Source organism: Kogia breviceps, chromosome 16 (assembly GCF_026419965.1).
Source record: "Kogia breviceps isolate mKogBre1 chromosome 16, mKogBre1 haplotype 1, whole genome shotgun sequence".
NCBI lineage: Eukaryota > Metazoa > Chordata > Mammalia > Artiodactyla > Physeteridae > Kogia > Kogia breviceps.
This window is the reverse complement of record NC_081325.1, coordinates 26,137,130-26,209,218: the sequence shown is the minus strand read 5'-3', so window position 1 is coordinate 26,209,218 and position 72,089 is coordinate 26,137,130. Positions and strand designations below refer to the sequence as shown.

At 44.5% G+C, this 72,089-nt stretch overlaps 1 protein-coding gene across 4 annotated transcripts; it reads left to right on the top strand.

The window, feature by feature from the left end:
- The first annotated feature begins 16,651 nt into the window (after positions 1 to 16,651).
- Positions 16,652 to 69,149, top strand: CNMD (chondromodulin). 4 transcript variants are annotated; one of them, XM_067016540.1, is made up of 8 exons: positions 16,665 to 16,714; positions 16,846 to 16,953; positions 38,287 to 39,650; positions 44,700 to 44,840; positions 52,840 to 52,953; positions 58,979 to 59,132; positions 63,230 to 63,399; positions 67,485 to 69,149. In XM_067016540.1, the coding sequence occupies exons 3-8, from the start codon at positions 39,333 to 39,335 to the stop codon at positions 67,698 to 67,700; spliced, it is 1,113 nt and encodes a 370-aa protein (XP_066872641.1). In that variant the 5' UTR covers positions 16,665 to 16,714; positions 16,846 to 16,953; positions 38,287 to 39,332; the 3' UTR covers positions 67,701 to 69,149. The 4 variants fall into 4 exon arrangements, with proteins under 4 accessions (XP_066872642.1, XP_066872641.1, XP_058897736.1 ...); XM_067016541.1 differs by lacking the exon at positions 38,287 to 39,650 and having other exon boundaries at positions 16,652 to 16,714; XM_059041753.2 differs by lacking the exons at positions 16,665 to 16,714; positions 16,846 to 16,953 and having other exon boundaries at positions 39,019 to 39,090; positions 39,510 to 39,650.
- Positions 69,150 to 72,089: the final 2,940 nt, after the last annotated feature.

The following is a 72,089-nucleotide window of genomic DNA, read 5'->3' as shown; positions in this document are numbered from 1 at the left end:
GCTCTCGATTATCTGTGTTAGTGCAGGAAAGTCCTGGGGTAGGTAGTTTAAATGCAAGTGCAGATTAAAAGTTATATTTAATTTATATTCAGCATTGGGATGTCTCTGTACACGTTGGAATATGCATCCGTTTCATGCCATGAACTTACAACAGTGCAAATAAAAAAAAAAAAAAAAACACTGAAATATTGGGACACTGTCCATATTTTCCCTTTGAATTCATCAGAATGCTTTTGGCTACAAGAAACAAAAATCCTGACAGAAGCTGACTTAAACAATGAGGAAATTTACTGTCTCACAAAACAGAGAGACCACTGATCAGGGTCTCAGGTTTTGTTGAAGAAGCAGCTCGGCGGTGTCATCAAGGTCCAACCTTTGCTCTGCTGTTCTCAGTGCCAGCTTCCTCCTCAAGCTCATAGCAACAAGGTGTCAGGACTTCCAGGTGTCTTCTCCAGACATGACAAGGTCAAGGGGAAAAAGTGGAAGCATTTTTCTGTAGAACAAGGAAACCTCTCCCAGAATGTCCCCAACCCTACAGCACCCCCAGACATCACTGCCGGCCTTGTTTCATCATGTGCCATTCCAGAGCCAGTCAGTAGCAGGAGAATAGGGTCATTGTGATGGGCTTAGACTAATCAAAGGGAGAAGAACTGATGCTGATTTTTCAAATACAACATCCACTGCATATGCCATCATTCCCCCAAGAAGCCCCTTCCTTTGTGAGAGACATCCCAGGGGCAGAGGCTGAGGTTTTTGAGTAACACTGAGTATCAGTTTACATAGAGATGCCTCCCTCCTACTTCCTTCTGAGACAGGCTGGGACCTGGGACCTGGCACCTTTTGCTGCAATGTTTGCACTTGGACAAACATCTCCTTGAGCAACAAAATACAAAGAAATTATAAGGGACTAATAATTGCACAGTTGGGGCAAATTATGGACAAAACGATACAAGAAGACCAAAAGTCACAACTGCCGCTTCTGAAGAGCAGGGAGCAAAAGCAGGGTGCTGTACATGCCCCATGCTCACACCACCACCAAAAGGGTAGGCAAAACACTTAAGCCACCCCTGGACCTGCCCCTATCCTCACCCCATATATGGGTCCAGCTCGCCATCCCCCACCCCGGGGAGTGAGTGAAGGAGCAGAGAACCTGTTACTTGTTCCCACTACCCCCTGCTGTGGCAGGGGCCCCAATAAAGCCTTGCCTGAATTTCCCCTCTGGCCTCTGATCAACTTCTATTGATTAAGGAGGCCAAGAATTTCCTTAATTGGCAACACTTCCTTTTGGATTTACTCCTGCTGAGGAATGGTGAGAAGCTGTGTATTTTAGTTTCAAGTTCCTTCTACCTGTGAGCTATATGTGATAGAAATCAGTATCCACAAAGATTAATGCTCACATCACTAAAAGACAATTTAGACTGAGTAAGTGGGAATTCAGTAAGCCATTAAAAGCAAGATTCACCATGAGGGGACACAGAAGGCAGCTGGCCAATGTTCAAGGTGAATGTGTCTGTTAAGATGGGTATCATGTCCATTATAGTCATTTCCAGAAATCTACCTGAGCCAAAGGTATTTTTCAAGGCTAATGCAATATGTCAGATGAAGTGTGCAGCATACAGGTGTCAGGGAAGAGTCTCGTTGACTCGAAGGTGTACTGTACAGAGGCCTCACCCTTGGCTACTGCACCCTCCCCAGCAGCTCAGAAGTGGACACTTGGGGAGTGCTCTCATTAAAGGCAAATGATCCCATGGGAGAAGGGATGGATTGATGGCACTAGCTTGCTGAGATAATAACCACCTCTGCTGCACAAAGCCCCAGTTGGAGGTTGAAGAGAATTGCCTACAAGCAATTTACAAGGAGCAGCTAAGAAATAAAACACAGTGTCAGATGGGCCTTTGAAAACCAGTGTGGGAATCTGTTCCTTTTTTTTTTTTGTCTGGAAAGAAACAGAAGGTACAGCCACTGGCTACATTTATTTTGGGAGCAGGGAGAAGGGGAAAAAGGAGGAATATATAGAAAAAAGATGTAGACATACGGATTGATCTGATTCAACCCTGGAGAAAAATATCCATCTCAGCGTGTCAGGGTTAAGAAGGGCCACATACTCATGACTTTGCCATCAGAACTACATAGCCTGGTCTTGCTTTTTTTTTTTTTTTTTTTTTTTTTTTTTTTGCGGTACGCGGGCCTCTCACTGTTGTGGCCTCTCCCGTCGCGGAGCACAGGGTCCGGACGCACAGGCTCAGCGGCCATGGCTCACGGACCCAGCCACTCAGCGGCATGTGGGATCCTCCCCGACCGGGGCACGAACCAGTGTCCCCTGCATCGGCAGGCGGACTCTCGACCACTGCGCCACCAGGGAAGCCCATTCTTGCTTTTTAATAGCAGGAAGAGCAAGAATGCTGGGATGGGACAATTCTGGAATCAAAAATTGAAAAATACAAATGCCCAATCCATCTTACCTCTTACACAGCCGCACTGTGTTCTGGAGCAGCACTTCTCAAGATTTAATGTTGTATGAATCACCTGGGGACCTTGTTCACATGCAGATTCTGACTCAGAAGATGTGGAGTGAGACCCAGGATTCTGCATTTTTATCAAGTTCCCAGGTGATGCTGCCAGTCCGGGACCACATTTTGGGTAGCCAGGTTCTAAGGTATTTATGGTAGAGTGTAAGGTTTACTGAGTTAACAGTAGGTGTGGTTTTAATGTGGTTTTAAGATATATAAATGTTAAGACAGGAAGGAAGCTTTAAAGAAGGCAGATGAGATGGCTAAGTATCCAGAGTCTATAAATAACTACTACAGCTCAACAACAACAAAAATAGACAATTTTAAAATGGGCGAAATTTGAACAGACATTTCTCCAAAAAAGATATATAGATGGCCAGTAAGCTCATGAAAACAGGTTGAACATCACTAATCATTAGGAAAATGCAAATCAAAACCACAGTGATACATCACTTCACATGTGTTAGGATGGATGTTATCAAAAAAACAAAAAATAAATACTGACAAGGATGTGGAGAAATTGGAACTCTTGGCACTTTGCTGTCAGGAATGTAAAATGGTGCAGCCTCTATGGAAAACACATGGTAATTCCTCAAAAAATTAAACACAGAGAGAGGATTCTGGGAAGATGGAGAGTTAAGCTGTAGATAGACAGATAGATAGATAGATGGCTATCTGAATCATTTTGCTGTACACTTGAAACTAGCACAACGTTGTAAATTAACTATACTTCTATAAAGATAAATAAAATAAGCACCAGGAATTTGTCTCTTCAGCTAGACAGCAATTGCACTGGCAGAAGCTATCTGATGTAACTATTTTGGAACTCTGGTGTCTATTGAAGGCTTGCAACTTCCAGGGGCGGACTTGGATGGTAAAATGCAGTTGATTTCAGTCAATTTCAGCCTTTAGCAGCAGTAGTTTCTACCTATCCTCCAACTCCACCCATGCGGCAGGCAGCTGTGCATGTGTTCCTGAAGTAGCTTAAACATAGCTTTCTGGAGCCAGGGTGGGCAAAAAGGACCCTGTCCTCCAAATATCAGGGATCTGTGCTCTGATCAGGAATTGCTGCTTCTGATCACAGAGGTGCAGGTAAAGAGACAGGCAGCCATTGTTGCTGTACCTCCCCTGCACCATTGCTACAAGACCCTCACCCCCATTAAAGTGAACAGGGAATTTAAAAGGCAAGTCTCTTTCCCCCACCTCCTTCGTTTTTCTCTTTTTCCCTGTTTGGGAGCCAGCCATTAAAGACTAGGATATTCAAAAACAACTGCATACATGGGGAAAATTAGAAAGTAACTACACATGCCCAGGGAAAGGCTCTGAAAAGACCTAAGAAGGCCTTTAGTTTACACCTCAGGATAATTCGCCCCACAGAGGCAACCTGCAATAATAAAAAGGAATTTAAAAAAAATAAAACCTGGAAAAGGGGGAGAATTTGATTTCTAGAGTTACCACATTATTAGATTCAAACGTCCAGTTTTCAAAAAAATCACAATGCATGCAAAGAAACACAAATATATGGCCCATTCAGAGGGGGAAAAAATCAACAGAAATTGTTTTTCAAACAGACCTGATGACAAATCTACAAAACAAAGATGTTAAAAGAATGTCTTAAAAATGCTCAAAGAACAAAAGGAAGATATTAAGAAAGTCAAGAAAATGATGTCCAAATAAAATGGAAATATCAAAAAATAAATAGAAAACCTAAAAAGAAACCAAAAAGAAATCCTGAAGCTGAATAATACGGTAACTGAAATGAAAAATTCACTAGAGGTATTCAAAGGCAGATTTAAGCAGGGAGAAGAAAGAGTCAGCAAACTTAAGATAGGACATGAGGCTGAGGAGCATAAAGTAAAAAGACTAAAGAAAAGTGAACATGGAGCGGCTGGGCCCGTGAGCCATGGCCGCTGAGCCTGCGCGTCTGGAGCCTGTGCTCCGCAACGGGAGAGGCCACAACAGTGAGAGGCCTGCGTACCACAAAAAAAAAAAAAAAAAAAAAAAGAAAAGTGAACAGAGCCTAAGGGACCTGTGGAATGTCAGCCAGCAGATCAATATACACACTGTAGGAGTTCCAGAAGGAAGAAGAAAAAGAGGCAGAGAAAATACATCAAGAAATAATGACTGATAACTTCCTAAATTTGATGAAAGACAGATAAGCAAAATGTGGTACCTACTTACAGCGGAATATTGTTCAGCCTTGAAAAAGAAGGAAAGTCTGCAATATGTTACAACATGGATGAAGCTTGAGGACCTTATGCTAAGTGAAATAAGCCAATCACAAAAAGACAAATACAGCATGATTCCAATTACATGAGGTACATAGAGTAGTCAAATGCATAGGGAGAGAAAGGAACATGGTAGTTCCCAGGGGCTAGAGGGGTGGAGGAATGGGGAGTTCATGTTTAATGGGTACAGAGTTTCAGTTTGGGAAGATGGAGAAGTTCTGGAGATGGATGATAATGATAGTTGCAAAACAATGCGAATATATGTAACGCCACTGCAACTAAAAGTCGTTAAAATGGTAAGTTTTATGCTGTATATATTTTACCACAGGAAAAACAAAGTCAGCCAACTTAACTCCCTGGTTTCATACATGAAGAAGGTAAGACAAAAGATTATTGTAAATGATGAAGCAGAGAGGCACAGCTGGCTAGCGATGGAAACAGATGGAACCCTGAGACCTAACTCCCAACTCCACGGTCTGACCTCAGAACTCTGACACTGTGCTGACCTGATATGATGTACAGATGCAAAATTGTGTGGTGAGGAGAGAAGAGGAAACCTAGATTCTAACCATAATTCTCCCACTGTTGGCTGCTACGCTTTAGACAGATGAATCCTTGACTTTCCTGGGAAAGTCCTCTTTTCTGTAAAATGTAGAGACTGATGACATTCTCAACAGTAAAATGAAGGAATGTCTCCCAAAATATTTTGCTTGGGGTACTGGTTTCAAGAGATATCTGTAGGGGGAAAAATATGGTTTTGTAGTCAAATATTTGGGAAATTCTGCAGACTGAATCTCCCTCGGATAGTCACAAAGTATATTAGCATGTTAAAGGCTCTGGAAAGTTCTGTAGTAAAGAAATCTGTTCATTTTTTCTTTACCCAGCAATTTTACTTGGGGCTCCCAAAGCAGATGCTGAGACAAGGATTTGAGTGCAAGTAGCTGATTTGGGAAGAGAAGGGAAAAAAGCTAAGGAAATTGAGAAGCAAGACAGGGAAGGGAAGACAGCCTTGAAGGATGCATTATTAAGCCAGCTACCACTAAGGGCAAATGGACCTCAGTCCCACTGGGGAAACCGAAGGAGTCAGTGTAGAGCACGTGCCTCAGTTATCCCACCTGAGGGGCGAGATTGCTGGGGTGTTTATACACCAACTCTCTCCAGTTATAGTTTAAGGATTGCTTGGGGTCAGTGTCAAGTTCTTGGTACCCCTGGCCGATTATGTAAGAACAGACCAGCCCTCCATGTAAGGACAGACCAGCCCTCCGTGACTTCAGGAAGGGCTTTAGACAATGCAGTACACACAGGCTGCTGGAAGTCAGTCTCTTGTGCTGAAGCGGGGCACCAGCAGCTTCTACTACATCCAGCATTTCCCAAATATACTTGACCATACAACGCTTCCTCCCTTATATTTCTGAGCACCTAAAATTATCCTGCAGAACTCTGGGAAACTAGATAATCTCTACGGTCCCATCTGGTTCTAATGTCCTAACATACTCTGATTTTAAGTTACTTAAAAATAACTACAGGACTTCCCTGGCCGTCCAGTGGTTAGGACTCTGCTCTTCCACGGCAGGGGGCTGGGGACCAAAACTAAGATCTCGCAAGCCATGCTGTGTGGCCAAAACAAAAACAAAACCAAAAAAAACGCGATGCCTGTTCATCGTTGCAGTACCATCTAGGCCTCAGCCTTGACCCTCCTTTCACGTGCTAGGCAAGGCTGGCCCCCTGCAAGGGTGCGACGGACTCCATCCAGGCCTGGCAGGTGAGAAATCTCAGGACAGGCTCTGAGCTCCCATCCCTGTCATCCCTGGAATGCAAGGATGTCTGTTTCTCAGGCTTTCCTCCCAGAGGTGACTCAAGAAAGCAGGCGATCTCATTTTTCATCACACCCATCCTTTGAAACGGAGAGATTTCATCTAGGTTCCCAAGTTTGCATATCTGATTTTCTTTTTTTCCAGTAGCAAACCGACCACCTGAACTATTTGCTTGTGTTCACAAAGAGAACACTTATCTGAGCCTGTGGAAAATCTGACGTCAGCGATCAGTCATTGAAGACTCATATCATAACTGCTTGTGTCAAAGAAAAGAAAGAAGGACAAATACTTAATGAAGAAATATGGCCAACCCCTCCAGACAAACAGACTGTCTCTAAAGAAGCACCCTGGGGCTTCCCTGGTGGCGCAGTGGTTGGGAGTCCGCCTGCCGATGCAGGGGACACGGGTTCGTGCCCCGGTCCGGGAGGATCCCACATGCCGCGGAGCGGCTGGGCCCGTGAGCCATGGCCGCTGAGCCAGTGCATCGGGATCCTGTGCTCCGCAACGGGAGAGGCCACAGCGGTGAGAGGCCCGCGTACCGCAAAAATAAATAAATAAATACCAAATGCCAATGCGCAGTCAATTCAGTCAGTTCACCAAGAGCCTGGTGCTATGCTGAGGGGTTGAGGAGAGAGTAGATCAGATGCTTTGGAACTGCTGTTTCTGTAGCAAAATAGGGTCAGATATCAGCCATTTAATGTGTTTCAAATTCACACAAAAAGTGAATGAGGAGTAACCAGGAAGATGTCCTAAGGAAGTAGAGTTTTTGCCTTTTGTAAAAAAAAAAAAAAAAAAAAAAAAATCAAATATTACACAAATATTGAAGAAAGAAAAAGTCCTCCACAGTCTTATCTTCCAAAGATAATTCATGTTGCCAGTAGTTTAGGATCAATACGTTCTAGACTTTGCCTATGCTCTTATCTCTCTTTTCATTCTCTAAGAAAATTTGTTTTTATAACTCATCTTGTTTTGCAACGTGTTTTTCTCTTACTTAACCATTTTTCGGCTCTATATCCATCTCTTTTTTTTCCAAACTGTATTCCATTGTGAGGAGTTGTCAATTTATTTCACTCTCCCCTGCAAACGGCCATTTAGGTTGTTTCCCCTTCTTGACAGTTGCAGTGAACATCCTTGAACTTAGATCTTTGAATCCTAATATGTCTTTTTCTAGTTTAAAATCCTAAAAGTGGAATTGCTAGATCAAAAGATACATTTTATGTCTAACAAACATTGTCAGATTCGAGGAAATCAATTTTAAGTTGGCCTTGACGATCAGGAGGAAAAGAGGAAAGGGATTTTCAGACTGAGGTCAGCGTAGAGAAAAGAGGTATAGCTGTAGCTGATTCCTGAGGCCTACAATTTAGCACAGAGGCTGATAAGGCCAAAAATGTAGTTTGGGGGCTGATTGTATTGGAAGGACTGGGCAGTGACAGCTCCTACTGCACTGCCTTTCCATTCCTGCCTTGTTTCCTCAAACTCACACCCACCACCACAGCTCACACCCACTGAACTGTGATCACACAGAGGACAGTGGACGTGGAGAGGTGTGATGGTTAATTTTATGTGTCAGCTTGCTGGCTAAGGGATGTCCAGACGGCTGGTAAAAACATTACTTCTGGGTGTGTCTGTGTGGGTGTCTCCAGAAGAGATTTGCATTTGAATTGGTAGATGGATCACCATCCCCGGTGCAGGTGGGCATCGCATCGTCCAATCTGCTGACAGCTTCAGTAGAACAACTACAAAAAAACAGTGGAGGAAGGGAGAACTTGCTCTCCATGCTTGAGCTGAGATATCCACCTTCTCCTGCCTTTGGATGTCAGACATTATTAGCTCTCCTGGTTCACTGGGCATTCAAACTCAGGCTGGAATTCTCAAGCTTGCAGACTCGAACTTAAACCATTGATTTTCTTGGTGCTCCAGCTTGCAGAAAGCAGATTGTAGGAATTCTCAGCCTTTATAATCCCATGAGCCAATTCCTAGAATAAGTCTCCTCTTACCTCTACTTGTATGTCTAGCTATACATCTATCATATTGGTTCTGTTCCTCTGGAGAACCCTGACTAACACAGGAGGTGTAGGCAATGGTGAAGGGTTAACAGAGATGGATGGAAGCTTACCTAGCCCCCTCCTTTTGCTTGGGGGCCGTGTGAAGGGTCTTCCCTTAAATGTGAAGGTAGAGAAGGTATTGAGAGGAAAGGAAATGCCCTCAGATGCAGAGAATTTGAGAGACAAAGAGTAAGTGATGATATGGATCCTTTGGGGACACATGGTCTCTGCGTAGAGAGACATTGAAGAGAGGGTGTGTGCAGAGCAGCCAGCTTTACTATGGCACCTGAGCCCTGGGTATACAAAGGCTTCCAAAGGGCATGTGGGCACACGTGGTTCAGAGGGAATTAAGTTCCATATCTTCCATTTCCATGCAAACTCTTTCCTAGAACTAGTCTGCCTGAGACTGTATCCGTGGCCAAATATCCTGGAGGTTTTCCTTCCCCACCTCTCCTTCCCTAAGCGCCCATCTCCCATTTTTAGCTATTATTTTGTTGTTGTTAACCACTCCCTAAGTGCATGTATTTTCTATGTCGGGGCATGATTTTGCACAGAGGGGAGCCTTGCAAGATTGCCATAGGGAGAACGAGAAAAGGATATGCTTTTAAATGTCCAGAAACCAGGAAGAGGTTTTCTGACATCCTGGGTGTGGTGAAAAATAGCCAAATCAAGATTTTACTACACTCCATCTGATCAGTGTATCAGAAGGGATTCCAACACACAATGGGCTGTATTCTGTGATCCATGGTAAGTTGTCAAAAATGATTTTTTAAATGAATTGCTTAGGCTACCTTGTGCCCTGAGAAAAATGGCCCTGTATTCAGAAAAACCTCATTTTTTTAAAGAGGCAATTTCAGTACCTAAATATCTGAACGTAGTTAAATATTTATAGATTCACAACGTTAAATATTCACGTTCCCTCTGGTAAGCAGATGACTCCTATCCTCCGTCATAGCCTCACGGATTCATGTATATCTCATTACCTGCTTCTTTAGCTATTCTTTTTAGCCCTTTCAAGTCATCTAATTGCTCCAGCAACCAGGACATTTTTCTCACTCCTGTTCATTAAAAGGCTTGGCTTCCAGTGCTCCACGCTTAGAGCCAGAATCAAAGCTACAATGAGGTATCGCCTCACACCGGCCAAAATGGCCATCATCAAAAAGTCTACAAACAGTAAATTGCTGGATAGGGTGTGGAGAAAAGGGAACCCTCCTGCACTGTTGGTGGGAATGTAAATTGGTGCAGCCACTATGGAGAACAGTATTGAGGTTTTTTAAAAAACTAAAAATAGAGTTACCATGTGATCCAGAAATCCCACTCCTGGGCATATACCCAGAGAAAACCATAATTCGAAAAGGTACGTGCACCCCAATGTTCATTGCAGCACTATTTACAATAGCCAGGACATGGAAGCAACCTAAACATCCATCGACAGAGGAATGGATAAAGAAAATGTGGTACATATATACACTGGAATATTACTCAGCCATAAAAAAAAGAATGAAATAATGCCATTTGCAGCAACATGGATGGACCTAGAGATTATCATACTCAGTGAAGTAAGTCGGACAGAGAAAGACTAATATCATATGAAGCCACTCACATGTGGAATCTAATTTTAAACAATGATATAAATGAACTTATTTACAAAACGGAAACAGACTCACAGATTTTGAAAACAAGCTTATGTTTACCAAAGGGGAAAGGTGTGAAGGGGAGGGATAAATCAGGAGCTTGGGATTAACATACACACACTACTATATAGAAAATCGATAACTAACAAGGACCTACTGTATAGCACAGGGAACTCTACTCAATATTCTGTAATAACCTCTATGGGAAAAGAATCTGAAAAACAATGAATATATGTGTATGTATAACTGAATCACTTTGCTGTACACCTGAAACTAATACAACATTGTAAATCAACTATACTCCACTAAAAAAAAAAAAAAAAAGCTTCCAATGCTCCATGCCTCGGGCCAGAATTAACCCAGAACTAGAACCTTCTCTTTAGCTTGGTCCTTCGCCTACCCCACTCCCTGCTTTCACCATTGCCATCACCACCAGCCAGCTCCAGCTTCGTCTCCCACCTCAGCTCTCTGCTACCCATTCCTTCTGAAGCTCCTACACGCCTCTCCATCTGAAACAGGAAGGGACAGGCTGCCCTGTGGGTTTGCTTCTGCCACAGAAGCCAGAGGACACAATTAGGGACTCTGAGGATTGTCCTGTAAATCTTGCAGTTTGGGTCAAAAGTAATAGGATTAAGAGTTGGCATGCACTTAATCACCTTAGATGACCATGTATGACCCCGATGAGTTCATCCTTCTCGTTACTCATTCTCCCATCCTTTTTAAAAAGTTTTCTCCCACCCAGAGAGAAACAAGATGAGAGGCAATGAGGGTCTGCCCAACACACAGAGGTGTTGAGTCCAAGCCCTGAAGTCCCTGAAACTACTCTAGTTCCTTCAACTTCTTCTTCCATTCTGCAAACCCATGTCCTTCCCATAGGTCCCTTTTTTGACTAAGTTGGGTTGAGCTGGATTTCTGTTCATACATGGCATGCTGTAACAATCAATGAACATGTGTGCAGTGTAGAAACTTCTATTCTTGGGAACTATATTCAATAAACCATAGTGGAAACCATAATGGAAAAGAATGTAAATATGTGTATAACTGAATTATTTTGCTGTACAGCAAAAATTAACACAACATTGTGAATCAGCTATACTTCAATAAAAAAAGAAATTTCTATTCCTTTCTAATTGCACTGGTAGAAGAGCTAAGGGGTCTCAGTTTTGTTTTCCCACAAAACAATAAGGTGCCTCTGAGATGCACTACATGCCAGGAATGCACAGATGGAAAAGACACTCACACACCAGAATCTGCAGACATTTTTTTAGGGCCTGGTGGAAGTCACCGCCCTCAGGAGCTTGCTCTCCAAAGAGGGCACTCACCGCGAATTATGACATGTGTAATAAAAGAGGAACAAAAGACTTGCCATGCTGATTCAAAATGGGAAAAGTGACATCCCACTGTGGGGACAGGAAAGGCTTGGAGAAGGAGAAGCCATTTTAGCCGGGCCCTCAAGGATAACTAGGAGGTTCCAGCAGGTGAAGACCATGAGAAAAAGCATTCCAGCCGGAGGATTCGGAGAAGCAACTAGTGTAGGGCAAGCTTCCAGAACAGCGAGTACCCGATCTGTCTGAAATGTTGGGAGCGTGAATGTGAGCTGTGAAATATCAATAAAATGCAGGAAAGGGAAGATATGGTATGGGGGCCTGCCTCCCAACAGGCCAAGAGTGTTCTCTTCATTTACTAGACAATTTAATAGATGTCACAAAATGTTTCTGAGCCAAGAAATAACATGGCCTGAGCCACACTTTAAGAAGATTAATCGGGCAGCATTATGGGGGATGATTTCAAAGGCAGAGAGAATGGGGGCAGGGAAACTAGTAAGAAAGCAGATGCAATCATCTTAGGCAGGAGATAATGAGGAACTGAACTGGGGCGGTAGAGATGGGAAGGGAGGAATTGATGGATGGGAGAGGAGCTGTAGAGGGAGAAAACTGACAGCATTTGACAGCTCTGAGTAGGAAATCCTTCACAAATGTGTGTATCATTTTTATTTGGTGTTACTTAGGGTAGTCAAGATTTGCAGACCATCTGTCATTGATGCTAAGAAGAAAGTCGGATTTTATCCCCACTTAAAGCTAGTGTCAGAATTCAGGAGACTGCAAGCTCAGAGGATCGTGCAGAAGGAGAATGTGGCAGAGGACAAGTCGCCTACTTAGTGCCATGCCTGGACAACATCGGGCTCCTCTACCCACAATGCCTCTCTAAATGGAACACCTCACTAGGTACCAGAGCCATCACAGCAGTCATGAGCTGTCCAGGGGTCCACTAGGGCTGGGTTGCACTCAGACACAAACCAGCTTCAGAGCCCCACCTGGGAGCAGACCCAGGGCTCTGGACAGGGACAACGTATAAGCCCTAGGGGACAGGTAGCAGGGCTGCCTGTTTGTCACCCTCATTCCCATCACCCAGCACAGAGCCTGGCATGTAGCAGATGCATAGTCAATGGATAAAGGACTGATCCAGTAACTGAACGAATGAAGGATTTCTAGAGTGTCCAACCGTTCCATGGAGGCCTTAGCAGCTGCCACCCCTCTCCCTCCACCAGCATGGTAGCAGCCCCCCGCTTCTCTCTGAAGCTCCCCAGAAAAGCTGAGCTCTCCGTGGCTTCAGCCACAGCCTGAGAGGTGGCAGAGCGTGACCCCCCAGCTCCAGAGGACAGGAGAGGCAGGTGGCAGGTGAGTGGCCAGGAGATGAGGACCTGACAGAGACCCATCCAACACTCCACTAATTGGGAAGATCATAACGCTGGTTCTCTCAAGAGTAGACAGAGGAAGGGAGCACATTAAATAATCATTTTTTAATTTCAGTCGGTAAAGCATTGAAGAATAGCAACAGCATGAATCACTCTCACAACCAAATAATATCCGAAGCGCCTACCATGGTGACCGCCAGTGTCTCAACACTTGTTTCCTTCCTTGTCATCTCTCTGTTGCTTCAAGCCACGATCTGATGAATCTCTGTGGCAGGAAAAAACAAAATTTATTAAAATTATGCTGCCAAACTGTTGTAATTTTACTTGGTCTTGCTTTCAGCTGTTTAAAGAAAAATGTTCCCTCCCCAACCCGAGAGCTTTAAGCTTAGAAACAGCACCTACCTCGGGTCCTTCTACTTCTTTCTTGCACAAACAGAAGTGCCTCCTATATATTGTCTACAAAGGTGCAGAGAGAGAAATCTCTTGTCATTCTCCCATCCTCTGGCTACCTGAGGGTTGTCATTACCATACGTATGAGGCATTTTGAGATTGAGAAATTTCAGTGATCAGCATTTTGCCACATATACCCCAGGGGAGTGTGTGTGTGTGTGTGTGTGTGTGTGTGTGTGTGTGTGTATAAATATAAATATATAAATTTTTATGCGTGCATATACACAAGAAAAAAGCCAAAAAGCCTTGACCTCTATTGGGTTGTGGCCATATCAATGACCTTGGTCATGTAGATGAGCTGAATGGAAGAAATTCTGGAACAACCAAGGTGATCCCACTTGATCCTGGACAGTGGAAGGCATGGGGCCTGCCAGTCCCCTTCAGGTGAGAGGGGGCCATTATCAAGGGGTGATGGGTGTCCTCCTTGGGGATTATGTGGCCACTGGTGAGCCTCCAAGTTCATGACCAATGAAACTAAAATTACCCAAAGGTAGGATCAGTCTCAAGAATGAGCTGGGGGGGCTTCCCTGGTGGCGCAGTGGTTAAGAATCCGCCTGCCGATGCAGGGGACACGGGTTCGAGCCCTGGTCCGGGAAGATCCCACATGCCGCGGAGCAACTAAGCCCGTGCGCCACAACTACTGAGCCTGCGCTCTAGAGCCCACGACCCACAACTACTGAGCCCACATGCCACGACTACTGAAGCCCGCGCGCCTAGAGCCCGTGTTCCACAACAGGAGAAGCCTACGCAGTGAAAAGCCCGGCCACCGCAACAAAGAGTGGCCCGCCCCCCCGACCGCCCCCGGCCCGGCTCGCCTCAACAATAGAAAGCCCACGTGCAGCAATGAAGAGCCAATGCAGCCATAAATAAATAAATAAATAAAATGTGCAAAAAAGAATGAGCTGGTGAAAGCACCTCTGGAAAGTCACGGCGGCTGATGCTGGGGAAAGAAGCAAAAAGTTTGGGGGCCTGGCAAAAGCAGTCCCAGCCAAACTAGTTGGTGGCAGAACTTCAGTGGAGTTAAGAAAATCAGCAGTCCGTGATCACATTCATCTCCTCAACTCATGTGTTTCTGTGTTGTTTGGTGGGGATTAGTTTTTCCACGCATTTCCTAATAAGATTCCTTTGAGGAAAGTCCAGCCTCGCTTCAGTGGAATGAAGGGATGAAAGGAGGCAGACAGCTGGACCAAGTCACCAGTAGACATCAGGCTGCTCCCCAGCCACTTGGAGGGGTGGTGGCCCTGGCAGCAGCTCAGCTGGAAGCAGTGCGGTGGGTAGGAGAGAAAAGTGAACCACAGGATCTGGAGGTTAGAGCCCTGTGCCCCTGGGGTACTCCCTCTCACCCCCTTAGCTCCTTGCGTCTCTAACCTCCGTTGTCTGCCCTGCAGAATGTGGGCTGGGGACTGAGGAGGGAGAATCGTGTTCTGAGCACAGCTGCGCATTCACAGAGTTGGGGATGGAGGACTTTGCTGTCACACTAGGCTGAGTCACCTTGGAAATGCTACTGAATATCTCCAAGCCTCAATTTTTTCATTTGCTAAACAGGAGTAACAGTAGTTATTTAATCATTGCTGGAATTAAATGAGATAAAAATATACATAAAAGTTTATTGTTCAGTCAGCCCACCACCTCCCACCTCCTCTGGGAAAAGCCCTCCTCCTCCTTCCGGAACTACCCTTCCCCCACACCTCCACTTCGGCATCCACATGGGAGTCATTACCTTTTTACATGACCTTAAGCACAGTGTCTGACCAAAAGGTAAGCCCCCTTCCAAGTTATGCCAGGAAAAGTAGACACGCCATAACTACAGTCATCGGTCCAGGGCTGGGCATGTATCCTAAGCAAGTCCCTGGGACTCTTCAGAGGGAAGAGAGGGGGCAGATGTTGAAGTCCCCGGCTCCAGTCACCCCACCCTTCAGTGGTCTGGCTACATGCTAACTTGAATTATGTTCATGTCACATGCAACCAAAAGAATCCTGTATAGGCCAGGAGTGGAGTGTTCAAAATGAAAAATCCTGAAATGTGAACAGGTTGAGCTGAGGGCAGTACGGTGGTTTTAACACGTTTGCAAATTCTTTTTTTTTTTTTTTTTTAACATCTTTATTGGAGTATAATTGCTTTACAGTGGTGTGTTAGCTTCTGCTTTATAAGAAAGTGAATCAGTTATACGTATACATATATCCCTGTATCTCTTTGCTCTTGTGTCTCCCTCCCTCCCACCCTCCCTATCCCATCCCTCTAGGTGGTCATAAAGCACCGAGCTGATCTCCCTGTGCTATGCGGCTGCTTCCCATTAGCTATCTACTTTGCTGGTAGTGTATATATGTCCATGCCACTCTCTCACTTTGTCACAGCTTACCCTTCCCCCTCCCCATATCCTCAAGTCCATGCTCTAGTAGGTCTGTGTCTTTATTCCCATCTTACCCCTAGGTTCTTCATGACCTTTTTTTTTCTTTCTTAGATTCCATATATATGTGTTAGCATGGAGAACAGTATGGAGGTTCCTTAAAAAATTACAAATAGAACTACCATACGACCCAGCAATCCCACTACTGGGCATATACCCTGAGAAAACCATAATTCAAAAAGAGTCATGTACCACAATGTTCATTGCGGCTCTATTTACAATAGCCAGGACATGGAAGCAACCTCAGTGTCCATCGACAGATGAATGGATAAGGAAGATGTGGCACATATATACACAATGGAATATTACTCAGCCATGAAAAGAAACGAAATTGAGTTATTTGTAGTGAGGTGGATGGACATGGAGTCTGTCATACAGAGTGAAGTAAGTCAGAAAGAGAAAAACAAATACCATTTGCAAATTCTTGACATGCCTTCCATCAAGAGGAGAAATCTGTCCCCTCCCCCCTGACACTGGGCAAGACTTAGTGACTGCCTCAATGAACAGAACGTGGTGGGAATGACAGTGTAGGATTTCTGAGCTTAGGAGGAAAAGAGCCACAGGGCTTCTGCCAGTTTCTCTTGGGACAGTCGCCCTGGGAGCCTTCAGTTGCCAATATAAGAGATTTAGATCCCTGAGACCGCCGTACGGAGAGACCACGAGGAGAGAGAGTTGCGTCGGGGGCCCTTTAGGGGATAAAGCTGACTTTGAGAGGACCCCAGACCCAGCCACTATCTGAGACCACGAGCCAGAATGGCCTCACTGAGCCCAGTCAACCCCCAGAATCATGAGCAAAAAAAAAAAAAAAAAAAAAAAATGGGATTGTTATTGTTTTAACCACTGTTTGGGGGGTGGTTTGTTGCCCAGCAACAGGCAACCAGAACAGCAAAGGGAAGGCAGTTGGTAATATCATCCCTTCATTCTCTCTTCGGTAAGAATCAGTTAAGCTGTTTGTTCATCGATTACCTGCCATGTCTGGGGACTCAGCCCACTGAGACTAGAGCCTTGGGAACTTGGGTACGTTGAGAAAAATTAAATGTTCATGTTGCCTGTAAATGACAGGATCATAAGAAGCTATGTCCGGAGCTGATGAAAAGGAATGGACATCACAAAAGATGTGGAATTGTGGAATTTGGAAATGACTTTCGAACATTTCTAAAGGCTGAGGAGGTAAGCCAGTTTGCGGTTTTGCACAAGATAATTGCATTTTTGGAAAGATCTCAGACGGGGAGAGAGAGAGAGAGAGAGAGAGAGAGAGAGAGAGAGAGAGAGAGTGTATGCGTATGCACGCATGTGTACACTCATACTCAGGTACTGAATAGCCAACGGTGTGGACTGTAATGGATCTATTTTTCCCTTTACCCAGCACTCCTCCCTTCTTTTGAGAACAATCCTTTCTCCCTTTTCCATTAGAAGGACCATCCCTCCCCCTCTTCCTTCACTACAAGGTCTGAAGCCGCCATTGCCATCTTCTTACAATACCCACTATCACCATTGATCAGGAGGTAAAAACCTGACCCAAGCCAGCCATCTCGGGCCCTTCCCCAGCATTGTTCACACTTGAACTGGGATGGGAATAGTGGGGTTGGAGGGAGAGACCCCTCCTTTCTAAACTTGGATCTGTTGAGACGTAAGACCAAGTCTGACAGTCGAAATGGTTCTAGCCTCGTGAAGAATCACATCAACCCAGAAAAACTAATTAATGAGAGACCAGGGAAGCCTGTACAGTGCTTCAGTCCTCACCTTTTCCACCATTTATTGGTATCAGCCAAAAATTCTCGGCCAAACTGCTTGATTCTATCATCCGCAACTGACAGAATCTTTAATGCAGTACTAGGTACATAGAAAGGGGCCAATTAGCTGTTTCCTACTGCTGTGCTTCTAGCAAGAAGGAGACAAGTCAAGTGCACATGAGAAAATCGCCGAAAACCACACTCCACTGGGACTCAGTGAGCCACCAAGGTGGCTTACCTCATCTCCCTACTGGGAGCCCTTAAAATGTAGGAACGCCCCGATCCCACCCCAGGCCTCCACATGGGAATCTTGAGATGGGGCCTGGGTGCTGGGATATTGTTAAAACTCCCTCGGTGGACTTCTGATGACGTAAACACAGATGTTTATCTCCACTTCCTCCTAAAGCCTGATAAAATGACAGCAAAAGTGTTAAAGAGGGGCTTCCCTGGTGGCGCAGTGGTTAAGAATCTGCCTGCCAATGCAGGGGACACGGGTTCGATCCCTGGTCTGGGAAGATCCCACACGCCCCAGAGCAACTATTCCCATGCGCCACAACTACTGAGCCTGCACTCGAGAGCCTGTGAGCCACAACTACCGAGCCCGCGTGCCTAGAGCCCGTGCTCCACAAGAGAAGCCTCTGCAATGAGAAGCCCCTCAAAGAAGAGTAGCCCCACTTGCCACAACTAGAGAGAGCCCATGTGTAGCAACGAAGACCCAATGCAGCCAAAAATAAATAAATAAAATTACACTAAAAAAAAATAATAATTAAACAGCTAAATATATACCAAAAAAAAAAAAAAAAAACCAGAAGAGCCAACAGCAGACGAGAAATATCAATAACATTCTGTAACATGGAAACTACATGGAGAATCAAAAAAGATAGCTGAGTCTAAGTGCCTGCTGGGAAGGCAATCAGAGGCAAGCCTATTGCACCCCAGGACCCCAGGAAGACTCAGGAGTTGGTAATATTATGTACCCCTGAAGACAGAGGTACAAAGTAGCGTCACAAAGAAGAGGATGACTGATTGGAAGTCTATGTAAGAAGCAGTTCATGCCCCGGGTGCCTGCCCCATCCATGCAGCCAGGCAACAGCTCTTCCCCCGCCAGGCAGAAAACTAGGTCCATTCTGGGAGGATAACCGAGACAGCGGCAGGAGTCTGCGGCTTAGGCACAGGTGAGGGCAAGATGAGATGCATCTAAAAGAGGAAAATTGAAGAAGATACTGCAAGCTGTATGGACAGAACCTCCTGCCCCTTCCCTTCTTGCTCCCCAAATGCTGGAACTAAATTGAAATTCTCAAGACAAGAGTATACAGAGGATTCCTCTCTGAGAAAACTGATGGGCCCAAGGGAAAGACTCCCTCCCAGATAAAAACATGTGGGTGTCCCCAACAAAAAGCCAAGTGTCCCCGTCCATCTTCCACACCAGCCCATAGCCCTTCTCATGCACACGGAGCTCCCATTCAGCTTCTCAAGAGCTCACACTTAAGTGGCAATGACAGCCAAGGATCCCAGACAAGTGAGGAAAACCACTACAGGAAGAGAGAGTCCAAAACCAATACACAGGACAAAGAAACCAGGAAGAAATAAAGACGATGCAGGGAAAAGAAGAAGAATTCCTTAAAAACTGTAATTCAAAAATTCAAATAAATAAATAAATTTTTTTAAACTTTAATTCATATCCTCTTAGATATAAAGGAAGGTATTACATCAAGGAAACTAGACTAAAATGCTATTTTTAAGCATCCTTTGAGAAGAAGACATATGACAGGAGAATAAAAGAAGTGGAAGATAAAGATGTGAAAAATTCACAGAAATTAGAATTTTTTAATGGGAAATTTTTTTAAAAAATGAATGATCATTCAGAAGATATTCCAAAAAGTGAAGACATAGGGAAAGAAATTGACTTCGAAAAAGGACAAGAGAAATTCTTAGAACTAAAGGATACACATTTCCCTTTTATGAGGCTGTAGGTGACAGAAAGTCCAATCTCAAAACCCAAAACACACTGGGTGACTCTTCATCTCATCTTTACACTGTTTACATTCACAGGGAATACATGGGAATAATAAAATAACAGTACTTACCAAGGGCTTGCTCTATACCAAGTACTTGTTGTGTTTCCTAGTCCCTATCTCTCATTTAATCTTCATGGCAATCCTATGAAGGAGGCACTGTTATCTTTCTCACTCGCAGATGAAAACACTAAGACTCAAAGAAGTAACTTTGGGACCTGTGACTCAACCCAAGACGGTCTGTCCTCCTAACCGTTACATTCTTCTGCATCTTGTCTGTTAATGCCAACTGTGTATATGTACACACACACACACACACACACACACACACACACACACACACAGATCTTTTTTTTCCCAACTTTTAGTGGGCTTTATTATTGTGTTTAAAATCTCCATTCCCCCCAACTCCATGCCACTGTTCCAAGATTCTTTTTTTTTTTTTTTTTTTTTTTTTTTTTTTTTTTTTTGCGGTATGCGGGCCTCTCCCGTTGCGGAGCACAGGCTCCGGACGCACAGGCTCCACGGCCATGGCTCACGGGCTTAGTTGCTCCGCGGCATGTGGGATCTTCCCGGACCGGGGCACGAACCCGTGTCTCCTGCATCCGCAGGCGGATTCTCAACCACTGCGCCACCGGGGAAGCCCCAAGATTCTTTTTTTTTAATTGAAGTATAGTTAATTTGCAATTTTGTGTTAGTTTCAAGTGTACTGCAAAGTGATTCAGTTACACATATCTATCTATCTATCTATCTCTCTATCTATTCTTTTTCAAATTCTTTTCCATTATAGGTTATTACAAGACATTGAGTATAGTTCCCCATGCCATATAGTAGGTCCCTGTTGTTTACCTGTTTTATATACAGTAGTGTGTATCTGTTAAGCCCAGCACACACACAGATCATTACCTGTGCCATCCCTTGCTCTCACTACTTGGGTAGCTGCTAACAACTCTTATTATTTGTTTTTATGGTGGTTATTTTACTTTTCAGAAAGACTTAATCCTTTGTACTACTTCACATTCTCAAGTTTTAACTAAATTGGTCATTTTCTGCTTTTCATTTGGGAGAAATGTGAAAAATAGATCAGTCCTTGGGTCTGTTACATCAGCTTATATGGCCTTTTAACCTCCCAGTCGGTCCTTGGAAGTCGAAATCCCCTAGAAAAGAAAAATCTTTTTTGTCCTGTTTGATGAAGTGAGGACCTGCTAAGGAAGGACTTTGCAGGGATGGAGAAAAGTACAAATGTCTGTCCCTCGCGTTCTCTGTGAAATGCAAAGACCAGCTTGGCAGCCAGTATTGATAGATCTTGGGAGAGGAGCAAGACCGCCTTTCACCAAGGAACGTTTTATTGAAATTGCAAAGATAATGTCAACTGTGCCTGTCTTTGGACTTTATTCTAAAGGAAGAGCATATATTCAGCTGGCAATGACAGAAACTTTCAAGACACGTTGACTACTATGGAACACTAGTATACACCAGCACTGAAAAGCATGGAAAAAGCTCATAAAATGCCTCGAAGGCGACATTGTTACTGCACGGCAAGAAGAGGGCTTTCTTCAAAAATGCACATTTTATGCAGTTGCTTAAGTTCTGCCTGTCCATCGAGGTGGTCTGAATGTGTCTGTTTCCATAGTGTCTCTAAGACTCCCATCCTGCTCCGCAAAGATTCTGCATAAGCAGTGCCCAACTGCTAGCAGAGATCATCTCTTCCAATTCTCAAAGGGCGAAAAGAGCAATGAGGGGATTCGAGTTGGCTCCAGGCCAATATGTGCCAGCTGTATATTGCTGAAGCAGAGAATAGAGAGATTAGAAAACAGGGGTTATATCTACCAAAAGGAGAAAAGGCGGGTACAATGATGGACCAGCTTTCAAGAAGAGGTTGTCCTGTGAAGTACTGAAAACAACTTTTTGGTAAAGTGAGAACATTATTTTCTTAAGCCACCAAGTTACAGTTATGCTGTTGACTACTTAAGGGATTATTAGAATCTTGGGAATCACCTATATATCAAGCTAAACAAATGGCAACATTCAACAAGGAACAGCAATCATTCAATCATCCCCAAATGGACAACACTCCAGGCATTTCACTTGAATATTTTTAAATTAATTTTTCTAAATTACTAAAAAAAGTATTTTGCCATTTACCCAGGTTTTCACGTTATTTCATTGTGAACTTTAAGATACCTTTATGGAGTGGACAGGCCTGCTATTACTCGTCCCCTTTTACAAAGAAGGAAACCAAGGCTCAGGAAAGTTTAGAGGTTGGCTCAAGGTCCCACAATTAGTAAGAATAATGGCTAAATTAGTACAGTACTTTAGAAGACACAAAGCACTTTCAAGTACATCATATTCCATGGAACCCTCCTAACAGTCCTGTGAGAATAATGTTACGGATAGGTTCATTTCTCAGAGATAAACTGAGGCTCTGAGGGGTGAGAAGGTTTTCACAGTTGCTAACATTGGTCCGTATAAGACCCACGTCTCAAATTCCAAATCTCACCCTCTTTCCACTTGAGTTCAAACCCAGCTCTATCAAGTACAAATCCACTGCACTTTCTTCTAAGCCATCTGCCCTTGAAGAAGATGGAGAAATAAATCTGCTTCGTCTTTAACTGGCAATTGTTGAGCCAGATGTTTTGAGAGGTTTAGCATCCTTGGGTTCTATGTTGACTCTTTCAGCTCAGCTCAGGGGATATTGGAGCAATAGTCTACCCAGCAGTCAATTTAAGCTGATTTACAAATGGAAGATGCCTGGGAAACTGTAGAAGTCTTAACATGCCCTTATAGAGCACGATATTTGACATTTTAGATCCAGCTAAGAACATCCATGGCTTAAGAACAGCGAAGTGTGTCTTGGAATGCCACCACTAAGACCTGAACCAGACCAACATACTCGAAATGGAAAGGACTAAGTAAGGTAGTTTCAAACAACACGATACTCAAGCGGCCATCTACAAAATGTCCTGTGTACCCTAGACACTCCTTCTTTAGAGTAATCTAAATTGGGGTCCAGTGTGGGAGACAGTGTATCTACAAACAAAGCCCAAAAGTTATTAGTCTTAACTTGGCGTTCTATCACTTTCCTTATTTTCTCATTCAAAGTTAACCTTACTTTGGCATTGATTTTGGTGTCTAATTTCATTTTTCAAGCAAAATTTAGGCTGTCATTTCCACACACATGCACGGCCTGAGAAACAGCTCTGGTGACAACTTTTTTAATTAAAGTTCCTCATGACCAAACAATAGCGCTTCATTCATCTGAATTGAAAGACCAGGTTGTCAGAAAATCTGTAAGCTGTTTCCACAAAACTCCCTAAGTGCTCTGAATAGCACCTCTGTCCAGCTCCCTTCACCGATCTGGCTTCAGCACAAAACTTGGCTCAGTAGGTTTCATAAAACCAGTCTTGAGCTGCCATACACACCCAGGGGGTTTTGTGTTGACTCTGAAAATACCATGTATTTACCGTGTATTTAATCTTTCCATGCGACATGCTCATTCGCTCAGTTTCCACATTCCTGAAATATTAGAAGTTTCTTGGGTGCTCAAGGTCTGCTTTGAGACATCAAATTAGCTGATTGCTTTTTAAGTTTTGTACAAAACATTAAGAACTACTCTCCTTTCAACATTCTTATTTTCCTAAACAACGTGAAGGCTGGGTGAGAAGAGGAAAACTTAATATTGGGATGAAAAAGTCCCAAGATTTTCTGTTTTCGTTTATGGAATTCTTGTGTAACTATGTAAAGAATCTTTGAATTCAATGCCGAATCTCAATGTCAATGGAAATCTTGGTCCCAAGAGAATTGCTAGGGATTTAAAACAGAAAATAGCTCACAGACATGTGTAGCTGGCGTTAAGTCTGAGAAGCCAGCTTATTAGGGAAGCTACTCTTTGAATTGCAGCATGAAAGGCTGATCTCGTGGCTGCAGACAGTATCTCGACTCAGGGAAGGTAGAGCAGGTGTCTATGGTGATTCTCAGATTTTGCATTTGATTTTTTTTTTCAATTAAATGAGAAGTTAGGAGCCTCTCGATTGCTCACGTTTGTTTTTGGTACAGCTGCTCCCAGGAGAAGCGGTATCTTCGCCATCTGTGAATCGGCAGTGACTCCCAACTTTACGTCGCAGCATATGTTAGCAGCAGTTTTCTATTGCTCGTGCACTTGATATGCTCCTTGAAATCCCTACTTAAAACTCACTTCTCCTGTGCTTCCGTGTGTGTAAGCCCACCAGCTTGCTCCCGGGTCACTATGGTGTGTCTCCATTTAATTTAGCACCTATTACACGCCTGTTCCTCTCCATGCTCTCAACAACCTTCAGGGATAGATCGTTTTTTTAAATTTATGTTATTGAAGTAGAGTTGATTTACAATGTTGTGTTAATTTCTGCTGCACAGCAGAGTGATTCAGTTTTACATATATATACATTCTTTTTCATATTCTCTTCCATTATGGTTTATCACAGGATATTTTTTTTCTTCCTTTTAAATTTATTTATTTATTTTTGGCTGCATTGGGTCTTTGTTGCTGCAATGCGGGCTTTCTCTAGTTGTGGCGAGCGGGGACTACTCTTCGTTGCGGTGCGTGGTCTTCTCATTGCGGTGGCTTCTCTTGTTGCGAAGCACGGGCTCTAGGCGTGGGTTTCAGCAGCTGTGGCTTGCGGGCTCTACAGCGCAGGCTCAGTAGCTGTGGCGCACGGGCTTGGCTGTTCCGCAGCATGTGGGATCTTCCCAGACCAGGGCTTGAACCCATGTCCCCTGCACTGGCAGGCGGATTCTTAACCACTGCGCCGCCAGGGAAGCCCCTATCACAGGATATTGAATACAGTTCCCTGTGCTATCCAGTAGGACCTTGTTGTTTATACATCCTGTATAGAACAGTTTGCATCTGCAAACCCCAAACTCCCAATGCATCCTTTCCCCACCTCTCCTCACCCTTGGCAACCACAAGTCTTTTCTCTGTGATTCTGTTTCTGTTTCATAGATAGGTTCATTTGTGTCATATTTTAGATTCCACATATAAGTGATATCATATGGCATTTGTCTTTCTCTGTCTGACTTACTTCACTTAGTATGATAATCTCTAGGTCCATCCATGTTGCTTCAAATGGTGTTATTTCATTCCTTTTTATGGCTGAGTAGTATTCCATTGTATATATATACCACATCTTCTTTATCTATTCATCTTTTGATGGATATTTAGGTTGCTTCCATGTTTTAGCTATTGTGAATAGTGCTTCTGTGAACATAATGGTGCATGTATCTTCTTGAGTTATAGTTTTGTCTGGGTATATGCCCAGGAGTGGGATTGCTGGATCGTATGGCAACTCTATTTTTAGTTTTTTGAAGACCCTCCATACTGTTAACCATAGTGACTGCACCAATTTACACTCCTTCAGGGATAAGTTTTGATGTCCCAGTTGTATAGATGAGCAAAGGGAGGTTCAGAGAGATCAAAGTAATTCAGCCACAGTCACAAAGCTTGTCACTGGGAGAACTGGGATTTGCTCCCAGGGTTACCTGACTGCAGAGCCTGGCCTAGCCATTCCCAGTGTCCTGCTCCTTCATGATGTACCACGTATGCCTGGAGCAGGAGAAGGCCTGTGAACAACGAAAAGCCTTGGCCACATGTGTTATAAACGTCACACGGATGATGGGTGAGGCTCGTAGATTCAGCGAGACTTCCAGATCATCTAGCTCAAACTTCTACCCCAATCAATAATCCCTCCACGGGAGTCCAGTTTCCCAGCCTGTACTTGAGTTGTTTTTAAATGAAAAAAAAAAAAAAAAGATGGTAAATGGCCATGGCTATGATCACATTTACTTGTAAATATTCTTCCAGTGTTTGCGTTTCTGCAGCAACGTTCTGTTTGGGAACAATTGTGCAAACAGCCACGATCAGGTTGGATCAGTGTATTCCCACCAGCAGAGCCAGGCCCACAGGAGAGACTCCGTAGTAAGGCATATTCAGGAATTGCAGTTCTTGTTGCTGTTTATATGCTTTCCTGGGACTGACAGTCTCGAAAGTGGTTCCCCAAAGGGCAGAACAGCATCCTTTTGAAACTGCACAAACAACATGAAAAACAGCACACAAATGCCAAAAGCAGAGGAATCTCTTACAATTCCACGAGCTGAATTAATCATCTGTTTTCATTCTCCTTGCTTCCCGCTAGTCCTTGCCACATGTAAACATGATTTTTAGGGTTGTAATGAGGTATACCTGCAATTTGCTATTCCACTTTGACAGCTTAACATTATATCATAAGCATTTCCTGTAGCTACACAGTCTGCCTGATTCTAAGTTTTAGTGACTGCATGATAACCCATCAAATTGACACAATGTAATTTACTTAACAACTCTTCGGTTGTTTCTAGTTGTTTATTATAAATTACTCCAAGATGATCATCTTCATTTTTATTGACTTTTCCTTCTTTTGGATTCGTTCCTTGGAGTCAAAAATCGGTATACTCTTTAAAAAAATAAAGTTGATGCAAGTGGATTCTGCGTTGAATTTTATGACATACAACAGATCCGAGTCTTTAGTGGAATTCACATCAGGAGTGGTTGTTCTTCCACATATTACTTAGCATTTAGGAGTCTAATCACTTCGTGTCATAAATCAATAAAATTCTGCTCTCAATGAGCGTACTTGCCAAAAGAAAGTAAAAAGTCAGGTTTCTTTTTTTTTTTTTAAAAAGAGTTAAGCAATTTTCAACTCTTCCCCCCAAAGAAAGTTTTTAAATTTTTGTTATCTTTCCTTTTTTAAGTCAGTCACATCTACCTTTTATAGTCTTCAAGCACAGGTTTTTAAGCAAGAAGATGAGGTCACTGGATTTGTTATTCAGGCAGATCACTTTGTCCCCAACATGAGAGGTGGCCTGGACAGGGTAGAGGAGTAGCAGGGGTCTAGTTACGAGACCCCAGCCAGAGTCCCAGCAGGAAAGGGTGGTGAGGCTCTGAAGTATGTAGGGCAGGTGTGATGGGGATGGTCAGAAGGGGCCAACACAGGTGACAGAATGGTCAGAGCTTGGGCTTCCCTGGTGGCGCAGTGGTTAAGAATCCACCTGCCAGTGCAGGGGACACGGGTTCGAGCCCTGGTCCCGGAAGATCCCACATGCTGCAGAGTAACTAAACTCATGTGCCACAACTACTGAGCCTGCTCTCTAGAGCCCATGAGTCACAGCTACTGAGCCCACATGCTGCAACTACTAAAGTCTGTGTGCCTAGAGCCCATGCTCCACAACAAGAGATGCCACAGCAATGAGAAGCCTGTGCACCTCACCAAAGAGTAGCCTCCACTCGCTACAACTATAGAAAGCCTGCTCGCAACAACGAAGACCCAACGCAGCCAAAAATAAAAATAAATAAACAAAATTTACAAAAAAAAAAAAGAATGGTCAGAGCTTGAAGGTCAATCAGATATGCAGGTTAGGCAAGTGAACTTGTTTGCCAGGGTTTGGGAGATTTTCAGAGGTGAGGTGAGACTCCACCTGCCTCAGGCTTAGGTGTAGGAAAGACAGACACCTGCTAATTCAGAGTCCTTTGAGGTACCCCAAATCTGAGCTCACCTATCCAAAATGCTGCCATAGGAGGGTCATTCGTTTAAGTTGACATCCTCTCCATCAGTCTCCAGTTATGAGGCGACCTGCCCTTGAATGAATGACACATTATGACATCATCCACAGTGTGGTACTGGGGAAGGGGCACTGGGCTAGGGAGTCAGAGAACTGAGTCCTAGTCTTTGTTGCATGGCCACAGGGAGTCACTTGATCCTCCTAAGCCTCAGTTTATTTATCTGTAAAATGGGGATAATAATGACTGTGCTGCCTCTTTCACAAGTTGTGTTTGATTATCATGTGAGCTCACGTATGTGAACTGTCTGTAAACTCTGATGTATGACACAGATGTTGGCGGGGTGAGAGGGCAGGAAGGGGAGGCAGGAAGCTGATCATGTCACCAACTGTTGCTGAATGGTGGAGAACAGAGCCTTAAATGAGTGGGACACAGGACAGGTAATAAATGTTGATGAGTGTACCTGAAGGGTTGTCTTAATCTGTTAGGGCTGTCATAACAAAATACCACAGACTGGGTGGCTTAAACAACAGACACTTATTTCTCATACTTCTGGAGGCTGGGAAGTCCTAGATAAAGCTGCTGGCAGATTCTGTTCCTGGTGAGGGCTCTCTTACTGCCTTGCAGGTGACTGCCCTCTCACTGTGTCCTCACAAGGTGGAGAGAGTGAGCTCTGAGGTCTCTTCCTCTTCTTATAAAGGCACTAATCCCATCACGGGACCCCACCCTCATGACCTCATCCGAACCAAATTACCTCCCAAAGGCCCTGCTTCCAAAAACCATCCCATGGGGGCCAGCGCTTCAACATATGAATGGCAGAGCACTGGAGAACAGAGCACTAAGAGAAACAGACCTAAAGGGGAGGCTGATGGGACTCTGAGCACCCGGAATAAGGGGATGCTTGAGGACAGCGAGTAAGGTGTGAATCCTGCCTCTGTCACTTTCTAGAGCTGGACAACTTGGATGGGTCACTAACCGCCTCCACTAAAATGAAGACTTAACTGTTCATCCACCAAATATTTTATTGAGTTGCTACTGTATGCCAGGAACAGTTGTAGGTGCTGGGGATAAAAAGTTACACAAGACAGGCCACGTCCCTGACATTGTGAAGCATACATCCCCAAGGGATGGTAACAGCGTCCCATGGGGTTGCTCTGAAGAGTCCGTGGTATAAGCTGCATGGCGTGGTGATTGTGCAGAATAAGGTGCTCTAGAATTGTTAGCTGCTATTATCATTTGTTTCACCATTTCTCCTCAGGTTGGTCCTGTTAAGATGCTATATGAATAGAACAACTGCATAGAAATCAGGGGCATCAACCCAGAGGTCCATTCATACGTCGCATCTGTTTGTATTTGCTGCCGTGGAGAGAACTTCCAGGGTCACCTCCACACTGCTCATTTCACTGGGTAGCCAATATCTGTGCCATTTAACCATTCTCTGGGCTCCCTTCTCCAATGAGTCCAGAAGGGCACTGCTTATTTAGGAAATGACATGTTCCGAGTTATTAATACATTCCAAATATTAAAATTTCAGTCGAAGCACTGGGAAAATCATGGCAGGCTCATAATTTAGGGAGGCCAGGTGGCTAATGAATGCTTGGTGCCCAGGAATATCTCGATTCCTCTACCCCTCTCTCCCAATTAACAAAAGCACTGATGATCTCAGGGCTGTTTCTGGCCAGCTGGGATAAATTAGCCCACTGGCAGCTGCCCAAATGATGTATTTTAAGGGCACAGGCCATGTGGCTCTCTATTGCAAAGCAATTGGGGTCACCGTGTTTGCATATGGATTAACTTGCTGTGCAGGGATCCTACCCACTTACTGCGCCTGCTGTGGGTTGACACACAGTAGCTATTCAGCAAGGATGTAGAGGAGGCAGACCTAACGATCCTTCAGGATGCCCCCATCTTCATTTCTCTCTATTCCCATTTTTATTACTTTCAGCAAAGGGAATTCAATAGGCTTTCCCTATCTATTTTCACAGTCCCTTTGCTTAGAAGGAATTTCCCACAATTGATGGAAAAACATATCTGGATGAGTACGGCTGGAGGACCATAAAGATCCATATGAATGGGACTTGAAAGTTACCAGCTTGGCCCATTTTCCTTAGTGATTCCAAGGCAAGGTGTGTTGAAGTTATAGTCATTTAAAATAAACTGGTGGGCTTCCCTGGTGGCGAAGTGCTTAGGAGTCACGGGTTTGAGCCCTGGTCTGGGAAGATCCCACATGCCGTGGAGCAACTAAACCCGTGCACCACAACTACTGAGCCCGCGCGCTACAACTACTGAAGCCCGCGCGCCTAGAGCCCGTGCTCCACAACAAGAGAAGCCACGACAATGAGAAGCCCGTGCACCGCAACGAAGAGTAGCCCCCGCTCACCGCAACTAGAGAAAGTCCGCCCGCAACAAAGAAGACCCAACACAGCCCAAAATCAATCAATCAATCAATTTTAAAATAAATAAATAAACTGTTAATTGGACGAGCTGTTCTCTGAGGGAAACCCAGGGCAAATCACGGTGAATGGACTCAGGTGGTAATTGCTCTGTTGTGAAGAGTGTCTAGATGTTCCTGAGTATTCTGTCTCCATTCCCCTGAGCAATTATGTGCAACACGGAGGAGAGGACTGACTTACTCCCTCTTCTACATCAACAAACATCTACCAATGACCTACCATGTTCGACGTACACCACTAAACATTGGAAGGGTCCAAAGTTGTACAAGACAGTCCCCAGCAACACAAGGTCGTACAGTTTAGATGCCAATTGCTCTGCTATCCTTATGACCCGTGATCATAGGTCCTGGATTTGCTAGACTAGCTTTTTTTTTTTTTTCTTGCCCCTCCAAAACAGGCTAGTTTTAATACTTCATCTTCTATGTCATTATCCCCATAACTCATTGAAGTACTCCAATAACCTGCATCCAAACTGCATTTCTCAGACCACCTCTCCTATCTGGAAGCAAAGCAAAAATCCTGTCAAACCATGCGTTCTGGTTTTTAGCTAGAAATGATGGTCACTGAACACAGGAGTAGCTCCTACCATAAGGTGAGTGACAATTCATAATTCTACAAAGGCAGTTAACAAGGAGCGTGAGCCTTTCCAGCAAGGTTTCCTAAACTATGACTTGTTTTCGATGGCCCTTGCGCTGCTTCTCGTTTCATTAATTAATTAACTATGCATCTATCCAATGAATGACAGTGAATAAGACACAGTCCTGACCTCCCAGAAACTTACACCATAGCCTGGCGGGGAAAACAGACAAAAAACTAGGCAAAGCGGCAACTGGAGAAATAACTGGAGCCTCCTATGTGCTGTGAAGATGGACTTGACTCTGGGCACTGAGAGCCACTGTGGGGTCTTAAGCAGAGGTGGGAGTTGCACTTTAGAAAAGTTGATCTCACTACAGTGCAAAGGGGTTGAAGGGGGCAAGGCTGAAGGGAGGCAGGCAGACACAGAGGACGTTCTCATGATATCCCAGGGATTACTGCCACAAAAAGCTCCATCAAGGGGGATTTCAGTTCTTGAGAGTGGAAAGGTGAGATGGAGCCAACGAGCCAAGAAATAGCCACCTAGAGGGGTGCAGTGGCAGGCTACAGCTCCAATTACGTATACAGGCTCTGCATCATTACATTCTGCACGCTTTCTACACACTCTGGCACTTAAATGAGGAGAAGGAGGCAGCTTAGGGATGAGTAGTGAAAAATCATCTGGAAATTATCCTATCTATGTGGACTGACAAAAATTTTAAAGGCTCAAAATTGGCTAAAGGGAAGAAATCCTGCTTTGATGACCCCAAAAGACAGATAATAAACTAACCCCTGGTATGTAGCACTGGAATGAAGCTTTTTTTTTTTTTCTGGAGTGTATGTGCCATCGGTGCAATGGCTTTTTATTTTGTCAATATAAAAATGTTCCCTGCACTAACTCCAAACTGGCTGCACAGCAGGAAGTGGGAAAGGAAAAGCAAACAGAACGCATGAGCTAGCTCACGGGCACGGGGATATATAGGGACTGGAACGATACACCAGGAATTAACTACCTACGACGGCCGTACATCAATGCCCTCTCAGTCCCCCTAGGCGTGGACGCCGATGTTACCACGGGAAAGTTATAGAGAGGTGCCAGCTGCCTGAGTAGAGTAAGTGTGTGTTAGTGACACCACGGAATCCCTTTTTTTCCCGGTTTTATTCAGAAATAATTTACGTATATCAATGTGTAAGTTTAAGGCGAACAGAATGGTGGTTCGATTTACACATATTGTGAAAAGATTCCCACAATAGGTTCAGCCAACGTCCATCTTCTGATATGGTTGCAATAAAAAGAAAATAAGGGGGCTTCCCTGGTGGCGCAGTGGTTGAGAATCCGCCTGCCAACGCAGGGGACACAGGTTCGTGCCCCGGTCCGGGAGGATCCCACATGCCGCGGAGCGGCTGGGCCCGTGAGCCATGGCTGCTGAGCCTGCGCGTCCGGAGCCTGTGCTCCGCAACGGGAGAGGCCACAACAGTGACAGGCCCGCGTACCGCAAAAAAAAAAAAAGAAGTAAAAGAGTTTTCTCCTTGTGATGAGAATTCTTAGGCTACACTCTCTTAACAACTTTCCTATATATATACATATATATATATATCATATAGCAGTGTCAACTATAGCCATCATATTGTAAATACATTGCCTCCCTAGTATTTACTTGTCTTCTAACTGGACGTTTGTACTTTTTGACCACCTTCCTCCAATTGCCTCTCCTCCCATGCCCTGCCTCTAGTAACCACAGATCTGATTTCTTTTTCTGTGAGTTTTCTGATTTCGTTTTGTTTTTCTTTTAGATTCCACATGTAAGTGAGATCATACAGTATTTGTCTTTCTCTCTTGACTTATTTCACTCAGCATGATGACTTCAAGGTTGATTCACATTGTCAAAAATAGAATTTCCCCATTTTTCATGGCTGAATAATATTCCATTGTATATACATATCTCATCTTCTTTATCAATTCACCCATTGTTGAACACTTAGGATGTTTCCATATCTTAGTTGTAAATAGTGCTACAGTGAACATGGGAGTGCAGATATCTTTTTGAGCTAATGTTTTCTTTTGGAATCCCCTCTTTTAACCACTTGTCCACCGTTTCCTCACCTAAATGCCAGAGTATACAGGAATCAGTAGTGATAGAGAACCTGTATAAAAGCAGCTACAACAATAGTGCTAGTATTGGAGCTCTACGCTGCTCCTCCTTCCCTCTCCTGGAAAAGGGAGGTGCTCCATGCATTCCCTGGAGACCAGAAGCTCTTTCATGTTCTCCACAGTCCATTCCAGGACTGGGTCTCACCACCCTCTTGGAACAGAGTTTCTTCTTCTGACGTTCATGCATCCATTCACGCCATCATTTTCTTTTTTTCACACCGTATTATTCACTCCCTTACCTCTGGCCAAGGAGTTCCATGCAGAACATTCTCCCTCTTTCCTTAACAATTTCTGCAACTCCCTTATAGATTTTCTTTCCATCACATCCTTATCACCCCTACTTCAACTTCAAAATCACCCTGACCTCAATATCCTCAACTCCTGGAAGCATCATCTCCAATCCCCTCTGTCCCTAAGTCCACACTTTAGACCACGTTTCTATGCAGAACCAAACCACCTCTAAGATCTCAAATTCTGTGTTCTCCCTCTCTGATTACAACCTCCATAGCTTTTTCCTCTCCCACCCCATCAGTCCACCACCACCACGCCAATCCTTGTCCAAGTTCATCAGCACCTCCCAACTTCAAGGACCTCCCTTTCCAGCCCATACCCTAGAATCACTAGACCCTGACCTTCTGCCCTTCCCAAGACCATCTTCAATACCCAATTGTGATGGTTAATTTTTTCAGCTTTATTGAGGTATAATTGACATATAAAATTGTAAGATATTTAAAGTGTTACATTGTGGTGATTTGATAACATATACATTGTGAAAGAATTTCTCCCCATCGAGTTTATTAACATGTTGTGATGGTTATGTGTCAGTTTCACTGGACTAAAGGATGTTCAGATAGCTGGTAAAACATCTCAAGGTATCTGTGAGGCATTTCCAAAAAAGACTAGAATTTGTTTTTTTGTTTTGTTTTTTTGCTGTACACGTGCCTCTCACTGTTGTGGCCTCTCCCGTTGCGGAGCACAGGCTCCGGACGTGCAGGCTCAGCGGCCATGGCTCACGGGCCCAGCCGCTCCGCGGCATGTGGGATCTTCCCGGACCGGGGCACGAACCCGTGTCCCCTGCATCGGCAGGCGGATTCTCAACCACTGCGCCACCAGGGAAGCCCCTACCATTTGAATCAGTAGACTCAGTAAAGAAAATCTGCCCTTACCAATACGGGTGGGCAACTTCCAGTCTGTTGAGGGTCTGAATAGAACAAAAGGGTGAATTCACTCTCTCTGCTTGAGCTGGGGCACCCATCTCCTGCCCTCAGACATCTGAACTCATTCTCTGGTCTTCAGGACTCTAACTGGGAATTAACAGCACCTGCTTTCCAGGGCCTCCAGTTTTTAGATGGAAGATCACGGGACTTCCCAGACTCCATAATCATGTGAACCAATCCCCTGTAATAAATACCTTTCTATTTACCTATATACACCCTATCGGTTCTGTGTCTCTGGAGAACCCTGACCAATATACCCATCACTCCCAACATCATCCAGTGCCCTCTACCCTGCTCCTAGTTTGTTCCGAGCTGATGGGGTCCTGGCCCCTTTCTGTTCTCCAGCTCCAAATGGTCACAACTTCTGTAAACTCCATATTGTGTTTCTCATACAACTGCTATCAACTTCTCCCACACTTCAGAAGCCCTGCTCCGTCTCCCAGCCTCTTTGTCTCAGCAGATGGCCTTCTCTAGCCTCTTCCCTGACACTATCAAGTACAAGCTCTCCACCTGAATTTTTATAGCTCTTACACTTAACGTGTCCAAAATTCAGCCAGCGCTCCCTCCGTCTACCCAGTTATTTGTGCTCCAAATGTAGGGGTCATCTTGACATCTGCCTCTGCCCCATACCTCACACTCAATCAAACTTCAGAGCTTGTTGATTCTTCCTCCAAAAGAAATCTCCAATCCATTCATTCTGTCCCATATCCATCGTTTGTGATTCTCCGTGTCCTACCCACCACCATCTCTCTCGCTTGGACTGCTAAGGAACCTCCTAAAATATCTACCCCTTTCACTCTTGCCCCCTTCCAATTGAGTCATTCTAGCCCACGGAGGTCAAAATGATGTTTCTATTATTTCATTTCATTTCATTTCATTTCATTTTTTGCAAGTAGTAATGTTGTTTTCTATGGCTATCTGTAAGGAAAAACATAGACTTATAGAAGGTCACAAATTGAGACACCTTTTAGACTTTTCTTTCAACTTAAAGATGAGAAAAAAGAGCACCAAAGAAGTGCAAAACCTTACCCAAGGTCATGCAGTAAGTATATGACAAGTTTAGGATAGAAAAGAGGGTTTTCCATTCCAAGTGTAGCACTGGTCTATAGTCTGGTAAAGTATTTCCCTATAGATAGCCAAAGATCTAGGCTACCAGGAAAAGGTGTCTGGAAAAAGTGTAAAATCATTATAATAGAAAATATTCAGGTAAAAAATTTATCACGAGTTTGTGTGGGTTGTAATAAAAATGATGTCTTTAAAATGCAAACCTGGGGCTTCCCTGGTGGCACAGTGGTTGGGAGTCTGCTTGCCGATGCAGGGGACGCAGGTTCGTGCCCCGGTCCGGGAAGATCCCACATGCCGCGGAGCAGCTGGGCCCGTGGGCCATGGCCGCTGAGCCTGCGCGTCCGGAACCTGTGCTCCGCAACGGGAGACGCCACAGCAGTGAGAGGCCCGCATACTGAAAAAAAAAAAAAAAAAAAAAAAGCAAACCTGGTCATGCCATTCTACTGTTTCAAACCCCTTATGACCTCCCAATCCCAAGAGAAAAAAAATCAAAACCCTTAACATGGCTTTGTCTGCTGAGATGACTGCCTCTCTCTGTAGCCTCATCTCCTGCCATTCTTTCTCTCATTCTCTACAATCCAGCCTCTTTTTTTCAAATGGCAAATTCTTTACCACCTCAGGGCCTTTGAACCCACTGTCTCTCCACACTTCCCACACCCCTACACCCAACTCCACCTGGAAAATTCTTACTCTTCTTTCAGTCCTCAGCTTAAATGTCACTTCCTCAGGGGCTCCTCTCTCCCCTGCACAATGCAGAGTAGATGTTATGTTATCTTGGGGTACCTGTACTTTTCCCTCTTATGGTTTACCACAAAGGCAGGGACACCTTTACTTTGCGATTACCTGGCTAATGACTGTCTTTCCCACTCCACTCTAAGCAACTCAGGAGCAGGGACCATGTCTCATTTGCTCATTGCTGTGTCCCCAGACCTGGCACAGTGCCTGGCACAAGGGCAGAGTCGGGTCCTGACCCCCAGGAAATGAGCCCGTGGATTAGGTACAGCAGGGGGATGAACAGAGAGGAGCAAGCCTGTGAAACGGGGATCCCTTCATCCCCTCCACCCTGGACCTCCCACCGTGCTCTTGCCTCTGCTATCTTTTCATCACTCTTAACGATCATTGTATAAACGTATAACCTTAAAATTGTTGAAAATATACCACTTTGGGAGAATGTGCTCAGAGGATATAAGTGGTCTCTCTGCCTAACCCTCACCGCCATCCCTCGAGCCCCAGTCAGCTACTTTCTGTGTTGTACCTGAAACAGGCATCATTTGCTGTATGAATGAGGCAGAGTCCTGTATCCCCAGCCCCACTCCTCACCCTCTCCTCCATGTCCCTCTCCTCAGCATCCATATCGCCAAAGCGTCCATATCGTCACTTACACTCCCCCAGACCCTCTCTCCTTCTCAGAGTTAATCTTCTCGCTTGCTTTGGCTCCACCCCTCCTTTCCCATCCCCCTTCAGCCTTCAAACATCTTTCCAGCCTGGGAGGTTTGGGGAGAACTTCCTTGATCCTCCAACTCCCTTGATCTGTCCTCCTTACTTTCTTCTCCCCTTAAAGCCAAAGTTCTCGAAAGAATTGCCTCCATTTGCAGCATTCACTTCCTCCCCACCCACTCACTGCTGTTTATTGTTTTATTCACTCATTTTTTTTGAATAATTAATACATGCTCATAGACAGAATTCAGAACGTTCCAGAAGGTACACAGTGAACCACCTTCCTCCCATTGGTGTCCCCAAGCTCCACGGTTCTCCTCAGAGGCAAACCCGCTGTCAACATCCTGTGTGTCTTTCCAGAGAGCATATGCATATACATATTCTTGTTTGTTTTTTTTGGTCGCACCGCACAGCTTGTGGGATCTTAGTTCCCTGACCCGGGATCGAACCCGGGCCCTCGGCAGTGAAAGCACAGAGTCCTAACCACTGGACCGCCAGGGAATTCCCTTGTTTGTATCTTTTATACAAATGGAGGCATTTATGAACATTTTCTACCCTTTCCTTTTTTCACTTAAAGTATCTTAGGTGATGTTCTTAGATCAGTATATTCAAAGCTTCTTCATTCTTTTAAATGCCTGCCAAGGTCCCTCTGTGAGGCTGTACCATAAATTCTCTGCTGTGGACACTGAAAACATTTCTAGTCCTTTGTTCTAACAAACATGCTACAAGGAGTATCCTTGCATGTAGAGGACTTTTCCAGCCTTGTGAGCGCATCTGTGGGATAAATCCACAGAAATGAAATTATGCTTTGCATTTTGGAATTACATTTTCTCCATAAAAGTTGTACCAATTCACCCACCCACAGCAATGAGACCTCGTTTCCCCTCATACTCTCTGATTGTTTTAACAAGGGTTTTTATTTTTGCCAGTCTGATAGGTGAAAAAGAATACTTTTCATTTGCATGCCTTTTATAAATGCAGTCAAGCATTTTTCTTTTGTTGAAGAGCCATTTGAATTTCCCCTTCTGTGGAGTCTCTGTTCCTTTCCTTTTATCTTTTGGTGGTCTTTTTATGATTCCGAGGAGTTCTCTATTTAAGAAAACGAGCTCCTTGTCTGTGGTATGAGTTGCAAATATTTTTAGTCACTCTGTGATGCTTTGCAGCATGTCTTCTGTGCCCAATAAATAAAACAACTGGAACTGCTGTCTCTTTGGTTCCCGTGCCCTCCTAACTGGGAAATCCAATGGCCTTTCTGTGTATTCCTTCCTGCTTCCGTGATTTCAGCATCTGACTCTGCGGACCCTTCTTTCCCGAACTCTCCTTTTCTTCCTGCATCACTACTTTATCCTGGATCTTCTCCCAATTTTCTGACTGTGACTACTCTTATTCCTTCTGAAATTCCCATTACAAGTGCCCTTGGGAGAGGAGGTCTTGAACTCTGCAGCAGTGCCCTGGGGCTGAGCCTCTGCAGACTGTAAGGGGGTTTTTCAGCCCCTTACACGGCTAGTGGGAGGTGCAGCCAGTGGTGCCTTTTCTGAATCCAAGGCAGGTCTAGGACGTTCCCGGGCTCTTCTTTTCCATTCCCCACAGCAAGCTCAACAAGCCTGAAATTAGTCTTACCATATCCGCTCTCTCACAACTGCTCCTCTCAACTTCCTCATTTCCCTTGGGCTCCCACCACTCTCCCAGTCTCCCTAGGCCTGAAGCCTCAGTCTCCCCAGCCCAGCACCGGCAGAGACCTACAGACTCTTCTGTGCAAGTCTCTTCCATTCCTCCGCTCCTTCCCAGCTCCGCTGTCACCATACTTGTCACCACGTGTTCCCTCTCATCAGCATCCCCTCAAGATCCAGCACTTCCTCCTATTGCAGTACTGTCCACCCAACCTCCCTCTGTTCAGGAAACGGCAGGTCCTCCCCACCCCACCCCACCCCCGCACCGTCCCCTCCCCCGCTTACTCCCCAACAAAGGACTCTGCACCAAGCTAGAGCCCAGTTAATGAAGCCTGGATCCAAATGAGGTACCACGTAGTCCTAGTACTGGCAGATGGCATTTCCAAAAGTGAAAAAACTCTCTCCTGTTCTGCTTTAAAAATATATACTATATACTACTATATCTATCTGTCTATCTCTCTATATATAGTATAAATTACATACTATATATGTATATATATACTTAGCTATTCCTTTGGATATATCAGTGTTTTTGGTGTATGTGTGTTGCCATTGTTGTTTCTGTCTCTTTGTTTAACTTAGTCAATCAACCGGAATGTACTCTTATTCTGGTCTCCCCAGCTCCTTCCCTCCAGCCCCTTTGCTTGGCTTTCGGTTTTGCTGCAACTGTACCCTCCGGCTAAGGCTCCTAGAGAAAACAGTGACAAGGGCCCATGTCTAAGACCCTGATCCACGCTCCTGTCCCAGGGCCATCCAGCAGTTCCAGGCCAGCATAAACCCTGGCAAACTTTGGCCAGTGTCCCCGGTTCCACCTTCACGGCCCTGCTCTCCTCTGCGTCCTGTTCCACCAGCACCACTGCCCAACACACACAGCCAAGGACACTGCAGGAAATGGGCCTCCGGCCAAGCGTCACAGCAGAGCCCTCTGAAATCTTAAGAGATCCTTGGATGGTGGAAAGAGTGCCGGCGATTTAGCATTTCTTGGGGTCACCATCCCTAGACTACTCACTCAGCGCCACCCACCATGACCCACTCAGGTTTACCAGGATGTTTGGGGCGGAGGGGGGTGGGCGACGGTGGAGTGGTTGGGGCAGTAGACGGGAGAGAGCGAGAAGAGGGGCATCCGGAAGGCAGGATGAGCTCACAGCTGCTCCAGGCGGGAGAAGGAACGGAGGAGAAAGGTGAGGCGCTGGGAGGGGTGGGGAGCGCTGGGCTGGCCCAGGCGGGACGGGGCACGGTGCGCGCGCGCGCGCGCACGTGCGCCGCGTTGAAGTGCCCGGCACGTCGGGGCAGCAGGACAGAGCCCAGGGCGCGCGCGGAGCCTCCCAGTGTCCCGCTCCTGTGGCCGCAGCCATGACGGAGAACTCAGACAAAGTGCCCATCGCCCTGGTGGGACCCGACGAGGTTGAGTTCTGTAGCCCCCCGGTGAGTACCGCCTGGGAGCCCCAGACACGCGGGGCCCGTATCCCCTGTCCCGGCTCAGCGATTTGTGTCACCGAATTTGGGAGGTGGGAACAAATGTGGGAGCCCAAATGTGGGCTTGGGGTGGCGCCCCACGCGTGTGCGTGTGCAAGGGACCCGGCAGCTCCAGTCTGGTGTGAAGGGGAGGGTGGATAGGGAGGAAAGAGGGGGCGTCGGGCGGCAGGCGGAGAGAGACCCGCGGGGCGATGGCCCTGCACCGCGAAGTTTGTTCAGCGCACAGCCACTCCCGAGGACCAGGGACCCGCGGACGCAAGCGCGGCGAAAGGGGGCGCCCGGAGGAGCCCGGGGCGAGCTGTCCGACGCCCCCGATGCGCCGGGTCGCTGCGCGCGCACATGACAGTCCCTCTCCCGCCGGCCCGCAGGCGTACGCCACGGTGACCGTGAAGCCCCCCAGCCCCGCGCGGTTGCTCCAGGTCGGAGCGGTGGTCCTCATTTCGGGGGCGGCGCTGCTGCTCTTCGGGGCCATCGGGGCCTTCTACTTCTGGAAGGGGAGCGACAGTCACGTAAGTCCGGAGGGCGGCTGCCGGCTCGCGGGCACGAGGCAGGGTGCGCGAGGCCGGGAGGGGCGCGGGGCCTGGGGGCGCGCGGGATGGCGGGGTCCTCTCAGTCACTTGCGTGTCCCCTCCTAGGTGGCGCCAGAGCGGCCCCCTCGCCCCAGCTGATGCTTTCCCCTCGGGGCCTCCCGGGTACCTTCCCCCTTCTTCCATCCAACTCCACGATGCGCCCTCCCACTCACGGGCAACTTTGCAGAAAAGCCAGTCAGGGCTTTACGGGAAGATGTTAAAGACAGAGTAGCGGGGAAATGCAGTGGACGGTTCCAGGAAAGCTCTTTTTAGCTCATCCCAGCTTGGCGTCTCCGCTAAGCAGCTGAGTGACCATGGGTAAGGCACATCCCCTCTGGCCTCGCTTTACTCATCCTTAGGAAAGAAATGGAACTAAGCCCTCTCCCAGCTGAGAAAGGCTGCGAATTTAAGAACCTGGGACAAAGACAGTGGAGGGACATTCAGACCCAATAAGGGGACGAATTTGACCTCTCAGTAGCGCTGTCTCTCTCTCTCCCTTCCTCCCTCCCTTCCTCCCCTTCCTCCCTCTCCCTTCTCTCTCTCTCTCTCTCTCTCTCTCTCTCTCTCTCTCTCTCTCTCTCTCTCTCTCTCTCTCTCTCTCTCTCCCTCTCTCTCTCCCCATCTTTTAATGCCCCCTTCTCTCATGCAGTAAGGGGAAATTAAAAAAAGACCTAACTTCCTTAAAGATGGCAAATGTCTTTAAAAATCACTTCTGGCCTGGTCACATGTGATTTAACGGTAAATGTTTTACTAACTGCTGTCCTACTTTCTTCGTATGCAACTATTTATTTTAAAGCTCAGTTGGCTCTCAAGGAATATAAAAAGTGTTTCTGACCCAACTAAGCAAAATACCCGTGTTTTTGTAAAATACTCTGAATTTTGTTCACCTATGTAAAGGGAAGCATTTTATCTTGATGACCATTACCAGGCTTGGTATAAGTATTCCAACTAATGGAAAAGAATTCCATCTCCAGGGTGCACACAAAGGGCTGTTTCTTAATCACTACCCGCAGAGGATCTGTGACTGCTGTTTCCCGTTTCTCTCCCACCACGAAATTCAAAGCATGAATGAATTCCAGTACTTAGAGAAAATGGTGCTGAAAGCAATTCAGCCATTTTACCCATCACATCTTCTGCAGTCGCTGCATAATTTGTATTTTTAACTCAAATGCCTAACGTAGATAAGCATGCCATTTAGCACTGAGTCTGTTTTAGAGACTATATCAAATTTACAAGCATCGATTAGTAAGATCAGAATTGCACAGTATTTTGTGTATATTTGAAAAGTGCCTTAATCTATTTGTATATTTTAAATATAGAAGCTGGGCCAGATGCTCACATTTGAAAGCAGCATATCTGAACATGAGAACGATGTCAGTATCTCCATCTCCATCAACAGCAGGGTTTAGATTGTCATCCCTTGGGAAATTGTACCATCTTCGAATGTAAATGCTACCTTTTAGATGACAGAACTTCAATGGTATAGGTCCTTTGTGTACAAAAATAACTTTGCTTTTTTTTTGGGGGGAGGGTAAAGATTTGGGTCCTGATATGTATTAAAATGAACACCATTTGGCATTTGATTATTCAAGGCAAACACAGCTAACTGACAAGCTTCTAGAAAGAGAGATTGAAAGATCGCCCTGAATGAGAAGGGCCTCCTTTTATCACAACGTGTACTTTACTGCACGATGGTTGGTTGTCTGGTTCAAGAGAGCAGTATTAAATTCTAAAAATCCAGAGGAACAGTGAATCACATTTTATTGCCAACAAAATTAATCCCTGTCTCTTATAGAGGCAGGAAAATGAAGAAAGTCGTGGTAAGTTGTTTTTTTTTTTTTAACTCCCCAAATATTCCAGGCTGATCCATATTACTTAAGTCTGCAAAACAAATCACAAAATACTAAACAGAGTAAATTTGGCACCATCTATGCATAGCACAGGCACAGGTCTGCTTTCCCTGAGTACAAATGTAAATGGCCCAAACAAAACATAATCAAGTCTCTGTCAAACAGAAAGACATCCCCAACCAAATGTACTGCCCACTCTTTGGGGATTATCCATGCCTCTGCCCCTCTATATTGGTTTATAGAGAAGAACCAGCAGTAATTTACCTCCTATGCCTTTCATATGGGTAAATCCCCTTAGGACAGGTTTACTGGAAATAAGCTAGAGAACTCTGAAGCATTGCAGTGCTAATAATCAGGGGACAAGCGACTGGGCTCAAATATTGAGGCCATGCTTCAGCCACATGATTGTGAATGGAACTGAGGCATTGAAATATGGGAAACTCCCACCAATATGAGATAACTGACAACCCAACCCGATGAGATGAGGGGATGAGGTCATTGCTAGGGGCCTTTATTCTTAGGCTGGTTTTTTCAAGACATGGTCCAGAATAGGATGTAATTCTCTTAGGAACCCGGGCTTTATTAGAAACTCATTAGCAAATCTCCTGTTTGTAAAAGGCACCATATTGAGCAGACTACTGGCACATAATAAACTCTCTCTGTGCTTGGATGGAAGTAGCCTCAGGTGCTAAGAGCTCCATCAGTTTAGAGCGGATAATGTGTTTACTGCTCCACCACCCAAGCCACTTTCTGAGCTCAGGGCCCAGTACTTTGGAAATAACTTCCGACTTTTTACCACCCCCCAACCCAAGGCGCTTCAGGAGAGCACAAACCTCCACTGCGGGCCCCATGCAGACCGTGTACTGCTTCTGAAAGCCAGGCTGCAGCTACAATTACAAAGGATATGCCTCATTAGGGAGCTTTTGCTGGTGGGGGGGGGGGTGGCGAAGGGTGGTAGAGGAAAGTGAAATTAGGATAAAAGCCACAGTTCTAGTGTTGCGATCTTGTCTCCTTAAGACCCGCTAAGAATCTGGAAACAGTTACTTAAATTTAGGATTGCTTGAGTAGTAAAAAGCTTATGTGCAATGCTTAAAAAAAAAAAAAAAAAAAAGAGCCTCTTGTCTCATGAGTGAAGGAAGGACACTCGTGCCAGCAGAAACTCACATGCGTGTTGTCTGCCATGTGCCCTTTGACAGGCAAAGTTAGTTCAAGTGAACAGTGGCTGCTCAGAGAGCGCAGGGTCAGAACAGAGCCCGCTTTCTGAGCTTTACCTGCAGAAAGCCCTGGCTCAGCCAAAGAAAACAGGTTTCCCCGAATTGGCTGATGGTGAGGACCACCTGAGGTGCAAAGTGAAAACAGATTGGTGGACTCTGTTCCCGCTCCCCTAACTCAGAACCCCTAGAAGTGGTTCTTATGATCAGGTGAGCTGTGGAGACAGTGTCCTGCAGGAATCGAAGTTCATCAGAAGGAGGGAAGGAGGGGCATTGAGAATGTGGGTGAACTGCACACTGGCATTTTCTCTTCCACTGACCGAGGGCTGTTACCTAAAAGGGTACACGCTAGCAAAGCCGTTTCTACGTCTCTGCTGATAAAATAAAGTAGCACTCTGTGGGTCTTGCATTAATGAGTTTTCTACAAGTAATGACCCAATAACAACAGATACTTTTCCCAGGGTTTGTCCATGCTGCGGTCAGCCGTTCGTTATAATGAGGGAGAAAATCAGACTTGAATTGAATCTGAGCTCTTTGCAGTTCTGACCTACTGACCCGACACTAAGTAGCAAGTGTCTTTCATCAGTTCCCATTCCTTCCCCTTTGAAGATTTTTATAGCTTATATATCATATAAGAGATATATATCATATATAAGATATAGATATATACATATATATATACCTTGAAGAAAAAGGAAGAAAAGAGAAGAAAAGAAACCCACCTACTACCCCGTGACACAGAGAATGTTCTAGAGCAGCGGCATACTAAGCAGGAGCAGTGTGTGAATTACTTTTTAAACTATTGTCCTTACCAGATGTCTAAACTAAGAGAGCCCCTTCGATCATCTAATTTAGTGGGACACTGTAAACAAAATGTCTAATGGCGGAATTTTAAACAAGATGTTACCCAGAAATCCAACACATAAAACAGATCAGAAGCAGAGCTGCAGTGGTGAAACTGCGTGGGGCTGGGGCTTGGGGCGGATAAAGGAGCCTCAGGGTCCCACCGGCTCCGCTCCCCTCACCTCTGGACCACCTCCGGGAAGCCCCAGAACTCTAAGGACAGAAATGAAAATCACCTCTGAGATCCCACTTCGTTGTTTTACACTCAAGGCAACTCCCAAAACCCAGGGATAAGGGGGGTGGCCACCTGTTTTTCGATGCCTGGGCCAGTGCTCTTGGGCAATGCCAAGGCTCCCTCCCTTCTCCCCACACGTCTCGTAACATAATGCCTTGGGATGCCACGTCTGTCCCACAGGGTCATTAAATGAGTACCTCTTATTTTGAGCTGAAACACATGTGCACATTGACCTTGCCCTCTGTAAATGCTACTCTATCTCAGGTACATCCTAGTCCTGTCCGCAGTTCTTACTGTATACCACACTCCACGCCAAATCTTGACCGAAGGACTTAAAAAAAATACCTTCAAAGTGAGGTGCCACTGCAGATTTGTTCAGGTAAACAGCCCAGTTAACCCTCTGCCTCCTCAATTTCCATTTATCCGTCGACAGGTCTTAACTCTGGCTGCATAGTAGAATTGACCTTTAGAAAAAGAAAGATCTGTGCTCACACCCTATCCCCACAGGCTGATTTGATCAGTCCAGTGGGGGGAACCTAAGCGTGGTAGCTGGAGATTCTACTAAGATGCTTCTACATGCAGCCAGGATTGCAAATCACTGAGCTATTTGATTTAGTGTCAGAAACCATCAAAAGCTTTACTTTTAAGATATTTTTTAAGAAATCATGTATTAAGTGATTGGTCTATGAATAAAGTCCTCACAGATAACTAAGATAATGATCCTTACTATTAAGGATGATTCAGTGTATCTCTGAGAAATAGGAAAGCTACTTTATATACTGCAGATCTAAAGATAAGCCCTGAATTGCTCTAAAAGGGAGGCATCACTAACTCTGATGTTCTCTTCCAGATTTACAATGTCCATTATACCGTGAGTATCAATGGGAAATTACAAGATGGGTCAATGGAAATAGATGCTGGGAACAACTTGGAGACCTTTAAAATGGGAAGTGGAGCTGAAGAAGCGATTGAAGTTAATGATTTCCAGAATGTAAGTATATTTCATGCATTTAGGGAGTTTAACCAGGCAAGCCTGGGAGGCTTCTCATTCAGGGAGAAGGAACACCTCTCACACACATCCACATGGGAACTGTTTTTTTTGACAGCCATGGTACCACTAACCCACCTGCACCGTGCAGCATATTCTCTCTGAGAAAGGACCACTCTGTGTCCTTTACGTTTTCAAAATGAAAAAGCAACACCTTAGCATTGAAAAAAAAAAAAACAAGTTCTTAGAACTATACAAAGTCTTGGCAGAGGGACTTCCCTGGTGGCGCAGTGGTTAAGAATGCGCCTGCCAGTGCAGGGGACACGGGTTCGAGCCCTGGTCTGGGAAGATCCCACATGCCGTGTAGCAACTAAGCCCCTATGCCATAACTACTGAAGCCCGCGAACCTAGAGCCCATGCTCTGCAACAAGAGAAGCCACCGCAGTGAGAAGCCCACGCAGCACAACAAAAAGTAGCCCCTGCTCGCCGCAACTAGAGAAAGCCCGCGCGCAGCAACGAAGACACAACGCAGCCAAAAATTAATTAATTAAGTAATTTTTAAAAAAACTTTAAAAAAAAGTTTTGGCAGAAAGACTTGCGAGAGCTGTTTCTTTCTAAGCAGCTTTCTTAACACAGCGAATAAAATGCTCAAGCTCCTCTAGAACATTGCCAGGTCTGAAAGTGGCACTTGTCAAGAGGAGGGAAACTTTAATGACCTAATAATCTCATCAACAACAGGTGGGATCTATTTATACATGTTTCTCAATTCTTCAGAGTTCCCGTTTAATCCAGGAAATGAGCATGGAGAAATTCCCCTAGTGTATCATCTGCTTTCTAGCTATGGCCTATTACAGATGAAACCTTTGAGTCTCCTTTGAAAAGGGCACACATGTTTGTTTTCAAAAATTCAAAAAAAAAAAAAAATTCAATTTACAGGCAGTTGGAGACATTAAGCCATGCACTGATGCTTCAGCGGACATCTGCGAACCAAAGTGTCACTGCAGGCCTCCTCTCTGGATGGCCACCATAAATATCTTACTCTCTTTCGTGTTCTGAGATGAGAAAGAGGCATCACTGTTTGTGCTCTCCTGTTAAATCTGTAGATGGAGTCGGTGAGACTTCATGAAAAAAAGCTCTTGAAAATAATGTCTCTTCTGATAGTTTATTGGCCTGCAAACATCTCATCGACCTGTCTTCCTCTGACTGATGAGAAAAACTAGAGATGCTTTTCATTCAAATGAAAGAACTCCCCTTGTTGATACCCAAACACACTTCACAAGCCCTTTTGAATAACAAACAGATGCTAACCTTAGAGCCCGGCTGATGTTACACATTATTTGATGATGACAAGGACTGGCTGTGTTCAGCGTGGGCTCTGCCCTGGGACCAAGCTCTGTGGCCCCATGTGTGCGTGGCTGCATTTCACTTAGTCATAGCTTTGCAGATGGCTCTGGTCAAGGCACAGGGATAATTTCTCTGGACCTACTAAAGGCTTTTACTGCAAGACCCAGGACAAGGTAAAAGGCATTTTTTTCTTTGCATTGCTCAATATAAAATTATAAAATGTGACTCCCACACATGCTTTATTCATCCAACCCAGAAAAAAATTGAATACCTAGGATGTGCCATAATATCAAGATATGCAAAGGTAGCTATGCAGTTAAATAAGAAAAGATCCGTCTCTCTCAAGATGTGCGTGTATCAGGAATATCCTTTTAAAATAGTTAATCCTGGGCTTCCCTGGTGGTGCAGTGGTTAAGAATCCACCTGCCAATGCAGGGGACACGGGTTCGAGCCCCGGTTTGGGAAGATCCCACATGCCACGGAGCAGCTAAGCCTGAGAACCACAGCTACTGAGCCCACGTGCCACAACTACTGAAGCCCGCATGCCTGGAGCCCATGCTCCGCAACAAGTCGCCGCAATGAGAAGCCTGCGCACCGCAATGAAGAGTAGCCCCTGCTCGCCGCAACTGGAGAAAGCCCACCTGCAGCAAGGAAGATGCAATGCAGCCAAAAATAAATAAATTTATTAAAAAAAAATTTAATCCCCAAACCTATATTTCTGTTTTATAATCCTTTGGTTCTAATAATGGTATTGATTGTGTTTTGTTCTCAGAGGCCAATGGGGCCACACATTTTCTAAACTGATCAATTCTCTTTGATAGCTTCCACAATTCTCTAAGTCAGAACTGGTGAGTAGAACATTTTTTTGATGGATAGAACCTGTTATGGGTTTAAATAAGCCCGGACTTTTGAAAACCCGTGAATCAGCCACTATGGTACCTGCAGTATTACTTTCTCCTGTATTACAAACTGTCAGTCAAATTCAGGAAGCGTTTTTGGAGCCCACTACGTGCAAGGGATGGTGCAAAGCACGGAGGATGCGAAGATGACTGACACTTGTCCCCTCCCTCAAGGACCTTACCGTCCGGGTCCAGGAGGCGGACATCCACACAGAAGTGGCTTCAGGTCAGGCTGGGAAACACGCTGCCACGGAGCTATGAACAGAAACGTAGAGCCATCGAGGAGGAGGAGGCCATCGCTGTCAGTTAGGGGATGGAGCAGGTTTTACAGAGGTGGCAATGAAGCCGAATCCAGTCTCTGAATTCCAACACTGAATTAATTTTTGGAGACAAGAGTTTTGGGTGAAGTAGAAAGGAATAGCTTTATTGCTTTGCCAGGCAAAGGCAGCCACAGTGGGCTACTGCCCTCAAAACTGTGTGTCCCAACCTGGAGAGGGAGTGAGGAGTTTATAGCAATGGTTCCAAGAGGGCGTGATCAGCTCTTGGACATTCTTCTGATGGGTTGGTGGTGAGGTAAGTGGGAGTCAGCATCATCAACCTTCCGGTTCCAACTGGTCTGGGGTCTACAGGCTTGTGGGTAGCACACAGTTAACTTCTCCCACCTGGAGGGGGTTTCAGTATCTGCAAAAACAGCTCAAAGATATTGTTGTTTGTATCCCTTGACTGGGAAGGAGGACCTTGCCCCAAGGCTACACTATTGTTTCTTGGCTGTTCCTCCCTGGTCTCTGCATCCCCTCCCTTCCTTAATTAGCAACTGTTTGAACCTGCCCATTGGAACTCAGGGAAAATCCTGGAGGCTGAATGATGCCTATTTCCTGTAACCAAAGAAATAGGGGTCACAGAAAGGCTTTCTCGGGCCCAGGAGCCCCACAGGGTCCTGCTCATTATCAGCAACAGTTGAATCAGGTCTGGAAGAATGGAAGAAGAATTTTTTTTTTTTTTTTTTTTTTTTTGTGGTATGCGGGCCTCTCACTGCTGTGGCCTCTCCCGTTGCGGAGCACAGGCTCCGGACGCGCAGGCCTAGCGGCCATGGCTCACGGGCTTAGTTGCTCCGCGGCATGTGGGATCTTCCCGGACCAGGGCACGAACCCGTGACCCCTGCATCGGCAGGCGGATTCTCAACCACTGCGCCACCAGGGAAGCCCTGGAAGAAGAATTTTGACCGGGCCGAGAAGCTGGGGCAGGGCTTTCCAGGCCCAGGGAAGGCTACGCAATACCCGTGCTCAGGTCTGCTCCCAAGTTCTAAGTAGCCCGGGAGGTGGCGAAGACGAAGACGAGAAAATGGAGTTGCAGGTGGGGCCAGAGTAGGAAAGTTTCTGAATTGTAAGTGAACAGCCTTCCCCTCTAACCCCACCAAGACTGTAGTAGAGCCAATGGAAAAAAAGAGCCCCCTGAGAGGGAATTAGCACTGAACAAAGGGCTCCAGGCTCTATACTGTTAGGAAAGAAGTTGTTCAGGACACTTGTTAAAGAAGGTGAGGCAGACTTCATTCAAGGCAGGCTACTACAGTGGGGTTTTGTAGTAGGAGAGAGAGAATGGGCTCCGCCCCGAATACAATAAGGAAAAGTGGGGATTTATAGCCAAGGAGCAGGGTGGAGGTGTTGGTGGATGGAAAATTACTAAGAGGTTCTTTGCTAAACTGACCTAACAGGATTTTTGCTGCAGGCAGGTCAAGAAGATCAGATATCCAGGTTGATCAGAACAAGCCTGACTCAGCAGGATTCTTGCTAAAACTGGAATAAATGGGCCAAGACAGAGCCCAAGGTTGGGGCCTAGTAAACAGGACTCAGAGGAGCCTGACTAGAGTTAGGTCAGAAGAGTCTTTGTCAATACCCTGTGGAACACGGAAGCTAGGGGTTTTTTGTTGTTGTTTTGGGGTTTTTTTTTTAAACATCTTTATTGGAGTATAACTGTTTTACAATGGTGTGTTCGTTTCTGCTTTACAACAAAGTGAATCAGTTATACATATACATATGTTCCCATATCTCTTCCCTCTTGCGTCTCCCTCCCTCTCCCACCCCTCTAGGTGGTCACAAAGCACCGAGCTGATCTCCCTGTGCTAAGAAGCTAGGTTTGTTGATAATGTATGAGTTACTTTCTAGAAAGTTATACCCTCAATAGCATGAGTGATGTTGGTTTAAGCTAACCGTCTCAGACCTAATGACCCATTTATATAACAAAAATCCTGGTTAGAAATTAAGATAGAATAAACTGATATATACACTTTCACTATACAATTCTTTTGACTTTGTGTATATTTGAAATTTTTAATTTAAAAAGCTGGGAAAGGGAAAAAAGTGGGGGTGGGGGGATAGGACACCTACCTGGTTAGGTAAGTAGGTTATTGGTTTCAAGAATCAGTATGGCCCCCAACTATAACATAAAGAAAAAATAAATTGAAAGTAATTTACAATAAAATTTGGACTTGAGTCTGATGTACTAGAAAACATCATAAAAGTCATATGCTTGGGTCACTGTCTGTGCCACAGCCTAAAATGCAGATTGACCTAAGTGTGTGTTGACAAATTAAATACCAGGTAATTTTCTCAAACAGTAAACGAAAGTACCATTTTCTCTCCATTTGCACAATAATTCCAGTCCTAGGAAATTGGTTGTACATTAAGACTATACCCCAAATCACTCTTTTATATGTAAAACGGTGTTATGTTCTAGGCACAGAAGCTTACAATCAGGTTTTTCACCCAGGGCTCTGGGTGGTTCGTTCTTCAGGGCCCCTCTGAGCTGGTTGGGATCCGACACCCCTGGGCCCCACCCAACAAAAGCCCAGAGAGCCCCCAGTTTTTGTGACAATAAAAAACTCCCTCAAAAATTTCTAAATGGCCCCCTGGGGAAAGGGCCCCTTGCCCTTCTTGGAAACTTCTGGTTTAAGCCACAGAAATAAACGAGATCCCCTAGAAAGAAAAAAATTGTGCAGCTAACATGAGAGTAGCTGAGTCGATAAAAGGATGTTAGATCACTGGGATCCTCACGCATTACCTTTTTAGCAAACTTCTTCATTATCACCAGCTTCTAAGGTCTTGTTTGTTTGCAAAAACAGGATATTTTCTTGACTTTCCCTTCCCTCTGTTTAATCTCTTAACATGTCTGGCTGCTTGATATGGATTTGTAGCTAGACAGAGTGGTTAATAAGTGTGAACTCCTTCCCACAGGGCCCATCCCTATGGGGTTTCGGTTTTCTGTGCAGCCTGTAGACTGTCAGAACTAACTCAAAACATACTAGACTCACATTCAGGGCTGTGAATCCTTCCAGAGCATCAGTTCTTTCCCTGGGGATAAGGTAATAGCTCTATGATGTTTCCCCCCTGGCATCTCAGATTCAGAGGCTATGAGAGTTTGAAGTTAAAAGAACATATCACATAGGGGGGCAGTAATCACCCTCCCCTGCCTTCTGTTTTTCAAACCATGTGCCCTAGATTTACAAGTAGAATAAGAACAGCAGACCTTCCAGAGATAGCATGGTGGAGAGCAGTGGTTCACCAAGTGTGTTCCTTAGGCCACCAGCAGCAGCAGCACCTGAGTGCTTGTTAGAAATACAGTTTATCCCCCACTCCAGACCTCCTGAATCAGAAACTCTCGGGGAGGGGACCAACACGGTATTTTATTTAACAAGTCCTCCAGGTGATTGGAATACAAGGGAAAGTTTGTGAGCCACTAGTACAGAAGAAACTTGGGTCCAGAGGCTGTGTCTTAGTCCCTTGAGGCTGCTATAACAAATTGCCATAGACTGAGTGACTCTTAAACAACAGAAATTTGTTTCTCATAGTTCTGGAGCCTGGAAAGTCCAAGCTTAAGGTGCCAGCAGGTTGCATATCTAGTGAGGGTCTTGCTTTCTGGCTCACAGACAGCTGTCTTCTCACTGTGTCCTCATATCACAGAAGGGGGAAGGAGCTCTCTGGGAAAAGGGCACTAATCCCATTCATGAGGGCTCCACCCTCATGACCTCATCACTTCCCAAAGGCCCACTTCTGGGTACCATCACATGAGGGGTTAGGTTTCAACATAGGAATGTGGGGGGACACAGACATTCAGTGCATAGCAAGCTGTTTCAGTTATTATAAAACTCCGTTACGCTGAACACGTTTCTTTCCCCCTAAACTGGTGGTCCTCAGCTCCAGCTGTACATTACAAACACATGGGGAGCTTTTAAGCATGCCAGTGTCTGGGCATGGCCCCAGGCCAATGAAATGGGAATCTCTGAGGAGGGGCCTACACCTCTGTGTTTTTAAAATCTCTCCAGGTGATTTTGGTGCAGAGCCGAGGCCCTCTGCAGTAAGCCTGGAGTCCGTCCTCTGTAAAGGGGGGTCGGGGGGCTCATGTCGCCACCTCTCTCTGGGTGAGAGGTGACACTGGGAGGAATAAGTGAAATGTGTTACATGTGTATGTGGCCAATCAGGCCGCAAGGCGGATAACGAGAAGCTTCGGGAAGAAGGAACCTTTCCTTCTCTTCTCCAGTCTGTCACCCACCCTGTTTTGCAGGGCTCCTGGCTCTGGGATTCCATATGGTGTAACCGTCCGTGAATATCCTCAAGCATGAATGACGTTTGACTTCGTTCTTCATTTAAGAGGGCTGACTCCTGAGCCAGGCCCCTAGGTTTATAGAGGCTTTTCTTCTTCCCGCTCCTTGGTGTTGACGTTAGAACAAATTCTGTATCTTCCTGACATTTGTCTCAGTTCAACAGAAGATTGATGAGTTGCGATGTTCAGATTTGTGTTGGTATCTACATTATGATGGCATAAAATTTGTAGGTCTTTAATACCGCTTTTGGCCACTCACTAGTCATGAAATTAACCAACAGAGTGAAAGTAAACACTCTTGGGTCAGAACATACCATTATGCCTGATGAGCTCCGTGGGCGGAGTCAGTGCCCAGCTGTCAGCCAAGACTGGAGCCTTGCGGCTGAGCTTTCCCTTGAGGCTGTTCCCTAGGCAGAGGAGGAGGACACTGTTTATATCTCACAGGGGACAAAAACAAAACGTCCAAGTCCTTGGATAAGGTCTAGGAGCAAAATTCAGTTCCCAGGGTTATAGAAAGCGACTATTTACTCTGGGCTCAGCAACTTAGGAAAAATCCAAACTGATGAAATTGATTAATTGGACCAACATCTTTTGAGAACCTTTGTGGGAGCACCAAACAAACAAAGACAAAAAAGAAAACGTTCAGATCAATCTCAAGCTTAGAGGTGAGTAGGGAGGTGACATTCACACGGAGCAAGGGCCCTGAGAACTAAGTGCCAAATGAGGGATGAAAATGGGAGGGCTTTCAGGGAGTCAGAGAGAGGGAAGCCCACTTAGCCTGGGATGGTCAGAGAAGGCTGCATAGGAAAGATGGCATTTCATCTGAGCTTGGGGGGACGGATGGAGCAATTAACAGCTCTGTCTCGGCTTGAAGGCAGCCCCTGGCAGGGGCCTCCCCATCACACGGTCTAAAGCACCATCCCCTGTCACTCCTATCTCTGCATTCTGCTTTATTATTCTCCATAGCACTTAACGCCACCTGACTTTATCTCTGTTTTTTTTTTTTATTTTTGGTAAATAACACTAAAAGATAAGCTCCGTGGGGGCAGAGACTCCATCCATTTTGTTCATCCCTGTACCCAGGACCTGGAACGGTGCCTAGCGCGCAGTAGACACTCAATACACTGAATAAATGAACGGATGGATAAACTTTTGTTTCCTAGGGCATCACAGGAATCCGTTTTGCTGGAGGGGAGAAGTGCTACATCAAAGCACAGGTGAAGGCTCGACTTCCTGACGTGGGCACCATGACCAAGAAGAGCATCTCCTCGGAACTGGTGGGTACCAGCCTGCTCCACACAGCAAGGGCTTTGGGCAGACATTGAAGGTACAACCCTTTCTGTCTCTAGTTCCTGGATAGGTTCATGACCAGAACATAAGCTCTCTTTCTTCTCTGCCAAAGGCACTTAATTTTGGTCCTACTCATTGGTTCCAAGTGATCATTCTTACATGATGTAGTGTAATTGGAGGTTTTGGAAAACCAGATTTTAAAGTACGTAAAGGGGATTGGTCATGACATGGCCCTTATTTGCCTGATGTTAGGGAATTATCTGATCAGTGATTAAGACAACCTAAAGGGGACTTCCCTGGTGGTGCAGTGGTTTAGAATCTGCCTTCCAATGCAGGGGACACCGGTTTGATCCCTGGTCAGGGAACTAGATCATGCATTCCGCAACTAAGAGTTCACATGCCACAACTAAGCAGCCCACCTGCTGCAACTAAGACCCAGAGCAACCAAAAAAAATTTTTTTTTAAATGACAACTTAAAGGACTTCATGGGCTTCCCTGGTGGCTCAGTGGTTGGGAATCCGACTGCCAATGCAGGGGACACGGGTTTGAGCCCGGGTCAGGGAGGATCCCACGTGCCGCAGAGCAACTAAGTCCGCGAGCCACAACTACTGAGCCCACGTGCCGCAACTGCTGAGGCCTGCACACCTAGAGCCCATGCTCCGCAACAAGAGAAGCCACTGCAATGAGAAGCCCACGCACCGCAACAAAGAGTAGCCCCCGCTCACCACAGCTAGAGAAAGCCCATGCGCAGCAACGAAGGCCCAACGCAGGCAAAAAGAAATAAAGAAATAAAAATTTTAAAAAATAATAAAGGACTTCACGTGTTAGCATCTTTTCATTAAAGGGGCCTCAGGAGCCTCAAGCCTCACTCCAGCCTCAGCGCCACTCAGCAGGGGCATTTCCTCCTGAAAATTCACCACAGCTGATCCCTGAGCCCCTGCTGGAAAGCAGCAACAGGGCGCTCCTTCCCTGTGTGTCAGGCAACTTCATGGGAGGTAGTGCTAATTGTTTTGCCCTGCGCTGAACTGAGTGACTCCCTCTGCAATTGCTTCCCACTGGTTCAAGTTCAGCCCAAGGAGGCTACTCAACATATATCGAATTCCTTTCCTCTGTGTCAGGCTTGGGAGGTGCTTTAAACATAGTTCATCCATTTATTATTAATAGCTTGCCTTTGAGCTTGGTTTTATAAAAATTTACGTTAAGAATTGCACACAGAGTTCTAAAGATACATTTAACAATAATACCTTACACTTATTTGGCGCTTTAGGGCTTACGAAGTAGCCGCATTCGTTCTCATCTTCCATTTGAGTTGTGGCAGGGTAGCGTGGAAAAAAATGGACTTTGGAAAAAGTGGGTTCAAATTCCAGCTCTGACACTTGCTATGGATGTGGCTTCAACTCTTTGAGCCTCGGACTTGTCACCTACAAACTACAGTGTGCACCCTGTCCCCATGGCCCTGAACTCGATAGACAATGAATAGACGGCTGCTGCTTTAATTCTTAATTTTATTATGATCATCTTCGATCTTTCCAGTATCTCCGAGAGGGAGATATATCAGGCATCAGCTCCCTCAGGGCAGCTGAGGAAAAATACGAATAAGCAAAAATGCCTGGAAACTGCCCAACTGTTTGCTCTCCTAGGAGCAGCCCCAGGTGTCTCAAAACAAGAGCTAAAACCAACCCGTGAGTTTTTAAAGTTGGCTCTCATGTCCTCAGTATCTCCTCTACTTCCAGTTTCCCCACCATTCATCCTGTGAGATGGGTTCCAGCCCTTCATCACTCCCGTGATTCTCCTCTGATCATGATCTGGTTTGTTCCCCATGAGCCGCGCCCTTCAGAACACAAGTGTGGACCCACTAGTGCAGAGTCTAAAAATGAGACGGAGACTGCCTGTGTTCTGACCTTGAACATCCCTTATTGCATTACCTTTTTTTTAATGGTCCTATCACTCAGTTTCTGTTATGAAGCCTTTAGTGAACTAATAACTCTTGACATTTCCCCCATGAGTGGATATAAAGAACCAACTTCTCAACCATAGCCGACCGAGATCTTATCATAAGTTTGCAGTACATTTTCTGATTTTTTTAAAAACAAGGTGGTTTTTTATTCTTATTTATTTATTTTTTTTTGGCTGCGTTGGGTCTTCGTTGCTGCACGCGGGCTTTCTCTAGTTACGGCGAGCAGGGGCTACTCTTCGTTATGTTGCATGGGCTTCTCATTGCGGTGGCTTCTCGTTGCGGAGCATGGGTTCTAGGTGCGCAGTCTTCAGTAGTTGCGGCTCACGTGCTCAGTAGTTGTGGCACACAGGCTTAGTTGCTCCGCGGCATGTGGGATCTTTCCGGACCAGGGATCGAACCCTTGTCCCCTGCATTGGCAGGCAGATTGTTAACCATTTTGCCACTAGGGAAGTCCCTTTTTCTGCTTTTTAAAAACAATACTTTGTCATTGTAGAAATTTGGGAAATACATAAAAGAATAGAGAAGGAAATCACCCACAATTGCATAATCCACAGATAGCTAATGTTAATGTTTTGGTGGATTTTCTCTATGTGCAAATGTGTGTGATTTTCTTTTCATAATTGAAGTTATACTGCTGTACATTCTTATTATTTTCACTTAAATTTAGGTCTTCTAAAATGTAGATTATAATGGATGTATTGTATGTCATCATATGATTATAATTTTTAAAGTCTTTTGTTCTTGAATACAGGTATCTTCGATTTTCCATTTTTCAAATAATAATTCAAAATAATTTTTGAATACAGATATAATTCACTGTGGTGAATAGTTTTTTTTTTTTTTAACATCTTTATTTGAGTATAACTGTTTTACAATAGTGTGTTAGTTTCTCTTTTACAACAAAGTGAATCAGTTATACATATACATATGTTCCCATAACTCTTCCCTCTTTTTTCACCCTCCCTCCCACCCTCCCTATCCCACCCCTCTAGGTGGTCACTAAGTACAGAGGTGAACTCCCTGTGCTATGCTGTAGCTTCCCACTAGCTATCTAATTTACATTTGGTAGTGTGTATATGTCCCTGCCACTCTCTCACATCGTCACAGCTTGCCCTTCCCCCTCCCCATATCCTCAAGTCCATGCTCTAGTAGGTCTGCGTTTTATTCCCATCCTACCACTAATCTCTTCATGACATTTTTTTTTTTTTTTTTAGATTCCATATATATGTGTTAGCATACGGTATTTGTTTTTGTCCTTCTGACTTACTTCACTCTGTATGACAGATTCCAGGTCTATCCACCTCATTACAAATAACTCAGTTTCATTTCTTTTTATGGCTGAGTAATATTCCATTGTATATATGTGCCACATCTTCCTTATCCATTCATCTGTTGATGGACACTTAGGTTGCTTCCATGTCCTGGCTATCGTAAATAGAGCTGCAATAAACATTTTGGTACATGACTCTTTTTGAATTATGGTTTTCTCAGGGTATATGCCCAGTAGTGGGATTGCTGGGTCATATGGTAGTTCTATTTGTAGTTTTTTAAGGAACCTCCATACTGTTCTCCATAGTGGCTGTATCATTTTGTGGTGAATAGTTTTGTATTTAAATCTTTGCCTCTGATTCTTTTCTTAGGCCATTGAGGTGAATGCTTTTTCTTGTGTCTTGGTTGTTTATAGGGTGTGTGGTGGATTCTCTGGTGGACAAAACCAAACTCAGGCAACGTGTTTGTGGGAATTAGGAATGTGTTTGGCTGTCAGTAGCAGAATATTACACTTAGAGTGACTTAGACAAATGAGGATTTTTCTCCACAGTAAGTAATGTGGAAGTACGCAGCCCCAGACATTGGCTCCGTGGCCAGCATCTCTGATTTTTTTCGTCCTTTTCTTCCAGCTCTAAACATCAACCACGCGGTCAAGTAAGGAAGGCAGGAAGACGCTGAGTATTGCTACCCATGGTTTCCCTTAACTCGGGAAAAGCCAGACGCCTTCTCAGCCCCTCAACACACTTTAGCATGGATTGCATTGTCTAGAGCTGGTCACACGGGCACCCCTAGCTGCCGGGGAGTCTGAGAAAGCAGGTGTCTCCCCTGGGGCCAGCACATTGCTGCCGCCAACAAAAGCAGGATTGTGTTGCAAGGAAAGGGAGGGAGGGAGGAAGGAGATGGGGTCGGCCGCTGACAGTATGTGCCATACGCTTCTTATTTAACGCCCCTAGCTTGTAGGTTGTGCACACATGCATTCTTCTTATCACCCTATTCTGTGCCCACACACTTTAGATTGTGATGGGGTAGATTTATGCACCACTAGCTCTCATACATTTTTCATCAGTTTTGTATAACTTTTATTTTATTTATTTTTTTAAAAATTTATTTATTTTAGGCTACGTTGGGTCTTCGTTGCTGCACTCAGGCTTTCTCTAGTTTAGGTGAGCCGGGGCTGCTCTTCATGGTGGAGCACGGGCTTCTCATTGCGGTGGCTTCTCTTGTTGCGGAGCACAGGCTCTAGGCGCGTGGGCTTCAGTAGTTGTGGCTCGCGGGCTCTAGAGCGCAGGCTCAGTAGTTGTGGCGCACGGGCTTAGCTGCTCGGCGGTATGTGGGATCTTCCCGGACCAGGGCTCGAACCCGTGTCCCCTGCATTGGCAGGAGGATTCGTAACAACTGCACCACCAGGGAAGCCCAGTTTTGTATAACTTTTAAAAAGCTCCTATACCCAAAGAACATTCATTTCCTGGATGGAGCCATTTAATTTAAGGTAAATAATTGGATTATCGGAGTGTTAGCTACCTCCAATAACTTTAACTTGTTTTAAGGCAGCCAGAAGCCTGAGGGAGAAAGCATAAATGAAGTGCTGCTTTTAGCTAAAAAATAAGAAAACATTTTAATTTCTCCAACCTATTGCAAACTAATAAATACATGAAAGGAGCAACCTGGCAAAATAAATTTGTCTCCTAGGTTATCAAACTATTCTCAGCATCTCGCTGTAGAAGAAAACTCAGCGTTTAGCTTTGAAATCTCAGTGGCGTGCTTGAAGCAAAGAACATCTGAAATATGTTTTGTTATAGCTGGGAAATGTAGAAACGGTTTATGTTAAATACTACTTTGAACTGAAGACAATAAAGAACGAATTGCTGGCTTTTTCCATTGTGGTTTGGAAGTGGGGGAACAAGCCCCCAAAGGACTTTCACTTCACACGAAGGGCTCCTCTATCCTTTATCAGATTCCAGAGTCCATTCAGTTGCTTTTCCTCTAAAACATCTTTGATCAAAAACATCAGATTAACCTAAATCTCAAAGTTGACATCAAGTAATTTTCACTTCCACTCAGGACGCTCATATTCACACATTCGAGTTACCCAAAGGCAGGATGGCACGAGGGGTGTGGAATATTGTGAAAAAAGCTACAGAGAGGGCTTCCCTGGTGGCGCAGTGGTTGAGAATCCGCCTGCCGATGCAGGGGACACGGGTTCGTGCCCCTGTCCGGGAAGATCCCACATGCCGCGGAGCGGCTGGGCCCGTGAGCCATGGCCGCTGAGCCTGCGCGTCCGGAGCCTGTGCTCCGCAACGGGAGAGGCCACAACAGTGAGGCCCGCGTACCACAAAAAAAAAAAAAAAAAAAAAAAGCTACAGAGAGAAGAGATGAGAACTTCAGAGTGTGTGTGTGTACGTGTGTGCGTGCGAACGTGTGCGAACGCGAATGCACACACATATACACAGAGAATTCTCATTTAAGTTTTCGTTTAAATTTTATTGAAGTATAGTTGATTTACAATGTTTTCGTTAACTTCTGCTGTACAGCAAAGTGACTTAGTTGTACAGATATATATTCTTTTCCATTATGGTTTATCACAGGATATTGACTATAGTTCCCTGTGCTATGCAGTAGGACCCTGTTGTTTATCCGTCCTATATATACTAGTTTGCATCTGCGAATCCCAAACTCATGAAGTTTTTATGGGGCGAAATAATCTTTTACCAACACATGAATCTTAATACGCAGCAGGTTCCACTGCCCTCTTCGTTCAGTGCATTTCATTTTCACTTACTTTACAGGAAGGCAAGATCATGCCTGTTAAATATGAAGAAAATTCTCTCATCTGGGTGGCTGTAGACCAGCCCGTGAAGGACAACAGCTTCTTGAGTTCTAAAATCTTAGAACTCTGTGGCGACCTTCCTATTTTCTGGCTTAAACCAACCTATGCAAAAGGTAACCTTTTAAATTCTTTTGACGCTGCTTGGAATTCTCCCTGCCCTGGTGAGGTTCCTGTGAGCCCCTGCACAGGCCCAAGCATGTGACAAGGAAGATGAATCCGGGTGCACATCGCAGTGTCACAGTAACTGGCATGAGAGATCAAAGGGAAGGGGAAGGACAGCCGTGAATGTCACAGGGCAGGGCCAGAGCAGCGGTGTAACAGGAAGCAGGTGGGCCCAGAACACCTCTGCCTTACCTGCGGATTTTATTTATGACACTCCCAGGGCTTCCGCTCTGCCCCTAATCTCTGTTGTTTGCACTTGGCAATTTTACATTTCTTTATTCCTAGAGCAGAGAATCAGTGGTCTGAGAAGCTGTTATACCGCCGAATCCTTATTATGGTCAAACCTTGAACTATGGGGCAGCCAAAAGCAGCTGTGGGCATAGGCTGAGATTCCTTAAGTTCAAGGCTCGAGGGTCCACTTCCAAGTCCGGGGAAAATAAATGAAGGGCCCCTGGGGTTCAGAGCTAGGTTGGAGCACCCTTTGGGCTGTTTCCTGGTGGAGAAGGGCAGCTGATGAGCTCTGCAGGCCAGGCTCTTTTCCCGGATTTTGTCTGTCTCCAGGGCTGCTCTCTTGATTTCCATCCCAGTCACCCCACTGGCCTCCCAAAGTCCTACTTTGTAGCTCTGGCCCAAGCGGGGGGAAAAGGCCCCTCTCCTAGCACAGCCTAGATAGGCTGTGTTCTCAGAACGATTATGTTGAACTCAAAGAGAGAGCAGCATGGGAATAAAGAAAACACAGGAATTAAAACCACCAGACTTAGGAGAGGGGAACGAGCAGTTACTGTTTAACGGGTGCAGGTTTCAGTTTTGCAAGATGAAAAATGTTCGGGAGATAGATGGTGATGCTGTTTGCAGAGTCATGTGACTGTACTTAATGCCACTTAAGTGTACACTTAAAAATGGTTAGAATGGTAAGTTTTATATCTATTTTACCACAATTGGAAAAAACAGGGACTTCCCTGGCCGTCCAGTGCTTAAGAGTCTGCGCTTCCAGTGCAGGGAGCGTGGGTTCGGTCCCTGGTCGGGGAACTGAGATCCCACATGAATTTAAAACACACACACACACACACACACACACACTCTCTCTCTCTCTCTCTCCAGGCTTCTGATTCTGCCATGGCTAACTTATTCCTACAGTTCACAAGTCTTATTCAGTTCCAAAGCTTGGGTAAGACGGTTACTTTTTAGCCCAGGCAAAGCAAATAGGATGCAATTTATAAGCTGCTGGCAGTGGCTGACTGGAAGAGCGGGTTGAGAATTCCAAGGCTACACGCAGGCTCAGCGAGAAGGAATCCTCTGAGCGGTGTCTGCCACAAGCCTAGGGGCTGCCAAATGGACCATCGCTTTTGCCATCCCAGGTCTTGCCCCAGCGGGTGGTCGCAACTCAATTCTCTGGCCATTTACAAGTTCTGGCTTTCAGTTCCTCACTTGCCTCCACGTGGAATGGGCCTTCTTGCCTTCCACCCTCCAGGAACTCCTTCTCCAAAACCTTGTCACCTTTTCCAGTCAAGGACAAAAGTCTCCGACTCTGCTACATGTAGACCTCTCTCTGATCACTTTCTGTTTGAGGACATGCTTCTTAACCCACAGAGTTCATTCAAGTATTCATTCATTCATTCAACAAACATTTATTGACACGTTTATTATGTGCCATTTACTTGTTCTAGGCACCTGGAATGTGCTGATGAACAGAAGAGACAAGAATCCATGCCCCCCAGGAGTTTTACGTTGTAGCTAAAGGGAGACAGTACATAAACACTAAACTAAAATAAGGAAATCGTATGGTATGATCCAAGGTGCTATGGAAGAAGAGCTGGGCAAGAGGTCCGGGGGTGGGGTTGAGAAGACAGTGCACTTGGCAGTGCTGGGACGACTGATAAAATGAGAACCTTCACCCTCTGGGAAGGAGCTTGTTTCCTACATCCAAGATGTGACTTGGTCCTTCACAGCTAACAGCATAACCAAATCTTTTTTTTTTTTTTTTTTTTTTGGCTGCACTGTGCAGCATGCGGGATCTTAGTTCCCCAACCAGGGATCAAACCTGTGCCCCCTGCATTGGGAGCACAGAGTCTTAACTACTTGGATTGCCAGGGAAATCCCATGAGCACATCTTAAGTATTCAATTATGTATCATTAAGTATTAATTACACATCTTAAGTATTCAGTCATCACTCACACCATCCATCCAAGAATTACACATATTACATGCAACACCAGAAAAGTAGAAACCACCTAAATGCCCCCAGATTTGAAAAGGATTAAATAAGTGTTGGTGTAGTCACAGGATGGAATATCATAGACATTAAAAGTGAGGGAATTTTTTTTCCAGTGTCATAAATGCAGTCATATTTTACAATAAAGTCAACAAAATGAAACCCTCCCTGAGGACGCCTGGCTCCCCGCCACCTAATTCTAATAAAAGCCTCCCAGCTCTAGGGTCCAGCAACCCCTGCCCTTGGATCTTTACGCTGGCAGGTCATCAGTGTCGTGTAGCTGTATCATCAGAGACCCTGGGAATGATGCTGTATAAAGTCAGAGGAAAGCGGGGAGGGGGATGGGAGCTGAGGTCTGCTGAGCTCGGGCTGTGTACCAGGCACCGTACTGTGCTAGAGCTTTACATCTTGTCCTCATTTAATCTTTGCCAACAACTGTCCAGCTAACTAGTAATATTCTCATTTTACAGATGAATAAACTAAGGTTCAGAGATTGAATCACTCTCCTGAGGTCATTGTTAGTTAAAACAAGTGGAGTTGCTAAAAAAAAAAAAAAAAAAAGGAGTGAAGTTGAGGTTTGAATCCAGGTTTCCCTGATGCCTCTCCAGCCCTGCCACAGAAACCAAGAAGCCATCTGGGGAAGCTATCCACGGCTGGACGCACATGCATGCCCTCACAGATAACATAGCATCATATCATCATCATCACCTAACGTTTGAGGGCTTATAATATGCCAAACACTATGCTAAAACCCTTAGAAACAAATTCTCATGAACTCTATTACTATCCCCTGAATTAGATACTATTATTATCCCCATTTTACTGAAGAAGAAACTGAGACTCAGATGCCAAAGCCACCCCGTGTGGTCCTCTCTCCATTCTTGTTACTCGGCAGCCATCAGTCCCGCTGCAGGACCCATGAGGCATTGTGGAGAATGACGGCAGTGGGCTGGAAGCCAGAGCAGCTCATGTTCGACCCTCTTCTCTGCCACCCCTTCTGTGATCTCGGCCAAGTCACTTGGTCTTTACGAGCCTTGTTGCCCTTTTGTATAAAAGTATCTGCTTATTCTATCCCAAATGATTTTTTAAAGAATCAACCAAGATAATGGTAAATCCCCTGAAAACTGTAAAGCTTTATACATATATAGTAAATTCATGAGGAATGTGTAGGGCTGCAAGTAACAGAATAGCAGACCAACAGTGGTTTCAACAAATACGGGTTGACTTTTTTCATACAGCCAGAAGTCTCGAGGTAGGTTTTTGGCACTATCGTCAACTCTCTTTCTAGCTTGCCATCTGCTATCTGAGGCATGCTGGCTTGTGCCTATCACTTCTGGTCACATAACCCAGATGTCACATCTACATTCAAGGAAGGCAGACGAGATGGAGGAAGCTGTATGTGTCCCCTTTTACCAAGAAAGCAAAAGCTTTCCCAGAAACTGCACTAGCGTATTCTGCTTATGTGTCATCTGGCCATTCCTAATTGCAAGGGAGCCTAGGGAAATAAGTGCTATTTTACTTTCTCAGCCCCTAAGTAGAGGCAGGCAAAGAAAAAGGGAACTGAGAATGGATTTTGTCAGTTATCTTACAACACCTGCCTCAGTTAGTATTATAAACCAAATTCTGATTATCTGATGTTTAACTACTAACCCAAGACGGTGAAACATGCTTTATTCTTATGAAAATCATTAATACAAATTTAAATAGGATCTGGTCGTTTGTGTTTTAATATCCGTTTCTTATGTTTTTCACCCTGATAAACACAGAATTTCCTTAATTATTCAGATAAAGGAATTAACTTACAGCAAGTTTTTTTATTTTTTATTTTTTGGCAGAAATCCAGAGAGAAAGAAGAGAATTGGTAAGAAAAATTGTTACAACGATGACCACAGGAATATTACGCAGTGGTCCACGGGGCAACCCACGGCCTGGAAGACCAAGTAACGAAACCAGACCCAGCGTTCAAGAGGATTCAGAGCCCTTCAATCCAGACAACCCTTACCACGTGTGTACTGGTGTTTGTATGACAGGTTCAGCTGACTGCACTAAACCCAGCACTCAAGCGGTGATATTTCTGCTTGAGATTTCAAATAAGCATCTAGTATTCAACTGAGACTTTTACCCAATTATTTAAAAAAATACATCTTGATTTTTTTTTTTTTTTTTTTTTTTTTTCCTGTACGCGGGCCTCTCACTGTTGGGGCCTCTCCCGTTGCGGAGCACACGCAGGCTCCGGACACGCAGGCTCAGCGGCCATGGCTTACGGGCCCGGTCGCTCCGCGGCATGTGGGATCTTCCCGGACCGGGGCACGAACCCGTGTCCCCTGCATCGGCAGGCGGATTCTCAACCACTGCGCCACCAGGGAAGCCCATCTTGATTTTTTTTGTTGCAGGGTTTATAAATGAAGGTAACAACTCTTCAGCATTGCTTCTGTAGTGTAAAATCCTAATTGGTTGTACTCCTTGTTCAAAGTTTTCTGTGCTCTCCTTTTTTGAGTCACAGGCAAATTTATAAGGACAAATTCATATCAGGAATTTGATTATTTAAAAATATTTCCAGGAGTGTGCCCTGCAGGCAACACACAGGACGAAAGTATTCTCTTTCCCCCTATCTATATCCACTTTATTCATCCACCCAACAGACATTCGTTGAGAACCTGCTCTTTTCCAGGCCCTGTGCACACAGGCAGGAGTAACTTCTGCCCTTGAGGGCACTCAGTCCATTCGGGAGACAGACTCACATATGCGGATCAAACACTTTAGACAGAAACCTGGAGAACTGGTGTTTGTAAGGATGACACCCACATGCTAAAAACTTCTCAAATCTTCAATGAAATGTAGTTTTACCATTACTGTACTTTGCAGGGAGAAAAATAAGTACTTATGTGTAACTAGTTTTTTAATTGAAAAAATAATATATGCATGTATTTTTTTTTAAACAGTATAAAAATGTATACAATGAAAAGTGAGTTTCCCTTCTACCACAGACACCCTCCCCTGAGCAACCTGTTAACAATGGCTATTTGCCCAGTTCCTTTGTATAAGCGTACACACGCACACACACACGCACACACACACATTTTTAACACAAAAAAGCATACACAACTTCCACTTTGCTGTCTTTTCAGTTACAATACAGTATTTTGGAAATTTGTGGTGAGCAGGGGCTACTCTTCGTTGTGGTGCACGGGCTTCTCACTGTGGTGGCTTCTGTTGTTGCAGAGCATGGGCTCTAGGCATGCAGGCTTCAGTAGCTGTGGCACGCAGGCTCAGCAGTTGTGGTGCACGGGCTTAGTTGCTCCGTGGCATGTGGGATCTTCCCACACCAGGGCTCAAACCCATGTCCCCTGCATTGGCAGGCGGATTCTTAACCAAATGCGCCACCAGAGAAGTCCCTCCTCAAATACTGTTAATAAGATACACCTTGTACATTCTTCATAGGGTATGGGAAGGAGTAGATGAGGTAATGCAGGTGAAGCTCTTAGCACAGTGCTGGGCACATAGTAAGCACTACCTTACTCCATGTTAGCTATTAGTCTATACCTCTTGTACACTGTAGGGGTGTATCTTTAGCACAAATACTGACACATGGGTCTGCTGGGTCAAAGAATTTTACACTTTAATGGAGGACACTAAATTGTCTTCCGGGGAATTACAGCAGCTACATGTCTTCACATGGTAATGAAAGGCCTTATTATCAAACTTTTAAAAAGTCTTGGGTGTAAATCTGTATCTCCTGGTTATCTTTATCTTGCCAGTCTTTAATTATGTGTACGATTGAGCATCTTTTCATATACAGAGAAGTCATTTGTACATTTTCTTTCCTCTTGCTTCATGTGTTGCAAATACATTTCCTAGTTTACCACTTTAGACTAACATATTAAGATTTAGAGCAAAATATTTTTTTTAAGTAGCCCAAGGCTTACTAGAAAATTCAGGACACCACAGTACTTCATTCCCTAGAGCTCAAAGAATAATAAAGAAAAAAATCTGGGACTTCCCTGGCGGCGCAGTGGTTAAGAATTTCGCTGCCAATGCAGGGGACACGGGTTCGAGCCCTGGTCCAGGAAGATCCCACATGCCATGCAGCAATTAAGCCCGTGTGCCACAACTACTGAGCGTGCACTCTAGAGCCCTCAAGCTACAACTACTGAGCCTGCGTGCCGCAACTACTGAGGCTCGTGTGCCTAGAGCCCATGCTCCGCAACGAGAAGCCACTGCAATGAGAAGCCCGTGCACCGCAACGAAGAGGGGCCCCCGCCCACCCCAACTAGAGAAAGCCCGTGTGCAACAACGAAGACCCAACGCAGACAAAAAAACGAAAACAAAAACAAAAACTGAATAGGCAAACAGAAAACTTAATATAGTTTATTCTCCAGGTAGCTGGCCTAGCTGCATCTGATTCTAGGGCTGAAGGCATCAGCCCCTCCACAGAAGGGCAGGATGTGACTTTGCCCTGCCTTTCAGGCTTAAGTGATCCATATTCTTGGAACACCTTCCCCGTGATCTCCGTCCTTCACATATCCCTTTAAGGAAGGCAGGAACCTGAGATTTCTGCCGAGTTTTTAATCCTAACAAACTTTTGTTGAACCCTCAGGTGAGGAAATGCTTCAACCAACAGGCTTTTTGACTACCCCTGCCCTGGGAGAGTCAGCGACAAGTAATTCATGAGGCAGTTTTTAATTTTGCTGTCCGAGATGAACCTATTTTAAGAGATAAGGGGGAAAAATGTCTAAAGGGGACATTCTAAAGGGGAGAGTCTAAAGAATTTTTTTTTTAAATGGTGTTGAGTAAGACAAATACTTTGACGACAAAATCTGAACATAGGCTGTGTCAGATGGTGTTAATGAATTGTTAGTTTTGTGAGGTGTGATAAGGGCAGTGTGGTACAGGAAAATACTATCTTACTTTGGAAGGACATTCTAATGTATTTATGAGTGAAATGTCACAATGCCCTCAAGTCTCTATAAATTTACTTCAGAATTTAAAATACTTAAAAAAAATCAAATTTGGCAAAAGGTTGGCAATTGTCAAATCTAGATGTTCGGTACACAATTTTCTCCACTTTCCAATACGTTGGAAATTTCTCATAATAGAAAGCACCCCCTCACACACACACAGCGAAAAAAAGTTGAATAAAGACTTTTAAAAAAGTAGACCAGAAAGGTGAGAGGGCTGCTTAAGTTCACTTAGCTCCAGCCTAACCTATGTTGGTGCTGCATGTCCCCAAGTTATTCTTCCAGGAAAGAGGCTGAAATTGAACAAAGAATTTACATGAATGATAAGGGCTTTTTGCCAGTGTAACTCAATGCCATATTAAAGAAGACACAGACTCTTTACCCCTAGAAATCCACGAAAAGGAAAACCAGATATTACATAACTTGGCAGGGGCACGTTTCTTCCAGTTCTGTGATCTCTCCAGCAGTGAAAACAGGGTTCTGTAGGTGACTTTTACTTCGATACGAGTTTGTATTCGTGTGACTGTAATGATGGCACATAGAAACTAGAAGATAAAGTCTTAAGGTCTTGAATCTTTACACGCTGTATGGTGCCTTTTTCTGAGCGTTACAGACCCTTATGTTGACGTGAAGGCAGAAGCTCAATGACTTGGCAGTGTTCTCAGCCAGTGCAGGCGGAATAGCAATCTGTGTTAGCCTGGATCAATGAGTTTCAAAATGTGCTTCCCAGAGCCCCGGAAGCCATTACTACAGGAAGGCACCAGGGGGCTGCAGCCGTGGCAGAAATGCTACTTTTGAATCTCACTCCCTGTTTTCCTATTTAAAACAAATGGAGTCACTAGTGAGTGGGAACCATGGCTCATTTAAGGCATGGAGAAACTTCACCATAACGTTCAAAAAAAAAACACAAAAAACCGAAACCTTCCCGCCAGTGACAGATTAGGTAGGATGGAAATTCCCCGATGTTAGAAGGATTTCTGAATTATAAGGTTTAAAGATCGAAAACTCCTTACAGAAAATAATGCTGATTTCTGGTAGCAGTGAGACATTCAGGACCTTATTTTAAAATAACGTGGATGCTATAAACTTCTCATTATGAAGGAAACACAAATAATTCTCTTTTATTTCACAGCAGCAGGAAGGAGAAGGCATGACATTCGACCCTAGATTGGATCATGAAGGAATCTGCTGTATAGAATGCAGGCGGAGCTACACCCACTGCCAGAAGATCTGTGAACCACTGGGGGGCTATTATCCATGGCCTTATAATTACCAGGGTTGCCGTTCAGCCTGTAGAGTTGTCATGCCATGTAGCTGGTGGGTGGCCCGCATCTTGGGCATAGTGTGAAATCACTTCATATACCAGGTGCTGTAAAGAATTAGCTCCAGAAACAACCAAAGTTTGAGGCATCTTGATGCTGCAGGGACCACAAAGTATTTTATATTCCATCTGAGCAATGTTATTCGAAACACTTAACAGAATATTTTTGAACTGCTTTACAGAACTGCACATGTACTGAAAGGGTAGTTTAAGTCTAAAATACCATCATAATCCTTTCATTGCTTGCTAGTTTTTGCTTTTCTTTGCCAGTAAGGCCTGCTTTTAAGACTTCCTTACCAAGCTCTTTTGAAATAATCATGAAAAATTATTTACAATTTGTCAAAGATCTCAACTGTACACTTGAGTTCCTTTTAAATCATCACTGACTAAAACAATTAAGTTGTCTTCTGTTGTTATTTGTACATAATTCCTCAGTTGTTCTTAACCTTTACTTTTCTTTCCCAGTCTTGCAAATGTGCCCCCAGAGTTCCTAGATACAAACAAACATAGACAGAAAAGGGAAAACAAGACATATAATGGCATCTGAGAGTGAACATTATAAGGCAGCTCATAGGAAATTCTTTATCTATACTACGTGCTGGCGTGTGATTAACAGGTGGCTGCCCTGTTAAGAGTCACCCCCAAGCAGAGAATTAGCATTAGGATAAAGAAGGAAAATGTAGTCGAAGGTAAATCAGACTTGTGGGGAAGGACTTTCATTGACATTCTGAAAACCAGGTCTTCACACCCTTTCAGTCTGCTTTCAGTAAGTGGTCATAGGGCCTGAAGCAGCATAATGATTTCTACCTTTGTAGTACAAATCAGGCTGCTCATGTAGTCCAATTACCAATAAGTTACTCTCCTAGTAACAGGGCTGGCAGTGCGGCTTGACAGACACGGCTGAGGAAGAATGGCTTATTTATCTATAATGACATAAAGAATCTCAGGAACAAGGATGTCTTTAAAAACTGAAAGATCAGATCAGGAAGATGAGCAGGTATTTCATGTTGACATTTTAGTTTTGACTCTCATAGTTTAAGAGATTAAGAACTTTCTTAAGGAAAATAAAAGTTTTCCAAAACAACACAAAGATTCGAAGATGAGAGGTCTTGATACCACAACAGTCCCATCGTCTATATACACCATACTACTGTATATATCTAGTGTTGCCAACTTAAAACTGTAAAGTCATACAGAATTTTAAAAACTTGGTTGTCAGATGAACACTCATATACCTGCATTTAATGGAATGTACAGCAAGCTAGTCTTTGGAGAAAAAAGGGATGAAGGAAAGATACACATTGAATTATATGTAATGATCACTGTTCAGGCAGCAGCAACTTCCTACAGTTACAAATTTTACACACTGAGTTTTCAAAATGGTTGCCACTCTATTAACTAAGCAAATAAGTGCCAGTGGTTCTGCACACCATCTCCCACCTCACCACCCAGCAAACTGTATGTACTTGGTTCTGGAAATAAAAGGAAAAACAAAACCGATTGAGTCAGTGTTCCTACCCCACAAGAGCTTGTGGTCTAATGAGAGAACAGATAATTGGGATTCGGTACACCAAAGGCCTTGATAAAGATGGGAGCATTGGGCTTCTTGGAGAAAGAATGCCTTCAGTGCGTACTCAAGGATGAGCAGGAGTTAGCCGGTGGTGAAAGGAAGGGCATTCCAGGCAGACGGAAGAGGTCAAGTAGAGGTGAGGTTGTATGGTACAAGCAGTGAAACAGAGAATTCAGGCTGAGGTAGGCAATATCAAGATGGAAATGTAGGACTTCCCTGGTGGTCCAGTGGCTAAGAATCCTCACTTCCACTGCAGGGGCATAGGTTCGATTCCTGGTTGGGAAGATCCCGCGTGCCACAAGGTGTGGCCAAAAAAAAAAAAAAAAAAAATGATGGAAATGTAGGCAGGAGCTGTATCTTACTCATATTGCATGTTAATTGAATTTATTTGGGGGTAAGGAATAGGAAACCAATGAAAGGTTTTGGGCAAAGAGGAGGCTGGTTAAGTTTCCATTTTAGCTGGATCCCCTTGGTAGCTTTCCAGGTGAGAACTGAAGAGATGCCAGACTTAGCAAAGAGGAGAGCATGTCATAGGGAAGGAAGGCTGCCTCTTGAAAAGGTGTTTCCTTTTCAAAGCACCACAATTAAATGAAATACAGGAGGTGTATTTACTTAATTTACTTAACAGAGAATGGAATTTATGCTGTGTTATGAAAAGTCACTCACTCAATACCCAAAGAAGTCAACTTAACATGAAAGGAAATGGATGTTTTAAGGGCAGAGGGGAAACTCAAGGTTGGATTAATCATAGGAATGACAAAAGAGACTCAAACTGTGTTCAATGAAGAAAACTAAAGGTCTACTTTGAAAGAGAAGAATCAAGTGTACAAAGGAAGAAAGTACTTTACGGAAGAGAGGACACTGCTGAATACGAACTTTTTGCAAATTGGTACCAATCCCTAAATAACCCCTAACCAGGCCAGTCCAAAAGCTGCAAATGCTGCCCAGTTTGCTGTGCTGAATCTTGACTTGTCCTTTAATTCTCAGTGGTGATATAAACCAATCCTAATGGACATCACAGGTTCATTTTCAAGGTCCTAAGGTCCTAGTTTGACTCAGTAGTCTTGAATGTGATAAATGCTGCTGTGTCAGCACAGAGAGAAAATGAAGAAATGGTATTGCTGGGCTTCAATAAGTGTTCTATATTACATTAACATATCTCATGGAACAAAACTCCATTGCAATGTTAAAAACTTGTTTAACTTCACCCTCATACCTCCTTCCCACCATCACTTCAAATAACTGTTGACACTAAAAAATATATTCAGAATAATCACTTAACCCATTCAACAGTTGTTCTTACACCAGATTTTATTACACTCCAAAATACAAGCTACATTTTTACAAAGTAGAAATTCCTTGTGTGAGTGGAATAATTTTTATTTCTGTATAAGCTGAATATGCTAATTTGCTTTATGAACATTTATTCTATAGAAGTGTCACTTTTTTTTAAGTTAACGGATTTATTGAGGGGGAAGGAGGGAGCTGACAAAAATCTACATGCACAGATAATCCTAGTGGCGTATGCAGACAGAAAGGTGCAAATTTGAGAGTCAGTGATGCAAACTTTAGCAAAAACATTTTACAGGCAGAGTGAGTTTTGGTGTTTATAAAAGAAAGCTGAATTCCTTTTAAGGGCTTTGGTACATATATGCATGCTCGTATTTTATATGCATATACAGGTTTCACTTTGAAAAGCCCCAGTATCTTAGAATCAAATTTACAAAACTAAGTTAGTGTTGACTGACCTTTAACAATAAAGGGACTCAACCACAGGTTTTATTTAAACTGCTTACACTCAAAAGTAATCAATTTACATACAGTTTTGGGGTACTTACTGTGTAAAGGTAAGTACATTATATATACATTTATGCGTGTATAACCTAAGCTAGCAAATATTTGTAAGGTGTTTGGTTTACTAAACCTTTACCATGTCTTAACAGTTTTCAAATCAAATACACAGGCATCAGTCTTTATTAGGGTCTATGTTATCACCATAGAGTGATAAAGATAAATAAGTAATGGGACTGGAAACAGTATACCTACAAAGCTATAAATAAATCACTAGGTTAAAACACAAAATGATTAAAAACCACTTTAAGTTCCGTTAAACAAATGAGCTTACTAATAACTTTACAGATATGTCATATTCCTGTTCTCTTTGTGTCTGTTCCTTTACAAATATTCTCTTCATATCAAATTTCTGTAACTGAATCAATCTTTTTCTCATCTTTAACATGGCTACAAAAATTTTAATAGCAATGAGATAGTTTCGAAGAAATAACCTCTATACACTTTTTCTTAAAACTAGCATTGTATTTACAAATTTACTTGCAATACATTTTTTTTTAAAACACGATTTCTTTAGCTTCCTGTTCTTCAGCCTTTCAAAGGTGTGGATTATTTAATTGCTAAAAATTTTCTTTTCAACTGCCTATATTCCATTAACTTAGACTATTATCCATCTTTTTATAATGAATTTACTTTATACTGACATCGTCAAAGACCTGGAATAAACTTACAAGCATAAATTTTCTCTTAGCAGGACACTGTGCTTTTATGTTTTTTTTTTTTAACACCTTTATTGGAGTATAACTGCTTTACAATGGTGTATTAGTTTCTGCTTTATAACAAAGTGAATCAGCTATACCGTATATATACATCCCCATATCTCCTCCCCCTTCTGTCTTCCCTCTCCCACCCTCCCTGTCCCACCCCTCCAGGTGGTCACAAAGCACTGAGCTGTTCTCCATGTGCTATGTGGCTGCTTCCCACTAGCTATTTTACATTTGGTAGTGTTTATATGTCCACACCACTCTCTCACTTCATCCCAGCTTACCCTTCCC

What these genes read in the sequence shown, in the direction of transcription:
- CNMD (XM_067016540.1), top strand. Translation starts at nt 39,333, where the DNA reads ATGGCCCTGCACCGCGAAGTTTGTTCAGCGCACAGCCACTCCCGAGGA. An exon ending in AAGTTAATGATTTCCAGAAT is followed by an intron (nt 44,841 to 52,839) that starts GTAAGTATATTT and finishes TTTGTTTCCTAG; the next exon opens with GGCATCACAGGAATCCGTTT. An exon ending in TAAACCAACCTATGCAAAAG is followed by an intron (nt 59,133 to 63,229) that starts GTAACCTTTTAA and finishes ATTTTTTGGCAG; the next exon opens with AAATCCAGAGAGAAAGAAGA.